The 71,368-nt window shown below is 47.7% G+C and overlaps 2 protein-coding genes and 1 pseudogene across 2 annotated transcripts; all 3 read left to right on the top strand.

The window, feature by feature from the left end:
- The first annotated feature begins 15,497 nt into the window (after positions 1–15,497).
- Positions 15,498–26,518, top strand: LOC136639078 (vomeronasal type-2 receptor 26-like). Its single transcript, XM_066613103.1, has 5 exons — positions 15,498–15,938; positions 18,814–19,185; positions 21,022–21,411; positions 23,601–23,727; positions 25,481–26,518. The coding sequence occupies exons 1-5, from the start codon at positions 15,648–15,650 to the stop codon at positions 26,389–26,391; spliced, it is 2,091 nt and encodes a 696-aa protein (XP_066469200.1). The 5' UTR covers positions 15,498–15,647; the 3' UTR covers positions 26,392–26,518.
- Positions 26,519–45,664: 19,146 nt separating this feature from the next.
- On the top strand, positions 45,665–51,699 carry LOC136639077 (vomeronasal type-2 receptor 26-like; annotated as a pseudogene).
- A 5,965-nt stretch (positions 51,700–57,664) lies between these two features.
- On the top strand, positions 57,665–69,834 carry LOC136639076 (vomeronasal type-2 receptor 26-like). Its single transcript, XM_066613102.1, has 5 exons — positions 57,665–57,946; positions 60,844–61,563; positions 64,362–64,574; positions 66,880–67,006; positions 68,924–69,834. The coding sequence occupies exons 1-5, from the start codon at positions 57,665–57,667 to the stop codon at positions 69,832–69,834; spliced, it is 2,253 nt and encodes a 750-aa protein (XP_066469199.1).
- Positions 69,835–71,368: the final 1,534 nt, after the last annotated feature.

Genomic DNA, 71,368 nt, shown 5'->3' with positions numbered 1-71,368 from the left:
GGAAGCAGGATGAGGAAATGGCTTGGGAAGAGTTTGGCAAACTCCATTGTCTTTTCTTCTTCCATTGTTGAAGTGGGCATCTGCACTGCCTGGCTGGGATCCTCTCCCCCTTTCCCAGACTCTGACATGCACTCCCAGCCTGGCCACATCATACTGCAGTGTAACGAAGGGAGTGTCACCATGTTTTACGTTGCCCTTGGCTACATGAGCTTTCTGGCTGCCGTCTCCTTCACTGTGGCCTTCCTAGCCAGGAAGTTGCCCGGAGCCTTAAATGAAGCCAAGTTGATCACCTTCAGCATGCTGGTCTTCTGCAGTGTCTGGCTGTCCTTTCTGCCCACCTACCTGAGCGCGAAGGGGAAGTATATGGTTGCCGTGCAGGTCTTCTCCATCTTGGCCTCCACTCTGGGGTTACTGGGTTGCATTTTTTTGCCCAAATGCTACATTATGGTACTGAGGCCTGATCTTAATACAAAAGAGCATCTAATAATAAAACCGAGGGATGTCATCTAAGATGACAGCTTTTTTGGAGCCTTCTTTTTAATTTTAGCTTTGCTTTGCTGCTAGTAAATCTAAATACTTGCTCTGTGAGTGAAACCATTCTCAGATACTATACTACTATCTCCTGCTGAAACTCTATGCAAGAATCCAATAAAACTAAATGTATATGTTCACTAGAATGGACTTCTGACATTTTATTATAATAATTTACATACTTTATCTACAGTAGAACCTCCAAAGTTGACCGCCTCTCTATAATGACCACCTCATTAAGTTGACCTAATGTTCACAGTATGGACAGACACTGCATATACACTATGGGAGACCAACCTCTCTATATTGACCACCTCAGTAAGTTGTATCTTGACCATTTCGACCACTGCACAGAGTATCAATTTACCCTCCGTAAGTTGCCCACTTAATGCAATACTGTGGGCCTGTGCTTTGTCTGGTTTGTCCCATCTTGGAAAAGCAAGAAGCCATGCGACAATCCCTCCCCTACGCCTGCTAGCGCATGTGCGAAAGGGTTTTTATAGGTGGGCACACTGCACATAGCCGACAGACCTGCACCGGCTGCAGATTGTACCTGGACATGAACCAAGTTGTGAGGGACATGAGGTTGCTTGTGCATAGTGAAGCCACTGTCCTTTCACTTTGGTTCCCATCAGCAGTGCATTACTTTACACTTATATTGAAACACAACTGCTATTTTGCTGCCTATTCTCCCGGTTTGGAGAGATCCTTCTGGAGCACTTCATAATCCCTTCTGGTCTTCACCACTCAGAAAAGTTTAGTGTCATCCACAAACTTGTCCACCTCCCTGCTTATCCCTGTTTCCAGGTCATTTATGGAGATGTTAAAAAGCACCAGTCCCAGGACAGATCCTTGAGGCACTCCATTTTCCACCTCTCTCCACTTTTTTGTCAATTGCCCACTGACACCCACTCTCTGTTTCCTGGTCCTCAACCAGTTCCCAATCCATGAGAGGACCTGTCCTCTTATTCCCTGACTGTGGAGTTCTCTCAACAGCTTTTAGTGAGGGACTATATCAAACACCTTTTGGTGTTTAGTGAATCCGAGGAGACCCAGTGGAGGCCAGGCAGCCTAAGTAAAAAAGTGTTGTTTTTTTTTAGCTGTTGGGGCTATGTAACATACTACATGCTATGGGCTGCCAAGGGATAGCATTGGTCTGCTTGCTATGAAACCAAATATTTTTTTTAAGTTATAATTTTTTTTAAGCTTATGAATTTTCAGTGGTTTATTAAAACACTGATTATGGTCTCTTGATATAGATATTGATGATATAAATAGTAAGCATCACAAGAGGATCAATTATTGGGGCAAAAAATCAAAACTTTAGATATAGGCTGATGGGTTCTGAGCTGTCTGTGACAGATCAGGAGAGAGATCTTGGGGTGGTGGTGGACAGGTCGATGAAAGTGTCGACCCAATGTGCAGCGGCAGTGAAGAAGGCCAATTCTATGCTTAGGATCATTAGGAAGGATATTGAGAACAAAACGGCTAATATTATAATGCCGTTATACAAATCTATGGTAAGGCCACACCTGGAGTATTGTGTCCAGTTCTGGTCGCCGCATCTCAAAAAAGACATAGTGGAAATGGAAAAGGTGCAAAAGAGAGCGACTAAGATGATTACCGGGCTGGGGCACTTTCCTTATGAGGAAAGACTACGGTGTTTGGGCTTCTTCAGCCTAGAAAAGAGACGCCTGAGGGGGGACATGATTGAGACATACAAAATTATGCAAGAGATGGACAGAGTGGATAGGGAGATGCTCTTTACACTCTCACATAACACCAGAACCAGGGGACATCCACTAAAATTGAGTGTTGGAAGAGTTAGAACAGACAAAAGAAAATATTTCTTTACTCAGCGTGTGATTGGTCTGTGGAACTCCTTGCCACAGGATGTGGTGATGGCGTCTAGCCTGGACGCCTTTAAACGGGGATTGGACACGTTTCTGGAGGAAAAATCCATTACGGGGTACAAGCCATGATGTGTATGCGCAACCTCCTGATTTTAGAAATGGGTTATGTCAGAATGCCAGATGCAAGGGAGGGCACCAGGATGAGGTCTCTTGTTATCTGGTGTGCTCCCTGGGGCATTTGGTGGGCCGCTGTGAGTTACAGGAAGCTGGACTAGATGGGCTTATAGCCTGATCCAGTGGGGTTGTTCTTGTGTTCTTATGTTCTTATTTGCAATAAAACCTTTTAAAAATCCAATCTAAATAATAACTTGGCCTTGCATTTGTTGTTCTGGGAGCTAATCATGATAATATTTAAATGCCTTTTTTCCATATGTTGACCACCTCCCTATGTTGACCAATTTCCTCCAGTCCCTTGGGTGGTCAACTTAAAGAGGTTCTACTGTTACTAAATAAGGGGGAGCCACTCCTGTTCCACCAAGTGAATCTACTCTGAAGTCAGTCCTATTGTGGTCAATGGGGCTTACTCTCAGGAAAGTGGGTAGGATTGCAGCCTCTGAGCTCAAGCCTATACATGTCTACTCAGAAGTAAGTCTCAGAGTGGTCAATGGAGCTTACTCTGTAGTCTGCCTGCAATAACAAGCCCCCAAAAAGAATCAGTGAGATTTCCAGCCCTCCCCAGTGCCCAGTTTAAGTTCTTCTATTTCAAGCATATCAATACAAAGACCCACCTGGCTTTGCAAGTGCAAAATAGAAAACATTCTGCTTACCAGTTCAAGCCTCTTTTTTGTCCTTTTTTTAGTGTGGGGGAGGCTGCCTTCTGGAGCATTTGTTGCACTCCAGCTCAATCCTGGGACCATTCTGGTGTCCTCACATTCCCCTTTGCCTGGCCTGACCACCAGCCAAGGCACAGCTGCCTACTCGTGAATAAATGGAACCCTGAGGCTGCTTAGCTTTCCATAGGGCTCAATAGACTCACAGCTGGGAGGGAGGGACTAAGGCAAATTCGCCTACTCGCAAGTAAATGCAGCCATATGGCCTTGCTTCGGGCTCAGACTTGCAGCTGGGAGGGAGGGAACTTCTCGGCTGTTTTGGGGGCTGCATTCATTGGATCGGAACCATTCAGGTGTCGTTGGATTCCTCTCGGCCTGCCCTTTCCAACGGACTATGGCAAGTATGCCTGCTCACGAGTAAACACATGATACGGCTCAATTTGACTTTCCATAGGGCTCCATGCATTTTTTCTTTCCGGTTTTTTGGCCATAACTTTTGAAGGAAAGCAGCAATTTCACTTGGATTTTTTGCATTGTGTTCCGCTGGACATTCCGCATCCAAGGGTTTATGGCATGATGGGGTAGCTGCTAATGCCACGATTTTAGCACATCACCCCCAGGGCGCGTCACGTGATGCGGCCCGCCCTAGCGACGCCACTGGGTGGTGATTTTACTGAGCACTAACCATGCCCAATGTAATTGCCACAAGTGAGATCACTTAACCCTATACTTAACCCAAGTTAAACTTAAACTAAGTAGGAATATAACCTAAACAGTTCAGTAAATTGGGACAGTATCTAGGTGAGAGCAATAAATAATTAAACAAACACAGAAACTGAAATAAAAACTAGCTTGAGGTTACAAAAAAACAGCCCAGCCTAAGAGAACAGAACCAGGAGGGTAAGAACCTAGGAAGGGCCAGCTCCCAACCACCCAGGCAATCTATCATAGTCCATTTCAGCCATTTTAGCATCACTACCTTTAGGAGGTGATAAGAGCCCCATTGGCCCTCAACTACTGGCACACAGAGCAGGCCATGCGCTGCATGAAACAGCAGCCAGGCAGTGTCATAGCTAGAGGGGGTGCAGAGCACTACGTTTTGCAGGGAGCCTCACTAAGGCATGCAAGCAGCCCCTCCTCTTCCCCTTTGGAGCCATTCTGGGCAGTGGGAGAAAAATGGAGGTGAGTACTTGGCTCCAAGGGGGAGGGGAGACCACTTGCATGCCACGGTGGGGCTCCCTGCAAAACTTAGTGGTCTGCACCCTCTCTAGCTATGTCACTGCAGCCAAGTTTTGCACTCTGGTGAGTCGCCTTTTGAGACAGCCAGAAAGTGCCTTTTGCCATGGAATGCTCATTCCAGAGGCATAGAACACCAATGAGATTGCACCACAGGAGGGGCCCAAGTGCCCAGAAACTGCATTGTCAACCTTCCCCCTGTCAGAGGACAATTCCCAACCAGATAGCTGGTCAATATTGCTTGCTTGCCAACTATACTGCATTGATGCTGGCAGAAAATAATGTATTAAATGGCGTGTATTGATATTTATACCCTGGGGGCTGGGGGCTAAGAATAGGCCCTCAGTTTGGCTGTACTTGTCGTAAGAGGCGACTAAACAGCCACCGGGTAGATGGGACTCGTCAGCCTAGGAAGGCAGCTCATCTAAGAGAAGGAAACTCTGACCTCAAACCTCCACTGCCTTGTGGCTACATCCAGTTCTGGAAAAGGCTTCAGGAGTCAACCTCGAGGCAAAATCAGGAGCCGGAGTCCCTTAGGCAGTTCATGGCTGAACACAGTCACGTTCTGGCAACTCCTGCGACGCCGCTGGAACCAACCGTATTGGCTTCTGCCTTTCCATTGGACCATTCCAGCAACGTGGAGAGGGGGGATTTGCTGCATGGGTAACAGCCTATCCTCCATACCTTCTTTACCCAGGCTTCGCGCACTGGAGAGGACACTCCAACTTCGCCATACGGCGTCGGCACAACACGGGAAGCAGCAGTTTACCGGTTATAAGTCTTTGCTCGATTGGCGTAGAGCATGACGCCAGGGGCTGCTTCCGACGGTGGGAGAGATCATTGCATCTCATTGGGCAGCTACCGCCCGCCTTAAGCTGGGCAGTCCCCAGCCAGTAAGGTGTTGCCTCGCCACGGTCCGTTAACCTCATGGGGTGCGTGGGGTTTAGGGTGAAAACCGACAAGCGGATCGACAACTCTGCACCATGCAACAGAAAACTACTGCCCTAAAGCTGGGCACCTGGAACGTTAGGACAATGACACCTGGCTTCTCTGATGACCTGCAAGAAATAGACGACGCACGCAAAACAGCTGTCATCGACATGGAGCTGAGCAGACTGCAGATGGACATCGTCGCCCTTCAAGAGACTAGGCTGCCAGATTCTGGATCTGTCAAGGAGAGAAATTTCTCATTTTTCTGGCAGGGAAAACCACCAAACGAAACCAGGGAACATGGTGTTGGCTTTGCTGTCAGAAATACCCTGCTGAAATCCATCATCCCACCTACTGTGGGAAGTGAAAGAATTTTGTCCCTGCAGCTCCAGTCATCAGCAGGACCTATCACTCTCATCAGTGCTTATGCACTGACTCTGTCGTCTCCAGCAGAAGCCAAAGACAAATTCTATGATGACCTGGCCACCACTGTCAAGAAAATCCCTGTAAAAGAGCCATTGTTCATCCTCGGCGATTTCAATGCTAGAGTTGGTGCTGATAACAGTTCATGGCCCACTTGCTTAGGTCAGTTTGGCACTGGGAGGATGAACGAAAATGGCCAACGCCTGCTAGAGTTTTGCTGTCATCATGGTCTCTGTGTCAGCAACACGTTCTTCAACACAAAGCCCCAACATAGAGTCTCTTGGAGACATCCAAGATCAAAGCACTGACACCAGCTCGACCTGATCCTCACCAGACGCTCCAGCCTTCCCAGCATCAAGATCACACGCAGTTATCATGGTGATGCCTGCGACACTGACCACTCCCTGGTGTGCAGCAGAGTGAAACTGCAAACAAAGCGACTGTATCACACGAAAAAGGAAGGAAGACCTCGCATTGATATCAGCAAGACCTGGGATCAGAGAAAAGTGGAGGAATTTGCACAAGCGCTTGAGGAATCTCTTCCAGGCCCGGCTGACGCAAACGCATCCAACAGATGGGAACATTTCAAGAATACCGTTTACAACACCGCCTTGTCCATATTCGGCAAGAAGACCAACAAGGCGGCAGACTGGTTTGAAGCCCACTCTGAGGAGATGACACCAGTCATTGAGGAAAAGAGGAGAGCTCAAGCAGCATACAAGGCCTGTCCCAGTGAGCGCAACCTGCAGGTCCTCCGAACTGCTCGCAGCAAAGTCCAACAGACTGCCAGGAGATGTGCTAACGACTACTGGCTCCAGCTCTGTTCCGAGATACAGATAGCAGCTGACACGGGCAACATCAAGGGGATGTATGATGGTATCAAGCAGGCCCTAGGTCCAACACAGAAGAAAATTGCCCCTCTGAAGTCTGCCACAGGCGAGGTCATCCAGGATCGGGCGCAGCAGATGGAACGCTGGGTGCAGCACTACTCTGAGCTATATTCCAGAGAAAATGTAGTTACCGAAGAAGCACTGAACAACATTGAGTGCCTGCCTGTGCTGGAAGAGCTTGACAGTGAACCAACCCTAGAAGAACTTCACGTGGCCCTGGACTCCCTTGCCTTTGGCAAGGCACCTGGAAAAGACAGCATTCCTGCTGAAGTCCTAAAATGCTGCAAAGAGATCATCGTCACTGAGCTGCATGAAATCCTCTGTCTCTGCTGGAGAGAAGGTGGAGTACCTCAAGACATGAGGGATGCAAACATCATCACGCTGTACAAGAACAAAGGTGACAGGGGTGACTGCAATAACTACCGCGGCATCTCTCTCCTTAGCGTTGTAGGAAAGCTGTTTGCCCGAGTTGTACTAAAGAGGCTCCAGGTACTTGCAGAGAGCGTCTATCCAGAATCGCAGTGTGGATTCTGAGCCAACAGGTCCACCACTGATATGGTATTCTCCCTTAGACAACTGCAGGAGAAATGCAGGGAACAACGATAGCCACTCTTTATAGCCTTCATAGATCTCACAAAGGCTTTCGACCTGGTCAGCAGAGACGGCCTCTTCAAGATTCTCCCCAAGATTGGATGTCCACCCAGGCTCCTCAGCATCATCAGATCTTTCCACAAGGACATGAAGGGCACTGTTGTCTTCGATGGCTCCACATCAGACCCTTTTGACATCCGAAGCGGAGTGAAGCAGGGCTGTGTTCTTGCACCAACCTTGTTTGGGATTTTCTTCGCTGTCCTGCTGAAGCAGGCCTTTGGAACTGCAACAGAAGGCATCTATCTCCGGACCAGATCAGACGGAAAGCTGTTCAACCTCTCCAGACTGAGAGCAAAATCCAAAGTCCAGCTGAAATGTCTGCGTGACTTCCTCTTTGCCGACGATGCAGCTGTCACTACCCACTCTGCCAAAGATCTCCAGCAGCTCATGGATCGTTTTAGCAAGGCCTGCCAAGATTTTGGACTGACAATCAGCCTGAAGAAAACACAGGTCATGGTTCAGGATGTGGACTCACCTCCCTGCATTACAATCTCTGAGCATGAACTGGAGGTTGTCCATGACTTTGTGTACCTTGGCGCAACGATCTCCGACACTCATTCTCTCGATACCGAGCTAAACAAGCGCATCGGTAAAGCAGCTACCACGTTTTCCAGACTCACAAAGAGAGTCTGGTCCAACAAGAAGCTGACGGAACATACCAAGATCCAGGTCTACAGAGCTTGCGTCCTGAGTACACTTCTGTACTGCAGCGAGTCATGGACTCTTCGCTCACAACAGGAGAGGAAACTGAGCGCTTTCCACATGCGCTGCCTCCGACGCGTCCTCGGCATCACCTGGCAGGACAAAGTTCCAAACAACACAGTCCTGGAACATGCTGGAATCCCTAGCATGTATTCACTGCTGAAACAGAGACGCCTGCGTTGGCTTGGTCATGTCGTGAGAATGGATGATGGCCGGATCCCAAAGGATCTCCTCTATGGAGAACTCGTGCAAGGAAAGCGCCCTACAGGTAGACCACAGCTGCGATACAAGGACATCTGCAAGAGGGATCTGAAGGCCTTAGGGATGGACCTCAACAAGTGGGAAACCCTGGCCTCTGAGCGGCCCGCTTGGAGGCAGGCTGTGCAGCATGGCCTTTCCCAGTTTGAAGAGACACTTTGCCAACAGTCTGAGGCAAAGAGGCAAAGAAGGAAGGCCCATAGCCAGGGAGACAGACCAGGGACAGACTGCACTTGCTCCCGGTGTGGAAGGGATTGTCACTCCCGGATTGGCCTTTTCAGCCACACTAGACGCTGTGCCAGAACCACCTTTCAGAGCGCGATACCATAGTCTTTCGAGACTGAAGGTTGCCAATACAATAAAGAGCCCCATTAGGCTAATCCAAGCAACCCATTCAGGGGCCTGCAGAGTGGATTAAGCCCATCAGCAGCCTTTTGTCTTCCTGAGCTTTTGTAATCACACCTGGGAAGACCAGCCCCCAAGGAGGGAGGGAGGAGGAGCTAGCTAGGGGCATAAAGCTAGGGCCTGCCACCGCATGCGCCTCTCTGCAGGAGCATGTGGCCTCTGGGACCCCAAGTGCCTCTGGGAGCTAAGTGCCAGGTAAGTTATCGCTAATTTAGCATCTGGGCGAGTTCAGCAGCAGGGCGAGGAAGCCAGGGACCCAGACACTGCCCTTCTCTTCCCTTGAGAAGAGGGCAGCAAACCAGTGTAAGTTTTCTAAATGTACCCCTAAATAAAAACAACAAAAAATCTATGCAGTCAGAGAGCCAGCAGCAGGGCGGGGGGTATCCAGTGCTCTGCATCGAGTGCCACATGTATGACTGTATGCCTCTAGGGCATAAGTCATGGGTGTGTCCTCGGTGCAAGGAACTCCAGGGTCTCAGGGAACACGTCTGCTCCCTTGAAGCCTTGGTGCTGACCTGGAGAAGCAGAGGCAAGCAGAGAAGGACCGTGGGGAGACTTCTGGGGACGATCAGGCTTTGTCCCAACCCCAGGCGTGCAGCCCCTCAGCTGCCCGGGTGGGAAGTTTCAGGGCTGGAGGACGTCATCCTGGAGAGGAGGGAAACAATCCCCTAGGGGGGGACCCCTTCTCCAGGGGACGGGCCCGTATCTGAACACACTCAGGATACTCCTAGGCGGGATGGGGTTCGGGGGCTTCTTGTAGTGGGGGATTCGATTATTAGAAACATAGAGAGGGGGGTTGGCGACGGATGTGAGGACGGCATGGCGATTTGCCTGCCTGGTGCAAAGGTTGCGGACATCACTTCTTGTCTAGACAGGCTGTTAGACAGTGCTGGGGGAGAGGTAGCGGCTGTGGTGCATGTCAGCACCAACGACGTGGGCAAGTGTAGCCGGGAGGTCCTGGAGGCCAAATTTAGGCTTTTAGGCAGGAAGCTGAAAGTCAGGACCTTAAAGGTAGCATTCTCTGAAGTGCTACCTGTTCCACACACAGGGCCAGCTAGGCAGGCGGAGATCAGGGGTCTCAATGCGTGGATGAGACGGCGGTGTAGGGAGGAGGGGTTTAGATTCGTTAGGCACTGGGGAAATTTTTGGGACAAGTGGGGCCTGTACAAGAAGGACGGCCTTCACTTGAACCAGAATGGAAACAGACTGCTGGTGCATAACATTAAAAAGATGGCAGAGCAGCTTTTAAACTGATCCCTGGGGGAAGGCTGACAGGAGCAGAGGGGCATCCGGTTTGGGACTCCTCATCCCTATGGGACGAGGATGGGGAGGTTAGAGAACAACAAGACAAAGGCAGAATAGGAGAAGAAATTGGGAATGGTAGCATGATGGGATGTGATAGATGGCTCGGCACAATGAGAGGATGCGGGGACAATATGGTCTGAAGGGGAAGGGCCCCTTGCGCACTACGGTGAGGCTCCCTGCAAAAGTAGTGCTTTGCTCCCCCTCTAGCTATGCCACTGGATAGATGTAACATGCGCACATGGTGAAACTGACTGTGTGTGCAGGGACTGAGTGCAGAGGTTCATGGCATAACTCAAAGAACTGGCACAGAGTGAGGATGGAGGAAAGATTGAGGGTGTGAAAATATATGGCTTTTATTTTGGGGATAAAAGAACAATAACTGGGAATGGGAATGAAAAAGATCAGGCAACGAAAGGATGCATGCCATCTATTTGACTGCAACGGAGACATAGAAGAATCTGGGGGCCAATGATTGGGGGGGGCGCCAAAGGCCACATTTACCTGTCTATATCTGCTGAGATAAGGCACAGTGATTTCCTGGCTCCAAAGGAAAGAAGAAAAGACAGAAAATGGTTTTATAAGCAAACCCAGGAGGGCCGGGCACTGGGGTAAGTTGGTTTCATGGGGGAAAACAAGGAGAAGGAATCAAGATTGCTTTCCCCGGGAAGGAGCAGCTCAGTGAGTGCTTGAAGTGAGGTTTGCAGTAGAGTTGGAGGAAGAGTGCAGTGAAGGAGGAAAAGAGAGCAGTGTGATCCAGTCTTAGGTGCTGGCTAGCACTGGGAATCTTGGCATAGGTGCTTGATGTAATACCATCAGGTATCCAAGCCATCCCTAAGAGATGGCGGAAGGCATGAACAGGGTCTGGGAGACAGGAGGGGTTTTTGACCCAGGTTTTATAGAGAAAATTCCCATTGGGCTCATCAAGGACCACTCTGGGGTATCTTCATGGTCCTCATTATATCTCTGCTTAGTGAAGGGTACCCGGCGGCATAGCTTATGATCATGTAGTCCAGTGCCAAGCTCAAAATGTTGCCCCGGAAGTGATGTCACAACCAGAAATGACATCACACCCAGGCTTTTTAAAAAGTGAAAATTGGTAGGAACCCACCTCCTCCCCACAGCAGCTCACCATCCACTTACTCTGCTGCCTCCCCCCAATTAGTGGTATAGCTAAGGCATCTATCTACAGCTACCTGTCAAAGAAGGTTTTTTAGCCCCCTCCTGCGTAACAAAATCAAATTTAATTAAGTAAATAAATAAAACGTTATTGGTTCCATCCTGAATCATAACAACATCTCATTGGCACTCAGAACAAACAGTCTCATAGGTCAGTTTGGAGGTAAGCAAATCCACTTTTTGTTCCGCAAGTCAGTTGTGTTTTTTTGAGTTAATTGGCCATAACGTTTGATAGAATACAGATATTCCAGTGCAGTTTGTTTCAGTGCACTCTGCATTAAATTACCTTTCCAATGATATATAACATGATGGTATTATTCATACATACGAAGATTTTTCACAATTTTGGTCACTAGTGTCAAGCTCAGCTTGTTGCCCCCCTAAAGCTTGATGCCCGGTGCAACTGCTACCCCCTTGTATTGGAATTGCGGAAGTTATTACCGAGGAGATAGGGTGTGGTGTCCACAGTGCCCCTTGCTCTGAGTAAATGCAGGATTAAAGCCCAGGTGGTAGCTGGAGGTGTGCTGCACAGCTGCAGCCACTAGAGCATAAGGAGATCCCTCAGGTATATAGGGAGCACCTGAGGCAGAAAGGGGTTGGTGGGTTTTGAAGGAATGCAGGTTGGAGGTAGGAGAGGAGACTTACTGAGTTTATGGAATTGGGAATCAGACTGTGGAATGTGACTGGACTTTGGCTTTGGACTTTGATTTGGATACCCTGATGGATTGGACTGACCTACCTGGAACCTGACTTTGGACTGTAACTTGGCTTATTGGCAACTCTGATTGATTGGACTGGTTTACAAGGCCCAGTGGATTGGGATTTGGCAAAACACCGCTGCACCCCCTTAGCTATGCCACTGGGGGTATCCCTCCATTGTTTTGTAACCTGAGGAGGGTGCAGCAGCTTCTGGAGGCTTGTGGCTTAATTAGCATAGGACTCATGATTGAATGGGCCATGAAGTTGCCTTGGCTTCTTTCACCAAGGTTGAAAGCCCTGTTCCTGGGCAAGAAGCAATGATAGACAGCTCTCTCTTGCGATCATTCCCTGTCATTTGCTTCCCCAGGAACGCTTGTTAGATCAGGTGTGATTCTATAGGCAACTGTACCCTACATAAAGCAGTTGGAATGATTACTTGCCTATTTCATTGCTTTCATTTTCTTTCTTGATTTCCTCTGCCTCTGATCATAAGCTTCTTACCCCTCAGATGCGTGTTTACACCTATACCTGACTCTCATCTTTCACAAATGCCAATCGAGCATCGTGAACCAATGGTTAAAGGTCTCTAGAACAATGGTTCTCAAACTGGTGAGTTGCGACCCACCAGCCCTAGAACCACTGCCGCTTCCCCTTAAGGGCTGGGCAGGTGGGGGGATCATGCCAGTGCTGAGCACTCAGGGGCTTTTTCTTCAACTTACCCCCCTTTGTGCCAGCCTCCTGGGGATTTGGGGAGCCCTGTGGAGTCCTCAGAAGGGCTCCCCACATCTTGGAATGTTCAAAAAATGCAATCGCAACCCATTTCCAGATTGTGATAGTGAAACCGAAAGTGGGTTGCAATAGCATTTTTAGCGTTCTGAGACATGGGGAGCCCTGCAGACTTCCAGGAAGCTGTTGTAAGGGGGGTAAGTTGAAGAAAAAGCCCCTCAGTCCCAGCAGGGGCATGACCCTGAGGATTGTGCTGCTGCCTTCCCCCTGCCCCTGCAAAGACTTACAGCACAATTCTAACTTGCACTGAAACAGGCAGGCCAGTGAGCCTGCACTGTATCCAGTGCAAGTTTGGGGCCAACTGCCAGGTCCTGGCCCCGCCACCTGCTCCCTGCCCACAGGCCCACCTGCCGTCTGCCCTCTCCCGCCCTGAAATGTCTCCTTCCCGTGATTTTGCTCACTACTGGTGTCACCCCCCCAAAAGTGGCACCTGGGGCGAAACACCCCCTCACCCCCGCTGTCTATGCCACTGTTTCAGATAATGCCAGGCAGGTGCCTAGCAGAGTCCAGAGATGCCCCTGGGAATCTTTAGGAGGTCACTACACACACACACACACACACACACACACACACACACACACACACGAAGCCTCTGGTACATGCAGTAAGTGGTGCTTTCACTGAGTGCTGATCATGTCCAATGTAACTGGCACAAGTAAGGTAACCTGTCATGTGGGATTTTCTGGAATGCTCTTGTCCTGCTGATTTGATCTGTTGTTTATTCGTCATGAGAGGTCAGCACTGGGGAGTTCTGCAAACATGATTCTTCCAGCTGTACACCTGTACTTGGAGCCAGAGAGTCCAGGATGATGCAAGAGTGGCTCTGTCACTAGCAATTATCAAGTTCACTGTGCTTTCTTCTTCTCACCAAAACTCAAGGGATTCTCCTTCAGATCACCTTTGAAGCCGATAAGAGACACACCAGAACTGAGAGCAACAGGAGAGGGAACTTCCTGTACTGATCAGAAAAGACAGGTGCAGACAGACCTCCTGTATTGCTGAGAGCCAGAGTCAGATTCAGGGGAGGTGGGATTCTGCCAGTGTGGAGTTCCACATCTTCCGTTTCATATTCACAGTTCTGGCTGGACTCCTGTTACCTTAGGAAAGTGTGAGTGTGGCAGGTGTTCCCAGAATGCTGCTGCTGCTGCTTTTGCTACTTTCTCATACTCCCTGGGGGATGCCAAAGACAAAATGCCCTCTTGGTTGCATACGTGATCGAAAAATGCCATTTAATTATTATAGTCCAGGAGACTACCAGATCAACGGGCTCATATCGACAACAAGTACTGTATTTCAACCATACGTTTTCTTTGCACCTCCTGTGAACGGATTTGCACCGTAAGTAGTCATGTGGTGATGGAGTTACATGTGCTCCCCAAGAATCTGATTCCTACTTCCCAGTTACTCCTATAGATCAGGGACTGTCCTTATTGCCTAGCAGGAGATTCAGAAAGACTTGAGCTGACTTGAGAAAAACATGCATTTTCTGTGACTTGTGAGAACGTGAGCGAGGGGTGTCACTGACTTGGTTGTGACTCGAATTGGGGCAGTGAAAAGAGTCTCTATTTTGTATGTGCCTGTGACTCGGTTTCATGTTTGTGCCTGCTTCCTTTTTCAGCAATTCTGCCTCATGCCAAAGCTCTTGTGGGGTGATGTGGAAGTGGGCACTCAGTTTGATGGCAGCAGCAGATGTGTTGGCAGGAGGGTAGCTTGGTTCAGAGGTGGGAGTGGAGGGGAAGAGAGAGGCTTAAGTGTTTTGTTTTTTTTTTGTTTTTTTGGTGGGGTGGGTGCTGACTGCATGAGGCTGGGAGGAGGAACCAGAAGAAGGCAAGGGCAGCCAGGACACAGGGGAGGGTGCTATTGGCTGTACGAACAGACGATTCAACAAATGATGGATGACCTGACTTTTTTTCTGAATGAGGGAGAGGAGGAGAAACCCAATGGAGGGGGAAGGGGTTCTTACTATAGGAATAAATGGCTGGATAGATACAAAGCACAGGGAGGGATCAAAGGAGGCTGGCAAACCAGGGGGGAGGCATACAAGAGGAGGGAGGAAGCCCCACTGACAGCAGTGGAATTTCTGAGAAGACCTGCAGAGGATTAGGTCCTGAGCCTTCCACCTGCTGTGGGTGACCCACCCTCCCACATGTCACTTCTGTCCCCTCATTCTGTCCATCCCTTCCTGCCTTGCCAAGCTCAACGCCTCCCTGTTGGTCCATGGCGTGCTGGTTGGCGCTCCTTCTGAAGGTAGAATCGTGAATCGTGATGTGAACAGGGGAGGGGGAGTTCATCACTGGGGTTCACACAGAGCCAAGCATTTTTCTTCACTGCTACATTCACTCAAATAGCAGCACAGCTTTGGTTTACATCAATGACATGAAAAAGGTGGTTGAAGTGAAGGACCTTCCCTCATCGCTGGCTGCAGATGGGATGGGAACATCAGGGGAGTGTCAAATGAGAACTGCACTGACTGTTCTGGAATATGAAGCCCAGCACTTCAACTGCCTGACATTTCTTTGTAACTCTGTAAGTTAAAAGGAGGCGCCTGTATTGTTCATGTTCTGGAATGTATGGATTTGTGTTCCAGTTGACAAGCTGGCTGCTTCATTTCAGCTTCCATAATCCCTCCCTTCTCAGTAGCAAGCACCAGGAAAGTACAGCCCTCTCCCAGGGATCTGTTTCCCCCCTCCCCAATTTCCAGGACTTCTCCTATGTTTGGACTGGACCAGTGAGGAAGGTTGTGTTCTTCACCTCACTCTGCACTCAAATGCAGGTCTATTCAATTCAACTTGCAGCCAGATAGATCTTCCCTGCCTACACAATGTTAGCATCAGCTGTAGTGCATCTGACACTGAAGTAGAGTAAAATCCAGACATTTCTGTTACCAATGCACCTTTTTTGTAAAAGAAGCAGGCATTTGGCTTGCGTTCATAGAACAGAAGATCAGAATGTGAGACTATTTTTCTTGCAGCATGGTAGAAATGCATTTCTGGGACCTCCTGCCCTTTTTCTTTGCCATTCATGAGATCAACCAGAATCCCAGGCTCCTGTCCAATGTCTCCCTTGGCTACAATGTCTATGAGAACTATTTCAATGCAAGACTGACTTACGAGGCCATGACAGACCTGCTTTCTACTGGGCAAAAGAGTCTTCCGAATTACACTTGTGGAAGGAGGAATAAGCTGGTGGCAGTCCTGGAAGGGGCTGACTCTGCAACCTCCAGACAGATTTCAAGCATGTTGGGCATCTACAAAATCCCCCAGGTATGAAATACGAGCGGGTGGAGAAGGTGCCTGAGTGGGGACATATCTGAGATATACACAATCATGCAGGGGATGGATAAAGTGGATAGGGGGATGCTCTTTTCCCTCTCACACAACACCAGCACCAGGGGATAGCCACTAAAATTGAGTGCTGGGAGAATTAGACAAGACAAAAGAAAATATTTCTTTACCCAGTGTGCAATCAGTCTGTGGAACTCCTTGCCACGGGATGTGGCAATGGCATCTGACCTGGATTCTTTTAAAAGGGGACTGGACAAATTTTTGGTGGGAAAGTCCATCATGGGTTATGATAGGTATGTAAAAGCTCCAGATTTTAGAAGTAGGGTACTTCAGAGTACCAGATGCAGGGAAGGGCACCAGGACGCTGGTTGTGTCTTGTGTGCTCCCTGAAGCATTTGGTGGGCCACTGAGATACAGGAAGCTGGACTAGACGGGCCTTCGACCTGATCCAGCAGGGCTCTTATGTTGTTATGCTTCAGACTAAATCTAAATGCACTTCATAGGTTCAGCTGAGTGATCGGGAATGAGACACTGCACACCTGAAAAAGAAACTGGAGACAGAGAATAGTTGTTGAGGGAGCCCAAAAAGTTTGAGTGAAGTTGAGAGGATAGTTGATTTTTGTCAATGTATCAGGATTCTACTGTTTGTATTCCTTCCCTGCTTACTCATGCACCAGGTAAACTTTCCCTCCCTCCCAGAGCAAATAAACAAATTGTGACTGCAAACTTCATACTATGCAATGAAGTCCTAAGTTAGCTGGGCTGCTGAGCATCATGGGTGGAGAACTGAAGAACTCCATGGCAACTGTGTCTCCCAGAGAAATGAACTGCAATTGAACACTTCTGTCTGAGAATGTGTTCTGCTGGAATGGGAAAGTAAACTTGTTCCCTGCTCTTGGTAGCCCCTTAATAATCAGGTGCACTCCTATGCTTGGCCGCCCTATTCTTGCTCCCAATAAAGAACACCAGAATGGGGGCCAACTGTGCTGGTGTAAAAGGAAGGGGCCATCGCTCAGTGACGGCACACTTGCTTCCCTTGTAGAAAGTCCCTGGTTCAATTCCTGGCAACACCTGGTACTTCTGAATAAACATCCTCTCTGAAACTCTAGAGAGCTGGTGTCAGTCCTTGTCAGGAATAATGAGCTTGGTGTACCAATGGTTTGATGCACTACAAGGTAGATTTTTGAACAAAGCGTAGAGCTTACCTTCTGGCATATAATGCTAGGATTTTAACAAAAGCCCTTCAATTTATCATATAAAGATAATATTACCAATGAGGTCACACTCTGCAAAGTCTAGCAACAGTATGTCAGGACTTCTTAGAGCCTCATTGGACTTGTAGGGTAACTGCACAAACACAACTTCCTTCCACTAGAGAAAACAAAGTTGTTTAGGCCAACAATGAAACAATCAACTCACACTTCTAGTGTCCTCCACCAAGACTTGTCCGCCACGTTCAGTGTCAAAAGCGATGCAGTGACCAAGTCCCTTTTGAGAGGCTGAAGACCTCAGGCATCCCCTCAATCCATATTTCAGTTATCTTTCTTTGAATGTGAACTGATACAACCATGAGGAATCAGTGATAATCAATCCAACCTTTGGAGTAGGGCCAAGCAGAGCCCTCCTGATGCCTGAGGTGACATGCCAAATATGGACCCCCTTACTTAGTGATCTGACAGCCTCTGCTTCTCTACTCTCCAATGTTCTAGCTCAGCATTCTCCTCCCTTCAACATTTCCTTCTCCTCCGTGTCCCTCTCTTTTCTAGTCTAGGAAGCAGAAAGAGGAGCTTGCTGTAGAGGCAAATAGGCGGTCAGAAATAGGCACCCCTTCCCCAAACTGCTGTTTAAGGCAACTGCCTCACTTGGCCTCATGAATGGGCCAGCCCTCTTTGGGATACAAAAGGCCCCATCCTAACTACCCTCCACCCGAAATTGCAGCAACAGCACCAGAGCATGCACTGCATCCTGTGGAGGGGCAGTCTGGAGGTCTCCTCCTGAGTAAGGGAGCATGGGAAGCCTCCATTGTCCAGCTCTGTCTCTGTGGACCAGGGAAGGAAGATCAAGGCTGGAAGGGGATACCCCTTTTTGTCCCTTTCTGTCCCCCTCATAACTTATGTGTCGTAAGTCACTAGTGAAATGTTTCAGGAACTTCAAGAGGGTCCAGGTTTTACCCTATTGTTATGTAGCACCATCAGTGCATGTGTTACTGTACACAGATCATAAAAGACCTACCCGGAGGAGTTTCCAGTTGTGTCCCTGTAGGAACCCTGTGACTTCTTCACATATAAATCAATGGTTCATTTGCTCCTATAAAGAAAAGATCTGTACTAGGGGTGCGGTTGTGATGAGAGCAACATGTGGGCTACCTTTTTGCACACTCTGCACCAATCAAAACGATGGGCATTTTTGTGATGTACCAATAATATTTTGTTCTACAAAACATATTCCCCCCCCCCTTGCTAGGTTAGTTATGGTTTTGGGAGTCATACTTGAAAAGATAAAACTGCAGTAATCTTAACGATGGGAATATTGTGATATAGGTACCCCTGCCAGTAGGGCAAGACGCACTTTTCCAAGTGGCTTTCCTCTTCTATTTAGCAGGGCGAGAGTAACCATCCCTATTCACCCCAGCGCAGTGATTTTTCTAGTGGCTGTTGCTAGTGGGGGGGGGAGGGGTCTGCATTTTTTTAGATTGTGAGCCCTTTTGGGACAGGAAGCTATTTTAACTGGCCTTTAAACAGCTTTGTGAACTCTTTGTTGAAACGTGGTATACTAATATTAATATTTTGCTCAAAGATATCAATCCTGCCCTGAAAACAAAACAAAACACACAAACTTTTTTTTCCCTTGCTAGGTCAGTTATGGCTTTGGAAGTCATGATTTCCAAGATAAAACTCCGTTTCCTTTTTCCTTCCGGATGGTGCCCAAACAAGTACCCTCTTACTTGGGGATTGCCAAACTACTCTTGCATTTCAAGTGGACGTGGATTGGTCTCCTGGCTCCAAACAATGACCAGGGAGAAAGGTTCATCAGCACCTTCACAGAGGTGATCAGAAAGAAGGGTCTTTGTGTTGCCTTCTCAGAAAGAATCAAAGCAGTGTTTCCGGATACTGTGTTCTTGCACATGAAAGCAATTCTAATGCGGGACCAAGTCAATGTGGTTGTCTATCACGTGGACCCTTGGGCTATGCTCACTCTAGCAATCCTGATTAGGCTGTTTGGAACAGTCAAGCAAACTTTGGGGAAAATTTGGATTGCAGTGTCTTTGCAGGACCTCAGTTTGAGATTATCTTACATAACAGCTGATATGCAACACCTCCATGGTTCTTTGTCTTTCTCAATCCAGGAACGCAGAAGCACACAATACGACAATTTTGAATCACTGTTTTCTGCCATTCGCCTGTTTGGGGGAAAAGCATTTCATTGTTTTGATTCAAGGCCCGTGTTGTCTGTGAAAGGCTACATCAGATGCTCAGAGAAAGAGAGAAGGGAGAGCTTGGCCCAGGATGTGATTGAAAGAGTTCTGTCTCAGGACAGTTACAGCATTTACAACACTATCCAGGCTGTGGCTCAGGCCCTACATGCTGCATTCGCATCCAGGACACAGAATCAGAGAGTGATGCCAGGTGTCAGAAGGTCGGCAAGTGAAATAGCCCAGCCATGGCAGGTATTGCTGTTTGCTCACACATACAGGCGTGCCCTCACAGAGGTGGGCAAATGCAGCGCAGCTTGACTCAAGTCACGACTCTCCGTCCCTTTAACTCAACTCGAAAACGAGTCCTAACGGGCAAACCTTCTGAGTCATCCACTGACACGGGTATCATTTAAGGGGACAGAGCAGGGATGATCGAGTCAGCATGACTTGATTCAAGGGGAGTCACAAGTCTCCACCCCTCTGTGACTTGACTTGAAAACAAGTCCTAGTAGGTGGACTTTTCCAGTTGCCCACAGCTTTTTGGAGACTTGAAAAGACTGGAGTCCTGAGTCCTTTCCATAAAATGTCAGCTGCTGTTCTGCACCGTTGAGCTGCCCCACTGGGTCCAGACTATGGTCAGCGTCCAGTCAGGGGCATTGCCCCCTTAATGTGGCATGCTGCCATCCATGAAGTCCTGGCAGAAAGGGTCTGTAGCAGATGTGACCAGTCACCAAGGCCGGTGTAGGTGGTTGTGGTGGGGCTGACGGCCTGGCCACATCCTCCCTACCCCATTTCACCCACTCTCTGCTTCCCTCCCACCCCCTACGCTGCTGCTAGAGGTCTTCTTTGGTCTGTTGGCGCTTAGACATGGTCGTCGGCCACTTGCTGTGGCATCCAGGCTGTGCTGAATGGCATGTTTTGTGACAGCTGTATGACCTTATGTCACCAGAATGCTTGTTCCGGAGGTATCTGGGCTGAGCAGGATTGGGCCTAAAACCCCTGACTGCTCCCATTTTCTACCAGGCTACATGGGATGATAGACGCATCAGTCTGCTGTACCTTTTCAGTTTATTCTTATGTAGCAGTCTTTCAGGGTGACAATGTGGATGAGGGAGGGACACCCTCACAAAGGGTGTGAGGGTGACATACCACCACAAAGGGAGGAGGTATTTAACCTTTACCTCACTATTGCTGTCCTGTAATAAGTTGCACATTTAGAGTAAATCAGAACTGTAGACCAGTGGTTCTCAAACTTTCTCCCACTGCACCCCACCTTGTCCTCCCACGCTGGGCCTGAGACACGCTCCCTAGGCCTCCATGAGAACCAAGAAGTAAGAGCAAGTCACTTCCTATGGCTTCTGAGAGACTTTCTGAGGCTTTTGGAACCCTACGGAGTGTGTCGCAGGCCCAGCAGAACCTAGGAGCAGTGTCCAATTGAGGCTGGAGGGCACCAATTTGGAACCAACTGGGCACAACCTGGGGGAGCAACCTCGCGACTCACAGTACATTCGCAGTGCAATCCATCCACTACGATCCTCCACTAGACAAAGGCAAAACCTATATGGGAATTCATGTTGGTAAGAGAGCTGTCATTGGCTCTGTATATCTCTACATGTTGCCTGACTGGCTTGCAGCTACTGAGATCAGGTCCCTCTGCTTGTGGCAATGGAGGGTGGTTGTCATCAGGATACACATCACAGCATCACGATGATGTCAAGATCCACTGTCACTTTCTGTCTGCATCATACCTGCGCAAGTATGGCTCTTCCAATGAAATATTTAATGTGCTTCTCTGTTTCCCAAATGGAGCTTCACCCTTTCCTGAGTAACTCCCACTTCTACAATACTTCCATGGATGGAGTTTATCTGGATGAGGACGGGGAGCTGGTGGCCGACTTTGACATTGTTAACTTTGTGGCATTTCCCAATCAGTCCATTGCTAGAGTGAAGGTTGGGAGTCTAGAGAGGAAGAACTTCCAAGAGATCCAGTTCACCATTGACCAGGATGCCATTGTGTGGCCCAAGGCATTTAACCAGGTGGGGAAACCCAAATGATTTCACTTCATCCCCTTCAATGATATGAGCTAAGGTCTAAGGAATTTGAAAATAAGAAGAGCCCTGCTGGATCAGGCCAAAGGCCCATCTTTTCCAGCTTCCTGTATCTCACAGTGGCCCACCAAATGCTTCAGGGAGCACACAAGACAACAGACACAACCTGTATCCCGGTGTCCTCCCCTGCATCTGGCAATAGAGGCAGCCTGCCTCTAAAAACACGAGCTCGCACATACCTATCATGACTTGCAACCGGTGATGAATTTTTCCTCCAGAAATTTGTCCAATCCCCTCTTAAAGGCTTCTAGGTGAGAAGCCATCACTACTTCCTGTTGCAAGGAGTTCCCCAGACTTCCACAAATTAGTCAGCTGAAAGTCTTGATAAGTTATATGGGTTTTAAAAATCAGGAAAAATGAGCACAAGGTGGCAGAGAAACATGGGCAGACCATGCCTGTGAACCAAGTTCATCACGGGCTACAAATCATGGTAGGTATGCGCAAGCTACTTGGGAAAGGAGGGAAGGAGAGATGTTCCAGCACATCACCCTACCTCCTATGGTCAATATCTTCTGTGTGATGCATCCTGGGAGCATTGCAAGGAGGGGGACGGGGGACAAAGTGGGAAGTGGAGTGCGCACACACAGCCACAGACCTCCGCAGCCCGGCACCCGGGGCAGAGCTCTGCGATGGCGCCCCCTGTGGGGAATCGCCACCCCCATGCAGAAATTCCCCCCCCACACACTCACCAGAGGCTCACACAGCCTCGCACGACCTCCTCCCATGCCGGGGAAACCTCTCTGAGGTTCCCCGGCGCTATAAACTGTGCTTCTGGCAAACTGGAAGCACAGTTACCGCCCCCGTCGGGAGCCTCAGAGAAGCTTCCGTGGGGTCCGGCGTCTGGTGCATTTGCCCCAAGGCGGTCTATGGCAGGCACACAATTGCATTTCAAAGGGGTCCAGAAACAGGCCTTGCTGCAGATGCCTGAATGGCAATGCGTTCAGGGGTGAGCAGAACTCTGGCATTTCTCCTGCTTCAGAAACATCAGCAGGAGCAGTGCTGGAAACCTCTTTCCAAAGACCTTGGTGTCAAAGAAACATCAGGCTCAGAAGGCAAAGTGAGAAATTTGCCTAGGGGCTTATATCAGTAGGCCAGTGTCTCTCCTAAGAGCTACCTGAGAGATAATACTTTATCATGCTCATGGTACAATCCTATGCAAATTTATCAGTAGGAAGTAATATGAGGAGCCATTCGTTATATGATTTTCTCTGTAAAGTGCTTTGTGAACTTTTTGTTCAAAAGTGGTATATGAATACTACTACTACTACTACTACTACTACTACTACTAATAATAATAATAATAATACAGGGCCACAGAGTTTATATCAATCAACTGCAAAAAGTAGCGTTACTGGGAACAGCTTACATTTTGTGAAGGTATTTCTAGGATAAAAACCAGGCATCCCAGGTCCTTGGGAAGGACTTCATGTCTGGATCAAACAAACCAGTCAAAATACACGACTGTGTGAAAATCTAATCATAATATAGAAAATAAATGTGTTCATCAAGGTGTTGCTTTTCTCAAGCAGTTGTGCATCAAAATGTCTGCCTTCAAAGAGAGACTTGTACAACCATGCCTCAGATGAAAGCGCCGCTCTGGTTTTTGCTACCTCTGTGGCTCATTTTCCCAGTCTAGGGGTGCCCAAACCCCGGCCCGGGGGCCACTTGTGGCCTTCGGAGGCTCCCAATCAGGCCCTCGGAGAGCCCCCAGTCTCCAATGAGCCTCTGGCCCTCCGGAGACTTGCTGGAGCCCCTGCTGGCCCAACGCAACTGCTCTCAGCATGAGGATGACTGCTCGACCTCTCTGTGAGCTGTGGGATGAGGACTCCCTCCACGACATCCTGTTTCACGTCTGTGATATTGCTGTGGCAGTGAAGGAAAGGCTGGCCTTGCTTTGTGCCAGGCCTTTTATAGGCATTGAGCTATTCTAAGACCTTTATTCATTCATATATGTTACATCTCTAATTTATTCAAATTTTAAATTGTAAATTAATTCTTTTTCGGTTCCTGACATGGTGTCAGAGAGATGATGTGGCCCTCCTGCCAAAATGTCTGGATACCCCTGTCCTAGACCAAACCGATTGACGTATTTGGTTGATGCTCCTTTTCCTGCTTAGAACCTGCCTCGTTCCAGGTGTACAGGAAGCTGTTGGCCTGGATACGCCAAGGTGATGAAAGAAGGAGAGCCTGTTTGCTGCTACAACTGTGCTCCATGCAAGGGGGGAACAGTCGCCACTCAGGAAGGTACGTGACCCAAGAGGAGAGGACTGTCCCTCAGGAAGAGGGAAAAGATCATGTCTCAGAACACGGGTCACTTTGTTTGAGGCCTTGTTGAACTGCCCACCACCTCCATTTCATACAGTGGACAAATCTATATATGACGGTATAAATCACCCTCTTCATGTGCGTCGGACCCTGGCCCATGACTGGAAATGGCTCAGTGTGAACCCACGCTGGGCCAGCGCAGGTCAGAGGCCACCCGGATGCCGCCTGGTGCGCCATGCAAGCACCGGGTGGCAAAATGGCAAGTTGGGGCAGTGAGGGAGGTGTTCCGGGGCAGGGGGAGGGTGGGGGAAGGTTGAGCACTGGGACGGAGCATGGCGGGAAGGGTGCGGGATTGGTGGAGTTCAACTCGGCTGAGTCCAAAACCCCACGTTGGGCCTCCTGGCCTGACATGGGGCTACTTTTGTCGAGTAGCCCCATTGCAGGGCTTCCTTCCTTCCCAGCTGCTCAGTGTCATACAATGCAGCAGCAGCCATTTTGGCATCGCTGCAGCCCGGGGCAGCTCAGGACAGGGCTATCCATCCACTGGCGCATGTTCCTGTCCTTTGTATTTGTCCTTTTTCAAGTCTTGCTAGCAAACCTGTCTGCCTAGGTCAAGAGGTGGGACAGAGTATCCGGGTGGGCTCCTCTCCTCCAGTCAGGTAATGTTGTGACAGTGTCACAACTACATTACTTACGCTCGAGTGTGGGAGTGCTTGTGTGCTTTTCTGCCAGTTTGCCTTGCTGGTTTGCAGAAGGCACACCCCTGTTTTTCCCTGCTATGAATACCCGCATAAGGTGGATACAGTTAGCACATTGCCTAGTTCAATGGGGAAGGGGCAGCATTGCCTTTCCCATCAATCTCTTGGGGGTTGGGTGTCATTCGGATCAAGCCAGTATGGTTGCAATCAGGATGCCAGAAAGCTTAAGATAGAGAGAAAGAGTGCAACCCAGTTGATGCTCCTAGATTTCCCTCCAGTGCGCATGATTCCTGCCTGGACTGTCAGGGTAGAAAGGGATTGAGAGGCACTGTTTTGTGGTAGAAGTGGAAGTTTCTGCATGCAAAGCATATCTTCCACCAGTGAAAGTCCTCCCCCTCCTCGGTCCATTGATGAAAGTGTCAACTCAATGTGCGGCAGCAGTGAAGAAGGACAATTCTACGCTTGGGATCATTAGGTATTGAGAATCAAATGGCTACTATTGTAACGCCATTGTACACATTGATGGAAAGGCTACAGTATTTGGGGCTCTTCAGTCTAGAAAAGAGACACCTGAGGGGGGACATGATTGAGACATACAAAATTATGCAGGGGATGGATAGAGTGAATAGAGAGATGCTCTTTTCCTTCTCACACAACACCAGAACCAGGGGACATCCACTAAAATTGGGAGAGTTAGTACAGACAAAATTTGTCTTTACTCAGCATGTAGTTGAAATGTCAGAATGCCAGATTCAAGGTAGGGCACCAGGTTGCAGGTCTCTTGCTGTCTTCTGTGCTCCCTGGGGCATTTGGTGGGCCGCTGTGAGATACAGGAAGCTGGACTAGATGGGCCTTTGACCTGATCCAGTGGGGCTCTTCTTTTGTTCTTGTGTTTTTCTTATGTTCTTATACTTCCCTATTTTTCTACTCTCATCAACCATTTTTTTTGCCTTATATGGTGCATAGTAGACAACAGGTTGTAGTGGATGTAAGGTAGATTAAAATAACAATGAAGTCAATTGTGTGCTTCTCAGATGCTGACCATTGTGAAAGGTGTTCAGAAGATCAGCAGCCAAACAAGGACCGAGATCAATGTGTTCCCAAAGTTGTAACCTTCCTATCTTATGAAGAGTCTTTGGGGATCATCCTTGTTTTGTTTGTCCTATTCTTCTCCCTAGCCACAATTTTTGTTTTAGGAATCTTCATTAAGTACCGTGAAACTCCTGTGGTCAAAGCCAACAATCGTGACCTCACCTACATGCTCCTGGTTTCCCTCCTGCTTTCCTTCTTGTCCTCCTTTCTGTTCATTGGTCAACCCCAGCAGGTGACCTGCCTTCTCCGACAAACCATCTTCAGTGTCATCTTTTCGGTTGCCGTCTCTTCTGTGTTGGCCAAAACGGTCACTGTGGTGGTGGCATTCATGGCCACAAAACCAGGGAGCAAGTTGAGGAAATGGCTGGGGAAGAGCGTGGCAAACTCCATTGTCTTTTCTTCTTCCATTGTTGAAGTGGGCATCTGCACTGCCTGGCTGGGATCCTCTCCCCCTTTCCCAGACTCTGACATGCACTCCCAGCCTGGCCACATCATACTGCAGTGTAACGAAGGGAGTGTCACCATGTTTTACGTTGCCCTTGGCTACATGGGCTTTCTGGCTGCCGTCTCCTTCACTGTGGCCTTCCTAGCCAGGAAGTTGCCTGGAGCCTTCAATGAAGCCAAGTTGATCACCTTCAGCATGCTGGTCTTCTGCACTGTGTGGGTGTCCTTTGTGCCCACCTACCTGAGCACGAAGGGGAAGTATATGGTTGCCGTGCAGGTCTTCTCCATCTTGGCCTCCACTCTGGGGTTACTGGGTTGCATTTTTTTGCCCAAATGCTACATTATGGTACTGAGGCCTGATCTTAATACAAAAGAGCATCTAATAATAAAACCAAAGGATGTCATCTAAAATGACAGGTTTCTTTGAAGCCTTCTTTTTAATTTTGGCTTTGCTTTGCTGTTAGTAAATCTAAATACTTGCTCTGTGAGTGAAACCATTCTCAGATACTATACTACTATCTCCTGCTGAAACTCTATGCAAGAATCCAATGCAAGTAAATGTATATGTTCACTCGAATGGACTTCTGACATTTTGTTTTAATATGTAATTTACAATACCCCCATACCCGCAAATAAAGAGACCAGACTTCGGCTTGAATGGAAATGGGCCACTTTATTAAGTCTTAACTGCAGCAGGGCAATAACCACAACATTGAGCATGCTGAGCAATATGGGGGACATGGTCCTAGCCGTCTGCCTCCCCCTGTGAACTCATTGGGCGTACTGTGTGGCTCGAGGCTCCAGCTGTCAATAGCCAGCCTAGGCCTTTCAACGCCACCCCTGAAGGGGGCAAGGCAGCTGGATTTCAGACCAGTAGACAGAGCCTCATCGGCCTGACAGTCCAGGCAAGGGGCTTGCCTGCTTGCCTCCTGGAGCCAGTCAGGCATCATGGGAGTGGTTCAGACTCACCCCTCCCCCGGCTGCCTTGGATGGACACCGAACCAGATACCTACCTAACCAGCCCCGCACGTATCCTGCCACAGGGGAGGACAGCCTAGCGCTTGTCTTCCCCGGTCCCCACAAGGATGACTCCTTCAAGCCCTGCGGCAGATGACAGTAACAAGTCATTGCCGACTGGTGACAGATGCACCACATCTCTGAGAAAACAAGGCAGGTTGCCTAAACCCAAGAGCAGGGTGTTGGATTACTGCCCTACCCTGCCCTGCTTAACTACTACCCCCCCAGGTAAGCGTTCACTCTTTTCCTGGTGACGTCTAATCTGCGGAGGCTCCGTGCCCCGCACCAAACATGCCGGGGGAGGAGATTGGACCAAAGGACAGCAATCCCTGGGATCCAACTTCTAAGCAATGAGAACTCCCTGCGGGCCTGGAGCCTCAACGACATCAAAGTCCTCTGGCCCAGGTTGTTCCCCTAAATGTACCACGATTACCTGGGGAGGGGGATGCTGCTCCAAATAATTAAGCAGCAGTGGCAAGATTGCTGGCAAGAAGCAGAGGAAAATTGCCCCTCTGAAGTCTGCCACAGGCGAGGTCATCCAGGATCGGGCACAGCAGATGGAACACTGGGTGCAGCACTACTCTGAGCTATATTCCAGAGAAAATGTAGTTACCGAAGAAGCACTGAACAACATTGAGTGCCTGCCTGTGCTGGAAGAGCTTGACAGTGAACCAACCCTAGAAGAACTTCATGTGGCCCTGGACTCCCTTGCCTTTGGCAAGGCACCTGGAAAAGACAGCATCCCTGCTGAAGTCCTAAAATGCTGCAAAGAGATCATCGTCACTGAGCTGCATGAAATCCTCTGTCTCTGCTGGAGAGAAGGTGGAGTACCTCAAGACATGAGGGATGCAAACATCATCACGCTGTACAAGAACAAAGGTGACAGGGGTGACTGCAACAACTACCGCAGCATCTCTCTCCTTAGCGTTGTAGGAAAGCTGTTTGCCCGAGTTGCACTAAAAAGGCTCCAGGTACTTGCAGAGAGCGTCTATCCAGAATCGCAGTGTGGATTCCGAGCCAACAGGTCCACCACTGAAATGGTATTCTCCCTTAGACAACTGCAGGAGAAATGCAGGGAACAACAACAGCCACTCTTTATAGCCTACATAGATCTCACGAAGGCTTTCGACCTGGTCAGCAGAGACGGCCTCTTCAAGATTGGATGTCCACCCAGGCTCCTCAGCATCATCAGATCTTTCCACAAGGACATGAAGGGCACTGTTTTCTTCGATGGCTCCACATCAGACCCCTTTGACATCCGAAGCGGAGTGAAGCAGGGCTGTGTTCTGGCGCCAACCTTGTTTGGGATTTTCTTCGCTGTCCTGCTGAACCAGGCCTTTGGAACTGCAACAGAAGGCATCTCCGGACCAGATCAGACGGAAAGCTCTTCAACCTCTCCAGACTGAGAGCAAAATCCAAAGTCCAGCTGAAATGTCTGCGTGACTTCCTCTTTGCCGACGATGCAGCTGTCACTACCCACTCTGCCAAAGATCTCCAGCAGCTCATGGATCATTTTAGCAAGGCCTGCTAAGATTTTGGACTGACAATTAGCCTGAAGAAAACACAGGTCATGGTTCAGGTTGTGGACTCACCTCCCAGCATTACAATCTCTGCGCATGAACTGGAGGTTGTCCATGACTTTGTGTACCTTGGCTCAACGATCTCCGACACTCTTTCTCTCGATACCGAGCTAAACAAGCGCATCGGTAAAGCAGCTACCACGTTTTCCAGACTCACAAAGAGAGTCTGGTCCAACAAGAAGCTGACGGAACATACCAAGATCCAGGTCTACAGAGCTTGCGTCCTGAGTACACTTCTGTACTGCAGCGAGTCATGGACTCTTCGCTCACAACAGGAGAGGAAACTGAGCGCTTTCCACATGCGCTGCCTCCGACGCATCCTCGGCATCACCTGGCAGGACAAAGTTCCAAACAACACAGTCCTGGAACGTGCTGGAATCCCTAGCATGTATTCACTGCTGAAACAGAGACGCCTGCATTGGCTCGGTCATGTTGTGAGAATGGATGATGGCCAGATCCCAAAGGATCTCCTCTATGGAGAACTCGTGCAAGGAAAGCGCCCTACAGGTAGACCACAGCTGCGATACAAGGACATCTGCAAGAGGGATCTGAAGGCCTTAGGGATGGACCTCAACAAGTGGGAAACCCAGGCCTCTGAGCGGCCTTCTTGGAGGTAGGCTGTGCAGCATGGCCTTTCCCAGTTTGAAGAGACACTTTGCCAACAGTCTGAGGCTAAGAGACTGCCCACTGAATGCGATACTGTGGGCCTGTGTTTTGTCTGGTTTGTTCCATCTTGGAAAAGCAAGAAGCCACGCGACAATCCCTCCCCTATGCCTGCTAGCACGTGTGTGAAAGGGTTTTTTTAGGTGGGCACACTCCACATAGCCAACAGACCTGCGCCGGCTGCAGATTGTACCTGGACATGTACCAAGTTGTGAGGGACATGAGGTTGCTTGTGCATAGCGAAGCCACTGTTCTTTCACTTTGGTTCCCATCACCAGTGCATTACTTTACACTTATATTGAAACACAACTGCTATTTTGCTGCCTATTCTCCCAGTTTGGAGAGATCCTTCTGGAGCACTTCACAATCCCTTCTGGTCTTCACCACTCAGAAAAGTTTAGTGTCCTCCACAAACACCTCCCTGCTTATCCCTGTTTCCAGGTCATTTATGAAGATGTTGAAAAGCACCAGTCCCAGGACAGATCCTTGAGGCACTCCACTTTCCACCTCTCTCCACTTTTTTGTCAATTGCCCATTGACACCCTCTCTCTGTTTCCTGGTCCACAACCAGTTCCCAATCCATGAGAGGACCTGTCCTCTTATTCCCTGACTGTGGAGTTCTCTCAACAGCTTTTAATGAGGGACCGTATCAAACACCTTGTGGTATTTAGTGAATCTGAGGAGACCCAGTGGAGGCCAGGCAGCCTAAGTAAGAAAGTGTTTTTGTTTTTTTTAGCTGTTGGGGCTATGAAATCAGAAGGGGACCTTGAAATGAGGAAACAGATCAGGGAGATAGAGAGATGCTCTTTACACTCTCACATAACACCAGAACCAGGGGAAATCCACTAAAATTGAGTGTTGGGAGAGTTAGGACCGACAAAAGAAAATATTTCTTTACTCAGCGTGTGGTTGGTCTGTGGAACTCCTTGCCACAGGATTTGGTGATGGCGTCTGGCCTGGACACCTTTTAAAGGGGAATGGACAAGTTTCTGGAGGAATAATCCATTACGGGTTACAAGCCATGTTGTGCATGTGCAACCTCGTGATTTGGTGGGCATTTGGTGGGCCGCTGTGAGATACAGGAAGCTGGACTAGATGGGCCTATGGCCTGATCCAGTGGGGCTGATCTTATATTATGTTCTTATGTAACATGTAACAATGGATAGCATTGGTCTGCCTGTCTGCTATGGAACCAAATATATTTTTTTTAACTTACAAATTTTTTTAAGCTTATGAATTTTCAGGGGTTTTTTAAAACACTGATTGTGGGCTGTTTATTCTCTGTCTCTTGATATAGATATTGATGATATAAATAGCAAGAATCACAAGAGGATCAATTCTAATTGATATTTGCAATAAAACTTTTAAAAAATCCAATCTAAATAATAACTTGGCCTTGCGTTTGTTGTTCTGGGAGCTAAACATGATAATAATTAAATGGCTTTTTCCCCATATGTTGACCACCTCCCTATGTTGACCAATTCCTCCAGTCCCTTGGGTGGTCAACTTAAAGAGGTTCTACTGTAATAAAATGAGGGTGGGCCAGTCCTGTTCCACCAATTGAATCTACTCTGAAGTCAGTCGTATGGTGGTCAATGGGGCTTACTCTCAGGAAAGTGTGGGTAGGATTGCAACCTGTGAGCTCAAGCCTATGCATGTCTACTCAGAAGTAAGTTTCATAGTGGTCAATGGGGCTTACTCTTAGGAAAGTGTGGGTAGAATTGCAGCCTCTGAGCTCAAGCCTATACATGTCTACTCAGAAGTAAGTCTCAGAGTGGTCAATGGAGCTTACTCTGTAGTCTGCCTGCAATAACAAGCCCCCAAAAAGAATCAGTGAGATTTCCAGCCCTCCCCAGTGCCCAGTTTAAGTTCTTCTATTTCAAGCATATCAATACAAAGACCCACCTGGCTTTGCACTACAGCTCCATTGGATTGGGACCATTCTGGTGTCCTCACATTCCCCTTTGTCTGGCCTGACCACCAGCCAAGGCACGCCTGCCTACTCATGAGTAAATGCAACAGTGAGGCTGCTTAGCTATCCATAGGGCTCAATAGATTCACAGCTGGGAGGGAGGGATAAGGCAAGTTTGCCTACTCGCAAGTAAATGCGGCCATGTGGCTTTGTTTCGGGCTCAGATGCGCAGCTGGGAGGGAGGGAACTTCTCGGGTGTTTTTGGGGGGCTGAATTCATTGGATCAGAACCATTCAGGTGTCGTTGAATTCCTCTCAGCCTATGACAAGTATGCCTACTCGCGAGTGAACATGCGATACGGCTCAATTTCACTTTCCATAGGGCTCCATGCATTTTTTCTTTCTGGTTTTTTGGCCATAACTTTTGAAGGAAAGGAGCGATTTCACTCAGGTGTTTTGCATTGTGTTCCGCTGGACATTCCGCATCCAACGGGGTATGGCATGATGGGGTAGCTCCTAATGTCGTAATTTTAGCACGTCACCCCCCAAGGCACGTCACCCCCTGGTGCGTCACCCGGTGAGGCCCACACCCCCCTAGCGACTCCACTGGGTGGTGATTTTACTGAGTACTAACTGTGCCCAATGTAATTGCAGCAAGTGAGATGACCTGTGCAGTGCCTATGGGATTTTCTGGGCTGCTCTAGCTTTGTAGGTCTGATCGTCTGTTTATTCATGGAAGACGAGAGAGGAGCAAAGGGAAGTTTCACAAACTTGTTTTCTCCAGCTGTACACCTGTGCATGGAGCCGCACAGAGAGTTTGGGATGAAGCAAGACTGACTCTGTCCTTAGCAATTATCAACAACTCTGTTTCGTCCTTCTTCTCATCAAAGTTCAAGGGATTCTCCTTCCAAGATCCCCTTGGAAGCCAAGAGGGGAAACATCAGAAGTGAGAGCAACTGGGAAGGGAACTTCTTGTAGTGTGTGTGAAAAGACAGAAGCTTAATTAACTCCTGCACTGCTATGAACCTGAGTGATGTTTAGGGTAATGAGTTCTCTGCCCATGGCAGGTTAAGCTTCTCCCCTTGAAATCATAAGCTGTGACTGGACTCCATTTATGTGAATCAAGGCTCTGTGTGAGAGTGTCACTGTGGCAGGCGCTGCCAGGATGCTGCTGCTGCTATTAGTACTGCTGCTGCCCCATACACCCTGGGGGATGCTGAAGACCAAATGCCCTCTTAGCCAGATAAGGGATGTAAATAGTCTACTGAATTATTACGGTCCTGGAGACGACCAGATTATCCGGTTCATTTTGACAAGTGCTGTGTTTCTACCATATGTTTTTTCCAAGCCTCCCACTCACAGATCTGCAGCCTAAGTAATCATGTGCTGATGGATTTGCAGCTGCTTCGCCTCATTCTGATTCACACTACCCAGTTATTCCTACTGATCAGGGACCGTCCTCCTTGCCTGGTGCTGTTGTCATTCTTTTCTCCTGTTTTGCTTCAAGGGAGGAGTATTATATCTCCACTAAATGCACAGCAAGAGTAATTGTACATACTTCTTTTCAAAACTATTTTGACACCCAAAAGTCCCAACTCTGTGCCTGCCTTTTGCTGGAAATCCTGCCCCTTGGGATTCATGCGACCCCTCAAACAACTCGTCCTGTCATATCTGACCAATTGGAAGTGGTTTCGTGGAGCTGGGCCACTTGGTTTGGGGGTCCAGGGTTTGCCCTTGGAAGTGCTGGAAAGGGGTTCATGTGACCCCTCAAACAACTTCTCCCGTTGTCCCCAATCAATAGGAAGGGGCTTTGTGGATCCTGGACATTTGGTATTGTGGGAAAAGGAGCCCGCCAATGAACGTTTGAAGTGGGGGCTTGGGACCCCCCCAAACAACTCCCCCTGTCACCCCTAATCAATAAGCGACGGTATCATCACCCTCGGACCACCAGACATGGCCAATGGGAACAGGTCTGGGCATGCCCCAGTATTTAAGGGTTCTGTTTGGGGGGGCGCAAATCTGTGCAGACTGCTAATGCCATGGCAACCCCTCTGAAAAGCCGACCTGCCTCACCTTCCGGGATGGAGACTCCCCAGAAAGCCTCCAATTCTGAAAGTCATGCCCAGCAATTGTTCAAGATGAAGAACCCTGTAGACTCCGAAATCCTGCAGCCTTCCAGGATAGAGATGCTCAGAGTATTGTTGGAGAGCCTTCCTCACACTCCTTCACACTCCGAGTGCCTCACACGATCCCCCCAAGGAAGGAAAGCCATTGCTGTGAAATTGATGTGGCTGACAAATTTCCTAGGCCGATACCTATGGAGCTAATTTACAAGCTTGCGTGGGATGAAGAGATGGTGCGTTTTCCCCCAAACAGCTGCGACTGCGATTTTTCGCTTCTGCACACTGTGATGGCCTTTCCGGAGGCTGCAACAATCAAGATTGTGCAGGTTACATTCTTACAGGCATACGTGATACTTAGAAAAGTTGTAATAGTCGGGTTGAAAGTCAGAAATATTTAAAAAATTGGTTATTTTTTAAGGAATCCCCAGTGGAGAAAGAGCGTTCCGGTTCTTCTGTTGCAAGGTTGAAAGGCAACACAAGAATTACTCAGTACTCAGGGATGAAGGTTCACAGCATTTATTTGAATTGTATACAATTGGTCCACAGGACTCATGTCCAAAGCATGGACATCAACCCAATGATGTCCAGAGTTTTTATAAATTTCTCATCTCTTTGTTTGAAAATCTAGATTTCCCATTGGCTAAAATGTGACATCAGAGAAGATATAGATAAGATACCATTTACATAAAGATAGAAAATATTTGGGCAATAAGCTGGCAAAACCATTGATTGCCTCTGATTTACATACAGGTGGGGTTTCACCTTAAAACTTAGCCAAAATTACACAATTCCCAAAAGTTTTCCAAAACCAGCAGGGTATGCTGTAACATCATTTATCCAGTGTTGACCCTTACTCACATCCATCCTTCCAATTAGAAATTAATTGATAGGTCTCCTTGCCTTCCCCATTAAAAGGATGACACAATGTGTTTTGCCTGGTACCATTATCTGCATTTGCATGCCTTTCTCCTGTGTTAATCCAAACCTTGAACACCTGTGAAGCCTCTCTGCAAAACTAAAAGCTTCTTGTCTTTTCTTAATACCTTCCTAAAATCAAGCAACCTTTTGTTTCCTTAAGAACTACTTCTATGGCTAATTCTATATAACTTTTGCGACCCTTTTACCTTGGGTACAGTTTGGCATCAAGGGATCACTTGGTTTCCATATGTATGCTTTTGCTCTTACAGCATGAAAGTATGAAATATAAAGCTACAAGTGAGCACTGGCAGGCAGGCGTAGGGATGTCCTTGGCAAGACGTGTACTTCTGCCAAGATGAAGCCTATCTCTTCGTTGCCTTAGTTGCACTGTCTATAACAGTCTGTCAGTCTATAACGCAGCCTTTGAGGCCCCAAAGTTCCAGCTTCAGTCAGACTTGCAATTTTGCTCTTTAAATGAAGTCCAACAACTTTTACTATTCTCTGTGCTTCAGATTTGCAAAACGATTCTTTTCTAAGCACCAGACAGCTTTTTTCACTATACTTATGTGTTGCTATGCTTATACTGGGCTATCCAGTGACTTTACAGTCTAGGGTCAAAGGTCACCATGCCTCACTTCAAAGACCCAGCAGGCCTGTTGCAAGGTTGAAAGAAAGCAACTCAAAAGACTCCATACTCAGGAGTGAAAGTTTGCAGGCTTTCATTTCATTGCATGCAATGGGCACCCACGGGACTACTGTCCAAAGCATGGGAGCAAATCTCAGTGGTGTCCTGACCAATTTATACAATTTCGGGTACTTCGTCTCAAATCTAGACATCCCATTGGCAGAAATTTTACATCAGAGATGGGGCAAACACCTGACAGGTTACAGATAAGGTACAACTTGCATTACAGGTAGAATCTGGCATTAAGACATATTAAATTACAAAGTTTAATACCATTTATCCAGGGCTGAATAACACTGACATAATTCAAGCCAACTGTTTTGACAAGTTTAAAATAACATCATTAGTACAGGAGACTCAGGCTGTCTCTACCTAACACATCCTGATCTTATCTGCATTCCTTTCCTATGTACTTGTATAAACATCGAGAAACCTTGAGAGGCTCTCTGCAAAGCTAAGTCTTTTGGTCTTTAAGAGTCTTAAAGGTTTTACTAAAACCAAGCAGCCTTTTTAGTCTCCAATGGCCTGCTTCTAAGATTATTCTATGATTATTATGTCCCCTTATATGCAGGTTACAGGTTACTTTGTCTCAATATTGCATATGTGTGCTTTTTGCTCTAAAAGTGTAGAAGCATAAAGGTTACAGAGTTTTCCTGATGGATACAGGTGTGTTTTAACTTTTGCCAAGGCGTGAACGCTTCTCTCCAGCCGTTGCCTGGTACTGTTATCTTTTGGCCTTCCACACCTGTTGCTTTAACATAAACACCGTGGGGCCCAGTTTGCAAAGCCAAGGTTTTCTGTGACACAGCAAAGCAGCTTTTGGTTCCTTTTAGAGCAGCCTATAATTCTTTGCTTTTGTGACCACTGTGGTTCCCATGTCATCTCTGCAGTGGATGCCACTCACATCAGGATCCTCACTCCATCGGAGGCACCTGGCATGTACAGGAATCGCAACCGCCAGCACTCCCTTAACATCCAGGCAAACTGTGACACACAAGGCCTCTTCACCAGCGCGACAGCAATGTACCCAGGCAGTGTCCGTGATGTGCAGGTCTTTGAGGGCTCTTCCATCTGGGCCATTGTGGCCACATGGCCTGATGGGACAGACTGGCTGATAGGTAGGTGGGGATTGAGTGGATGGGGATGGTGAGGGGGGACAGCCATGCTGATGCCCTCCCATTGCCCCCAGGTGACCCTGGCTACACCCTGAGGCCGTATCTCCTCACACCCTATGCAGTGGGCTCTCCTCCGGGCCCACTGGCCAGCACAACGTGGCTCACCGCAAGACCCGCATGGTTGTGGAGTGAGCATTTGGCATGCTGAAGATGCACCTCTCAGGGGGCTGTCTGCTGTGAACCCCTGAACGGGCCTCAAAGACAATCATGGCATGTACAATGCTCCCCAATATGTGCCTGCGGCAAAGGATCCCACTGCTGGGAGACATGGAGGAAGGCCAGGACCCCTTGATGCTTCCACCGGCAGGCAAGGGGCCACGCCAACAGCCAGGGCAGGACCCTTGAGGAGTGGTGATATGGCAGCATGTCATGGCACGGTTCTTCAGCTAAGCCCAGGTGAGGGCATGTGAGGCAGAGGGCCCAAGGGGGGCTGGGGTGTGTGTGCTGCCACCCTAACCCTCCCCTCCAAACCTACAGGACCCGGGGCAGCAGCAGGAGCCCCTGACGTGGCAGGGCCAGGTGACCTGACGTGGATCACCTACTGCCATGGGGACAGCATGCCAAGTAAGAGACAGACATACCCAGGAGGTGGTACAAACGTTAAAACTTTCCTTTCAAATAAATAAGGTTTGGATCAAAACAAACACTGCCAACATGGCATTCATAACTGGGGAAGGGGGGCATGGGAGGGGCACAGAACGATAGGGCCACGTGGAAGCGGCAAGACATGGAAGGGGCCAGGGGCTCAGAGGTCGCAATGCACAGGGCCCCTCCCCTTGCGGTCCAGCAGGGCCAGTATTTCTGCCTCCACAGTGGCAATCTGGCCCTGCAGCACAGCGTGTGCGATCAACACAGCTGCTTCCCTGGCTGATTTGCCGGGCCAGGGCACTTACAGCCAGCCCATACTCCTGGAGTCTCCACAGCATGGTCTGGGTGGTCCCCTTCAAATACAAGAGCCTGTCATGCAGGCCCTGCTGGCGGCCCAGGACGGACTGGAGGTCCCGATGCAGCCCCCAGAAGCTGGCATATAGCCGGACGCCCATGCCAGTACTTGTGGGACAGAGAGGGGACACCAGTCACTCAGAGGTCCTGTCCTTGTGCCTACCTCCACCCACAGGCAGGGTCACTGGATGTCATACCTGCTGCCATCTCACTAACAGTTCACAGTATGACCTTCTTCATGCACTTCTGATGCTGCTGATATATACTGCGTGATAGGGAATGGCAGGTGACTGTGAAGTGAAGGCAGGATCTTATGTCAGGGGAAGGAAAAGAGAGGAAGCACTCAGGCAGTACAGTAGAGCAGTGAAAGGGAGTGAAGAGGCGGCAGGCATGAGGCAAATAGTATTGTCCCCCAAATAGTATTTGGCCTTAAGAAGACTACAGTAGCTGGAATACGAGCAGCTGGCAACCCTGTTCCTAAACAAGTCCTCTACCAAGGGTGGCTGCCTCGCTGTACTTCATTGGTGGGTTGCGCATAGATTCTGAGCAGGGCTAAGATGTCTTTATCAAATACATTTTGTATATTGATTCATATATAGACTAACAGCACAACTTTGACCTAGAGCTGTGGATGAACGTCTGCTCTACAAAATTCAGGCATCTGCCATCTCACAGACATGTTGACAAAGCAGCTGTGCTGAGACTCACAAACATGTTTTTCTTAGCTGTACACCTCCGCACAGAGCCACAGGAAGCTTCAAAAAGTGATTCTGCCCCTTATAATTATCTGGATTGTTGTATTTTCTGCTTCTACTTGCCAAAGCCCATGGGATTCTTCTCAAGATTGCTTTTGAAACTAATACACAAACCTCAGATGCAAAAGCACCATGTAGTAACTTTTTGAGCTAAGCTGAAAAGGTTGATAGAGGGGCTACCAGCATCTACACTGATCTAGGGCAGTAGTGACTAGTGATTAGCGCTCACCCCGTTCCTCTCTCTTCCTGTTGTTTTGACACACAGCTTATCTGGTAAACACTGTGGTACAAACTACCAAGCCCAGTGCAATCACTAAACACTACTGCCTTGGATTCGTGCTGTCGCTGGAGGAAGCGACGGCACTGATGGCAGTGAATTCAGCCACCTGCTCAGGAGATTAGGCTATCCAGGGGGTTTCCTGGACAGAACCCCCTCCCAGAACAATACTGCACTGAGGGTTATCTATCAAAATCGCTCTCACAATAGTGCCTGCAGGGCAAAGTAACGTGACAATCCTACCCATGTTTCCCAAACAAGGCAGACTCAGAATACTATGCAAAGAAATTTATTGAAATGCTTGTGATGAAAAAGGGAATTACAGAATCAAATGAGCAAGTGGAAAAATTATCAGGAATGGAGTTAGTAAAAAAGTTACAGAATGATTCAACTTGCAATAATCAATATTGCCAGCAGATGGTGCTGCAGAACCTCACACAGGTGCTGTAACTCAGCATGGATGTAAAGTGGATTAAAAAGTAAGTTCAGAGAATTAATAACAATAGTAGCTATTTCCACTACTATTATTAATGAGTGGTGCTGCTGTTATTAACTGTTATTATTAATTAGTAGTGCAACGGAATCCTGTAGTCAACATCACAATCCTTGTGCAGAGTAAAAAATAAATTCCCTCCTCACCTCACCTGACTCTGTATCAGTGGTGTAGCCAGAGGGGGTGCAAAGCACTAAGGGAGCCTCACCGTGCCCTCTCCCCTTCGGAGCCATTCCGGGCCGCTAGAGCAAAATGGAGGTGTACACAAAATGGAGAGGAGGGGAAGGGGCTGCTTGCACAGTGTGGCAAGGCTTCCTGCCAAACGTAGTGCTTTGCACCCCTCTGGCTGCCCTACTGCGCTGTATAATCTTCTACGCATCTAATTCACCATCCCACAACAAATCTGAACCAAATTTATTGGTATTCGGTTGTTTGTTTTTTAAGATGTATCCACAACTATCTTCTTTGGCACTTTCAAAGTGTCTGTGGTGTCCACGATATCCAGAGACCAACATCAAATTGAATGCAGGATACAACCCAATCCTATGGTTTCCCCCACGCAACGGGTTTTGCTTCATGCTGCGGTGGGGGAGGGCAAATTGGCAGACTTGGGAGGGGGAAGAGAAATTATTTTTCCTTATCCCTTCATAAGCCCTGTGACTGCCAATAGGTGTCCTCACACCTGCGCCAACACTTTAGCTAGTGCAAGTCTGAGGAGACAAAGGAGGGCCTGGCGGTCCATTTCAGAGGGATAGCATCCAGCACAGTTCACCCGTACCAGGTGCCACTCCTCCCACCTCTGACATGCCTCCCACCCTCCCTCCATTCTGCCTCAGTTTCCTTCCCTGCCAACTCACAATCACTGGCAGGCATTCTTCTTCCCACCATCATGCACTGGGCCTCCTCAACCTTTCAGGCTGCAGTCTGGAAGCATGTGGCTCCACACACTTCTACAGCAACTTTCACAACAGCTGGAAAGTGAGTTCTGCTGCCGGAAAGCTAGTTTCAATCCCCTAAGCAGAGTTTCTCAAAGTGTGGGTCAGGACCCACTAGGTATGTCACAAGCCAAATTTAGATGCGTCTTGTAGCACCTTACATGGCCCCACCCCCTGTAGTCCTTGCTGTAGCATTTCAGGTGCCCGCATGGCTATCTCGGGGCAGGGGCAGGCGGGTGGTGGGCTTCCCAGGTGGGAAGCGGGAGGCGGGGCCAGGATCTGGCACATGCTGGATCCAAGCCCCATTCCAGGGTGGTCTTGGGCAGTCCCGATGTTGGTGGTGCAGATCTAAGTAGCCTCACTGGGGCTGCGGTGGCTCTTCCCGGGGATGTGGTGACAGCATCTGATGACATCTGACCTGGATGCCTTTAGAAGGGGATTGGACAAGTTTCTGGAGGAAAAGTCCCTCGCAGGTTACAAGCGATGATGGGTATGTGCAACCTCTTGATTTTAGAAGTAGGCTGCCCCAGAATGCCAGATGCATGGAGGGCACCAGGATGCAGGTCTCTTGTTGTCCTGTGTCCTCCCTGAGGCATTTGGTGGGCCACTGTGAGATCCAGGAAGCCGAACTAGTTGGGCCTTTGGCTTGATCCAGTGGGGCTCTTCTTATGTTCTTATGCCTCTTTGCTGGCCCATGTTAGAGGACAGAGTAGCACAGGGAAGTCTCCAAAACATGTTTTCTCCAGATGTGCACCTGTACATGGAGCCACACAGAGAGCCAAGGATGTGGCATGAATGATTCTGCCCCTGATAATTATCAAAATCACTCTGATGTATTCTTCTCACCAAAGCTCAATGGAGTCTTTCAAAGATCACCTTTGGTGTTGGCCCTAGAATCACCAGAATCAAGACCAACTTTAGATGTAATCTCCCGCTGAGCACCTGAACTGAAATTTAGGGAAGGTTGGAACTATGTCAGCATGAAGTTTAATGCTGGCCCCTTCATACCTGATTCTCTGGGTCAGGGGTCTCTAAACCCCGGCCTGGGGTCAGGCTCTTGTCCCCTGAAAGCCTCTGGCCCACTCAACTGAACACGACCAGAGCTGTGCTGTGGTTGTGTCTGGAGGGTGTTCTGAGGGCCGGAGAGGTTGAATGAATGAGCCCATTCATTCATTTATTCACTCATCTAAGTTCCATCTCTAATTTATTTATTTAAATTTTATATTGAAATGTTTTTTCCGGTCCTCAACACCATGCCAGATATTTGATGCGGCCCTCTGGCCAAAAGGTTTGGAGACCCCTGCTCTAGGTGGACAGACGCTCTTTGTATTAGGAAAATCATTGCTGTTCTGAAATTGATTTCAAAAGAGCTACATCAGTAGCTGAGAGAAATCTGGGCATGTGATCGTGTTATGATATCTGCCCCAGGCCTATAGTGAATTTACAGGCTGGATAGGGCAAGGCTGGGCCCTGATGTCTTGGCCAGCATACATGCAGTGTAGCCCAGGTGCATCATGGGATTGGCTGATGCAACAGGGCACAGCAGGGATGATGCAATACCCTGCTATACCATGTCACCAGACAATGAGTCATGCAGTCACCAGATCGTAGCCCGCCTCTCATTGGCCAGTGCCAATATATATTGCAGCGTGTGCAAGCTGCTGTGTGGGAGATGTTATGTGGAGTGTCTGCGGGAAGCTACGTCGGTGCAGTTGGTGATCGGAGAATTGAGAAAAGTGCTGTCTTTGCTGACTGCTTGCTGAGCTGCCTTTGCACTATAAATAGTGTACATTCTTCAAGTAAAGGACATCTGGTGGTGGAGCACTGCCATGTGCCTCGTTATGTACCAGGAGTATCTGCCTGACCTTGAGTCTCTGGAGCTGCGGTGTCGGCTGTGCACTGCAACAGATCGTCACTATCAAAGCCATTCCAATAATGAAACTGCTGCTGCTGCTTTTGCTGCTCCCCCACAGTACCTGTGAGATGCTGAAGAAGACAAGATGCCCCCTGAGCCTGCTAAGTGATAGGAAAGACCCATTCAATTATTTCAGACCTGGTGACTACCTGATGGGTGGAATCACATCCACAACAAACACTATACTTCAACCTCACCGTTTCTTGAAGCCTCCCACTATCCAGTTTAAATTGTAAGTAATGATGAAGTGATGGAATTATTGCTACACTGAATCTTGATCTGCATACTCTCCCATTGCCCCGGGGATCAGGGACCACCTTTATTTTGTAGTTCTTGAGTATGATAAATTATGACCCCCTTCTCTCCTCTTTTGTTTAATGTAGCCATTTTCAACCACTGTGCCATGGCACACTGGTGTGCCATGAGTGGTCCACAGGTGTGCCACTGGAATTTGGGGAAAGGTCATTTATTAATAGGGCCAGTGGGAGATGTGGGCCCCCCACTGGCAGCATGGTGTGCCTTGTCAATTGTCAAAAACCTGGTGGTGTGCCTTGATCATTTTAGTGCCTTATCAGTGTGACGTGAGATGGAAAAGGCTGAAAATCACTGACTTAATGGGAACACTTTTCAGGAGGATGCAGGAGCACCAAGTTCCCATCTAGAGCAGCCTTTCTCAATGGGAGCCATACGGCCCTCTGGGGAGCCTTGGCGTATTTGAAGGGGGCCACAGACTTAAACTGTGAAAAAGGGATTTTATGTTTATCTGTTTGTGGCATATTCTTGTTAAGACTGGGAAGCCCTGGAACTGGAGAAAGGCTCCTAAGCTGTCCTCCCCCAAAAAAGTTGAGAATGGCTGGTCTAGAGCACAGCCTATCTATTCACATACTGTGGCTTGCGAGGTTAACATAAGAACATAAGAACAGCCCCACTGGATCAGGCAATAGGCCCTTCTAGTCCAGCTTCCTGTATCTCACAGCGACCCACCAAATGCCCCAGGAAGCACACAGGATAACAAGAGACCTCATCCTGGTGCCCTCCCTTGCATCTGGCATTCTGACATAGCCCATTTCTAAAATCAAGAGTTTGCACATGCACATCATGGCTTGTAACCCCATAATGGATTTTTCCTCCAGAAACTTGTCCAATCCCCTTTTAAAGGCATCCAGGCCAGACACCATCACCACATCCTGTGGCAAGGAGTTCCACAGACCAACCACATGCTGTGTAAAGAAATATTTTCTTTTGTCTGTTCTAACTCTCCCAACACTCAATTTGAGTGGATGTCCCCTGGTTCTGGTGTTATGTGAGAGTGTAAAGAGCATCTGTCTATCCACTTTATCCTTCTCCTGCATAATTTTGTATGTCTCCATCATGTCCCCCCTCAGGCGCCTCTTTTCTAGGCTGAAGAGGCCCAAACGCCGTAGCCTTTCCTCATAAAGAAGGTGTCCCAGCCCAGTAATCATCTTAGTCGCTCTCTTTTGCACCTTTTTAATTTCCACTATGTCTTTTTTGAGATGCAGCGACATCTCAAAACCTTTTTTGAGGTTCATGTTAGGTTTCTATGTATAACAATTTCTTGTAGGACAATGAGGTTTGTCTAGGACAGGGGTCGGCAACCTTAAACACTCAAAGAGCCATTTAGACCCATTTTCCAGAGGAAAAAAAACTTCGGGGGCACAAAACCCTTTTGACACCTAAAATGAAGATAACACTGCATATATAGTTTTTTTTTTTTACCTTTACACTCTTACAGGTCCCATTTTTTTTTATAAAGTAGCCCCCTCTTGTAGCTTTTAGTTAGTTTTATCATACATTCTTGTCCTGTGTTTTCAGGCACCTGGTCCTCCATGGTGTTTTGCCTGATTCCAAGGCCATTCTCTGCCTGGAGAATTATGTCCATTTTAAGCAAATTAGCTCCCCTTTCCCCCAACAAATGACCCTGGTTCTGCCCTGCAGTCCTGCTGGACCCCACCTCCAGGGTAGCTCCCCTGTTCAACCTGCAGAGGTCCTCTCTCCTGCCAGCAGCCTCCCACCACTACAGCAGACCCTGGATCGTCAGCAGGTCTTGGGCACAGCAGCCGCACTTCAAACTCCAGTGTCTCTAGCAGTCCCTTAGTCACAAAGTCAGTCAGAGTATCCAGGGCAGAGTCCAAAGTCAATAAGCCAAGTCACAGTCCAAGGTCAGATTCCAAAGTCAGTCAAATCAGTCAGAGTATCCAAGTCAAAGTACAAAGTCAATAAGCCAGGTCAGATTCCAAAGTCAACCTGCACTCCTTCTACAACCCATAAACCCTTTCTGCCTCAGGTGCTCTTATATCCCTGAGGGCCCTATTGCCTTCAAGTGGCTGCAGCTGTGCAGCACACTCCCTGGAAGCCCAGGCCTTACCCTTAAAGGGGCCACTGCTGACACCACATCTACCTCCTCACCAGATCTTCCTCGATTCCAATACAAGTGTGGGGGGGGGGGAGCAGATCTCTATACAGACAAGTGCAAAAACAGGGAGAAGGTGCGGGGGAGGGAAGATCTCTATATAGATATCACAGCAAGACCATTGCAAAACCCCTTGCACACAGAACCAACACATGGAAGTTGGGGGGGGGGGAAGATCTCCATACATACCAGTGCAAAAACAGGGGGAAAGGTAAGTCAGACCCAGTAGAGTCAACGGGGCTTCATCTCAGGGATGCATGGACAGGAGAGCAGCCTGCGAGTGGCTCCTCTCCCTGTCTACTTAGAAGTCAGCCCCAGTAGAGTCAATGGGACTCACTCCCAGGGGAGTATATATACACTGCATATATAGTTTGCGCTCCCCTCTTATAGGTCACAGTTATATAATACACTTCCCTCTTCTAAAATCAGGTCCAGACCCACAGCTGGAGAACAACTGTTTTAGATTGTGCACAGGTGAACGGCTTGTGAAGGATACTGTCATTCTTTACTGTCATTTACTTCTGTACTTCTGTAAATGCCTTTCCACACAATACTACCACTGAACAAGACCACTTAGTACTACTTAACACTGTTCACAAAGGTGCTCCTGAACAAACAAGCTAAGAGTTCAAAACTGCATAAAATAAAAGGCATACTAACAGTGTTTACTTCCCAACAATGAAATATGCTTTGATGCTACATATACAGTATGTTACACATACAGTATACAAACATATACAGAATACCATCTGGTGCAGGGGTCTCCAAAACCCTTTCAAGTTTCCAAGTGAAGGAAATGGAGCAGTGAGTGAGTGACGGGGGAATGCTGACTGGGGAGCTTGAAGGCTGTAATCCTGGGCACACGTTCCTGGGAGCAAGCACAATGGGACTTACTTTTGAGGAGACACGCACAGGAGGACTGAGCAGCTGCACTCAATTGCTTGCTTTTGCGCTGTGGCTCGGGCAGGAGGGAACGGGCGGTGCGGGCTCTTTGGGCAGGAGCTGCTCCGCCAGCCTGTTCGCGCCTTCTCCTATGGGGCGCAGCCGCAGGATGCGTGGGAGCTGCGCTAGTGCGCTCAGGCTGGTGAGGGGCAGGTGCGTTGCGGGAGGGGTGAGCCCCTCCCTCCCACAGGTTGGCCCCGCACAGAGCCACAGCAGAAGGCTGAAAGAGCCGCTTGCGGCTCCAGAATGGCAGGTTGCCGACCCCAGGCCTAGGAGAACTTTTTTCACTAAACACTTCGCTTTTAAATCATGTGACTGGATACAGGTTTCTTGGAAAACAACTGTGTGTCCCCACATTCCCAGGGCAGCAAATCTGGATAGAAAGTACAGTATCCTCTTTGGACACTGGTCAAGGACACTCGTTCTGTAGCAGTTGAGTATATGAAGGAGCGGAACGATCTAGCATTTTACATCTGCCTGGGGTCTTGCAAGCAAGAGAATGTGGTCATGATTGATAATATAACTAGGCATGGCCTTTTCTTATTTGCTTGTGCTACCAGATGTGCTCCAGGACACATGTAATACTAACATGCAGACAGAGGGAACCCAACACATGTGTACACATATGCATTCATGTTTATTTTGAATTGGATTTTGGTCTTTGAATGTCATGCACATTACCAACTCTTCACTGGAATGAACGTGTGCCCTTGGTTTTGTCTTGAAGAAGCAATTGGCTACTCCCCTTGCTGCTATGAAACTCTCCCCAAGCTTCACGTAATGTGTACAATGTCGGGTCACCTCCTGCACATCAGGCTCTGAATCTGAACTAACATGAGTTCAGATCTAAAGGGTAAAATTTAGAGATTTATGTTGCCTACAGTGGCTCTTATATCAAAATGACGTGTTTTCATTGAATGGAAAGTTCAATATGTCACACTTTTTTGTTGCAGTATAGGAGGCATGAATTTCTGGTATTTGCTTCCCTTCTTATTTTCCATTCATGAGATCAACCAGAACCCCAGGCTCTTGCCCAATATCACTCTTGGCTACAACGTCTATGAGAACTATTTCAGTCCAAGACTGACTTATGATGCCGTGGTAGACATACTATCTACTGGTCAGCAGAATATTCCGAACTACCACTGTGGAAGACAGAATAAGCTGCTGGCTGTTCTGGAAGGTGCTGACTCTGGAATCGCCACCCAGATTTCTGCCATGTTGGGCACCTACAAAATCCCACAGGTATGAATATGAGATGGTGCTGGTTTGGTTGAATGTAACTGCCAGTAGATGAATCTGAATCTTCCCTTCAGCATAGATGTTGGTGTCACCAGAAGGAGGGATCAGGAGAGATCAGGGTCCTAACCAATGAAGTCTCTGATAATACTCCTGAACTGTCTTCCATATAAATGAATGGTTGTACTTCTCCTCGGAGGAAAAGGAGCCATAGTTGTGATGCTGTTGAAGTGAGGTCAACATATAGATCCTTCCTCCACATAGATTTCACCCACTGTAATCAACATTCTACAGAACCACCATCTTTTCCTTTCATTAATAAGTGACTTATAGTTTTGAGAGTCATACTAAGTTTTGTATATTTTGGACAGAACCATCTATCTTTTTCCTTCCATAGGTCAGTTATGGTTTTGTGAGTCATACTGTAAAGGATAAAACCGAGTTTCCATTTTTGTACCGCATGGTCCCCAAACTAGAACCCCATTACCTGGGGATTGTCAAGTTACTCCTGCATTTCAAATGGACATGGATTGGGCTTCTGGCTCTAGACAATGACCATGGAGAAAAATTCATCAGCACCTTCACGGATGTGATCATCAGAAACGGTCTTTGTGTTGCCTTCTCTAAACGCCTTCCAGTGCTGACGGGGACCAAAAAGCAGGCTGGCCTGATTTCAGAGCTCAGGCAAAGACAAACAAATGTATTTGTCTACCATGTGGACTCTTATGCAATGCTGATTCTAGCAATACTAGTGAAAAATGCTGAAAAGGTTAACAAACCACTTGCAGGGAAACTTTGGATCGCAACTGTTTTGCAGGACCTCAGCTTGAGGTTCCTTTACAAAACGGTGGATATCCAGCACATCCATGGGTCCTTGTCGTTCTTAATCCAAACACACCAAAGGACAAAATATGATAATTTTGACCCACTTTTCAATGTCATCAAGAAGTTTGGGGAGAAAGCATTTTGTTGTTCCCATTCAAAACCTGTGTCATCTGTGAAAAGCTGGACAAGGTGTACAGAGGAAGAGGAGACCTTGTCCCAGGATGTGATTGAAATAATTCTGTCTCAAGATAGTTACAGTCTTTACAAGACGGTGCAGGCTGTGGCACATGCCCTACATGCTGCATTTGCAGCCAGAGCACTGAATCGGAGAGTGATGGCTGACGCAGGCAGGTTGGAGCATCAAATGGTACACGCATGGCAGGTATTTCTGTTCCCTCAGCGATGCCGGCACTTAAAATTTCCATCAGTTGTTCACCTCTGTAGCAAAACTCTAAGAAGTATTCAGATGTTGTGATGAAGTGAAATTGAAACAGGTGTCAGGGAAATCGAGTTTGTGAGGTTCCCAGCAAATGTTCCCTCTTCTCCACTTCATGCTTTAGTGCTTTCTATTCTCTTTAGTTGAGGGGGGATCTTCTCATCATAGGCTGAGCCCAAGACAAACTGAGACCAAAAAGGGTACCTAAATCCAACCTCTTTTTGTTTTGTTTTGTCACGTGCCCCTGCAGTGCCTTGTCCTCTCCTGCTTCTCAGTCCCCACCTGTTTGTTGCCCTCCACATCTCTAAAACTGATCAGGGGGAAGAATTCTGTGATTGAAAGTTCAGAGGAGGAGGACAGAAGGTGGAAGGAAGCAGGGAGCCTCTTCCCAATTGCTGGAGATTGATTGCAATTAGGATTGTAGTGGTCCCTTCCTCTAGGTCCAAAACAGGCCTAGGAAAGAGGGTTGATTAGACCCTCTGACTTAAGGGGAGAAAGGAAAGGGAAACCTTATCCACTACGTGGGAAAGAGCCACCTCCAAACAGTGATATACGTTTAAATTACCATTATTGATTAGTGGGGATGCCCTTGATCAGCCTCAGGCCTTCATCAGAGATTCTCTTGACCAATACCACAGGTCCAGGCTGCTAGTGTGAGCCCCTTTGAGCAGCTGTGGCGCTGGGTAGGAGTATGTATCCAGTGGGAAAGACTAGTGTCCCCACACCATGAGTGGGTGAAATGACTTCACAGCTAACCTCCTTCCTTGTCTGAAACTCTTGGTTCAGGCTACAGAGAACTGCTATTTAGCCACATCCTTCTGTCACAGTCCAAACCCTTCTCCTTTCTTTTTTTCACTCTCCAAGTTTTCCAATTTTTTACATGCTGGTTTTTTAAAAAAAAATGTCTCTCTAGCTCCACCCTTTTCTGAGGAACTCCCAATACTATAATACTTCCACGGAAGGAGTTTCTTGATGAGAAAGGGGACTTGGCAGCCAACTTTGCTATTGTGAACTTTGTGGCATTTCCCAATCAGTCCATTGCTAGAGTGAAAGTTGGGAGTCTAGAGAGGCAGAGCTCAGCAGAGATCAAGTTCACCATTGACCAGGATGCCATTGTGTGGCCCAAGGGATTTAACCAGGTGAGGAAACCTGTGGGAGAAACCACAGAGGACCTCCTGGATGCGGCCAGAGGTTGTGTCCGGGATGCCTTCTGAGTCATGGGAAGGCTGTGCGCGATATCCCTGTGCCTCAGACAAGATGTTGGACTGCGGATTTCATTATCCACAGTTTACGGCATCCGCAGGGGCCCCCCCTGGATGCTGAGGACTGACCTGTAGATTAAACAACTAAACTCCTGATTAATTGACTAGAATTTCATTCATTGGGTGCCACTTGAAGTTAATGGTTTATTAGAAGAGCTCAAATCAAATAATGACATGCAATTAAATTAATCTATAGCTTCCTAAACAAGAACACACCATCTACATTCCTCCATGGTTATTACTTGTGTGATACCTGAACATGAGAGGAAACTGAGCGCTTTCCACATGCGCTGCCTCCGACGCATCCTCGACATCACCTGGCAGGACAAAATTCCAAACAACACAGTCCTGGAGCGTGCTGGAATCCCTAGCATGTATTCACTGCTGAAACAGAGACGCCTGCGTTGGCTTGGTCATGTCGTGAGAATGGATGATGGCCGGATCCCAAAGGATCTCCTCTATGGAGAACTCGTGCAAGGAAAGCGCCCTACAGGTAGACCACAGCTGCGATACAAGGACATCTGCAAGAGGGATCTGAAGGCCTTAGGGATGGACCTCAACAAGTGGGAAACCCTGGCCTCTGAGCGGCCCGCTTGGAGGCAGGCTGTGCAGCATGGCCTTTCCCAGTTTGAAGAGACACTTTGCCAACAGTCTGAGGCTAAGAGGCAAAGAAGGAAGGCCCATAGCCAGGGAGACAGACCAGGGACAGACTGCACTTGCTCCCGGTGTGGAAGGAATTGTCACTCCCAGATTGGCCTTTTCAGCCACACTAGACACTGTGCCAGAACCACCTTTCAGAGCGCGATACCATAGTCTTTCGAGACTGAAGGTTGCCAATACAATACCTGAACATGACTTGGATATTGGTGCAGATTTTTAAAAATGCATCCCAAACATGAATGAGAGGGAACACTGCCCCTAAAATTGTGCTTGTTGCTTCTCTGTCTTTCTGCTTAGACCCTTCCTTGTTCTAGATGTACTGAAAGTTGTCATCCTGGATATGCCAAAGTTATTATAGAAGGAAAACCCGTTTGCTGCTACAGTTGTGCTCCATGTAAGGGAGGGACAATCTCCACTAAGGAAGGTGCGTAACTCACGAGGAAAGGGCAGCCCATACGGAACAGGGCAAATATGACTCACTAGAACATCTGTGAGTTTAGGTCAGGCACTTCTGAACTTGGGCCTTTTTGTGATCTGTAGACTATTATTAACCAAATGATGCTCAGCTATGTAGTTCAGTGCCTGATTGATCTTGGGTCACCTCATTCTTGGTTATCTCACAAGGTAGTTGTGTGGACAAAATGACACTCTTTTTGGATGGCGATAAAAGGCCTGAATAAGTCAGATTTTCTGCATGCAAAACGTCATCTGCTAGCCAGTGGCATCACTAGGGTATGTGTCACCTGATGCGGGAGACCAGCGCATCACCCCCGTGACAGACCTCCTCCCATCTAATGGGCAGGGCAACACCTCCACCTTGCTGGGTTGTGGCTATAACATTTGATAGAGTAGAGATATTTCAACACGGTTTGTTTCATTGCATTCTGCGTGAAATCACACATCGAATGACATATAATGTGATGTTATTCAAAAATACCAAGATTTAAAAATTTTTGGCAGGTGGTGTTGTCACCCATCCCCCCCCGTGCACTTTACCCAGTGCAGCCCCCCTAACGGTACCACTGCTGCTAGTGAAATCTGGCTACTCCCCACCCCTGATGCTATCACCAGGGTCATTTTGTAGCATCTTTGGACTATGAAAGCATATTGGCCTTGGACAGGGCGAATTGGGACTAATGCCTGCAGTGTCATTGTGCTCTTTGCATTGCTGCCTTCTCTAAGTGCTGGCATGACTGAAATTGCCCTTTTAATGTCCCCAGGAATCACCAACGTAGCATATGTCTGGAACAATACTATGCCAGAGCCTTCTTTATATTCCTATGTTAACCTATTTGTGAACATTTTTGTTAATAAACATTCTTGATAATAATAATGATGGGGGAATTGACGTGGTTGCTTCACCAACCATGCGCTAGAATCGTTCTCCACTCCTTACCCATGAATCCCAGCAGGGCCGAGCCAGGAAACTGAGATGGGCACTGCCGATGCTGCCTGCCCCTAGTCCCTCTATCCTAACTGCTTGTAAGCTCCTGCTGCTTCTTGCGGTGGGTAAATTGTCTCAACCACATGTATTTTTATATGGGATGTAGTGGACAACAGATTTCTTGTGGTGGATGTAAGGTAGATCTCAGTCATCCCGAAATCGCTCTTGTGCTTTTCAGATGCAGACCATTGCACCAGCTGTCCAGAAGACCAGCATCCAAACAAGGACCGAGATCAATGTGTCCCCAAAGTTATATCTTTCCTATCCTACAAAGATCCTTTGGGGACCATCCTTGTTTCCTTTGCTTTATTCTTATCCCTAATCACAACTTTTGTGCTCAGAATCTTCATTAAGTTCTGTGAAACCCCACTAGTCAAAGTCAACAACCGTGACCTCACCTACATGCTCCTGGTCTCCCTCCTGCTTTCCTTCTTGTCCTCCTTTCTGTTCATTGGTCAACCCTGGAAGGTGTCCTGCCTTCTCCGACAAACTATCTTCAGTGTCATCTTTTCAGTTGCGGTCTCTTCTGTGCTGGCCAAAACGGTCACTGTGGTGGTGGCATTCATGGCCACCAAGCCAGGGAGCAGGATGAGGAAATGGCTGGGGAAAAGTGTTGCACACTCCATGGTTTTTTCCTGTTCCATTGTTCAGGTGGGCATTTGCACTGTCTGGCTGGGAATCTCTCCCCCATTCCCAGATTCTGACATTCACTCCCAGCCTGGTCACATCGTACTGCAGTGTAACGAAGGGAGCGTCATCATGTTTTACGTTGCCCTTGGCTACATGGGCTTTCTGGCTGCCATCTCCTTCACTGTGGCCTTCCTAGCCAGGAGGCTGCCTGGAGCCTTCAATGAAGCCAAGCTGATCACCTTCAGCATGCTGATCTTCTGCAGTGTCTGGGTGTCCTTTGTGCCCACCTACCTGAGCACAAAGGGGAAGTACATGGTTGCCGTGCAGGTTTTCTCCATCTTGGCCTCCACTCTGGGTTTGCTGGGTTGCATCTTCATGCCCAAATGCTACATCATTATATTGAGGCCTAATCTGAATACAAAGGAACTTCTAATGATGAAAACTAAAGATGTCACCTGACACTTTATAAATTACACAGGTTCGTCCTGCATAGCTGTTTCTAAACCACAGTACTTGCCTTGTGAGCAAATCTCCTTGATTGTATTCTGACTGCTCATTCTTCCTTTTGTGTACATTATGAAGGAATCTTGTCAAGCATAATAAAAGTGAATACAAAATGATATTGCAGTGGCCACAGGACATTTCATTTTAACTACTTATGTTGATCATAACCTAATCCATAACAGATTTTTATGCTTAATTAAAATTGTTGGTCTTCATGGAATTAATGCATGAGAATCTACTGGATCCAGAAACCCATTCATCTTGTCAAGCAGCATGTTTCCCAAAGTGACCAGCCAGATGATCCTAAGAAGCCCACAAGCCAGTTAACAGGCATGCTCTAAGCGAGGTGCAGTGGTGTAACTAGAGGGGGTGCAAAGCACTGAGTTTGCAGGGAGCTTCACCGCAGCCTGAGAGAGGCCCCTTCCAAGCCATTCTGGGTGCTAGAAGCAAATCAGAGGTGTATGGTCTGACGGGGAGGGGCCCCTTGTGCACTACGGTGAGGCTCCCTGCAAAAAGTAGTGCTTTGCACCCCCTCTAGCTATGCCACTGGATAGATGTAACATGCGCACATGGTGAAATTGACTATGTTGAGACATCGGGTGAATGCTGAGCTCCACTCCCACTGCCCAAGATCGGTCAGCCTGGAACAGTTCCCGGGGAGTGTGTGTGTGTAGCTGATGCAGCTGCAAAGCTTGTGGCAGCAAGGAGGAACACACAGCAGACAGCAGCGTCCTTTTAAACTTATATGTACAGGTACATAGCATTCAAAAGAAAAAGCAACAAGCGTGGATTCCAACGCAGGGAACCAAAGCTACCGACTCTCACAAAGTGTGGAGCATTCCGACAGAGTGTTCCGCCTGCAGCCATCCAACGACCCCCCTTTTGACCAGTGGTGGCTGCTTGTTTTTATTCCACTGCTGGCCAATGGGTGCCTGTGTGAGAGTAGGCTTGGACTAATCAGCCCCACCCAATTCCAGCTGCACCTGCAGTCACTCAGCAGGCAAATGCTCTGCGCCTGCTGAGTGACTCAGCACAGGCTTCAGCTGCCTCTGCTTGGGCCTGCCTTTGATAGGCCTTCTGGGCAAAAACAAAGCGGGGTTCTCCTCCGGGAACTCCCCTCAAGGAGATAGGGCACATTCCTTGACAGTGCGCAGGGACTGAGTGCAGAGGTTCATGGCATAACTCAAAGAACTGGCACAGAGTGAGGATGGAGGAAAGATTGAAGGTGTGACAATATATGGCTCTTATTTTGGGGATAAAAGAACAATAACTGGGAATGGGAATGAAAAAGATAAGGCAACGAAAGGATGCATGCCATCTATTTGACTGCAACGGAGACATAGAAGAATCTGGGGGCCAATGATTGGGGGGGGTGCCAAAGGCCAGATTAACCTGTCTTTATCTGCTGAGATAAGGCACAGTGATTTCCTGGCTCCAAAGGAAAGATGGAAAGACAGAAAATGGTTTTAAAAGCAAACCCAGGAGGGCCGGGCACTGGGGTAAGTTGGTTTCATAGGGGAAAACAAGGAGAAGGAATCAAGATTGCTTTCCCCGGGAAGGAGCATCTCAGTGAGTGCTTGAAGTGAGGTTTGCAGTAGAGTTGGAGGAAGAGTGCAGTGAAGGAGGAAAAGAGAGCAGTGTGATCCAGTCTTAGGTGCTGGCTAGCACTGGGAATCTTGGCATAGGTGCTTGATGTAATACCATCAGGTATCCAAGCCATCCCTAAGTGATGGCAGAAGGCATGAACAGGGTCTGGGAGACAGGAGGGGTTTTTGACCCAGGTTTTATAGAGAAAATTCCCATTGGGCTCATCAAGGACCACTCTGGGGTATCTTCATGGTCCTCATTATATCTCTGCTTAGTGAAGGGTACCCGGCGGCATAGCTTATGATCATGTAGTCCAGTGCCAAGCTCAAAATTTTGCCCCGGAAGTGATGTCACAACTGGAAATGACATCACACCCAGGCTTTTTAAAAAGTGAAAATTGGTAGGAACCCACCTCCTCCCCACAGCAGCTCACCACCCACTTACTAAGAACAGCCCCACTGGATCAGGCCATAGGCCCATCTAGTCCAGCTTCCTGTATCTCACAGCGGCCCACCAAATGCCCCAGGGAGCACACCAGATAACAAGAGACCTCCCCTGGTGCCCTCCCCTAACTAAGCAGCATCCCTACTCTGCTGCTTCCCCCCAATTAGTGGTATAGCTAAGGCATCTATCTACAACTACCTGTCAAAGAAGGTTCTGTAGCCCCCTCCTGCGTGACAAAATCAGATTTAATTAAGTAAATAAATAAAACGTTATTGGTTCCATGCTAAATCATAACAACATCTCATTGGCACTCAGAACAGTCTCATAGGTCAGTTTGGAGGTAAGCAAATCCACTTTTTGTTCCGCAAGTCAGTTGTGTTTCTTTGAGTTAATTGGCCATAACTTTTGCGATCCACCAGCCCTAGAACCACTGCCCCTTGCCCTTAAGGGCTGGGCGGGTGGGGGGAAGGCAGAGGATCATGCCAGTGCTGGGTACTGAGGGGCTTTTTCTTCAACTTACCCCCCTTTGTGCCAGCCTGCTGGGGATTTGGGGAGCCCCGTGAAGTCCTCAGAAGGGCTCCCCACATCTTGGAATGTTCAAAAAATGCAATCGCAACCCATTTCCAGATTGTGATAGTGAAACCGAAAGTGGGTTGCAATAGCATTTTTAACGTTCTGAGACATGGGGAGCCCTGCAGACTTCCAGGAAGATGTCGTAAGGGAGTAAGTTGAAGAAAAAGCCCCTCAGTCCCAGCAGGGGCATGACCCTGAGGATTGTGCTGCTGCCTTCCCCCTGCCCCTGCAAAGACTTACAGCACAATTCTAACTTGCGCTGAAACAGGCAGGCCAGTGAGCCTGCACTGTATCCAGTGCACTGTATCCAGTGCAAGTTTGGGGCCAACTGTGGCTCAGTCAGGGGCAAGGGGAAACTTCTCCCCTTACCGTGGGGAGAGCTGCAGTGGCCCTAATGGGTCTACTCAGATGTGCACCACCTGATGAGGTGGCGCAGATCTGAGCAGAACGGAGCAGCCAGGAGGTGCTCTGCGCTGCCCGGGAATGGGGGCTAGGAGCTGGCATTACTGCCAGGTCCTGGCCCCGCCACCTGCTCCCTGCCCACAGGCCCACCTGCCGTCTGCCCTCTCCCGCCCTGAAATGTCTCCTCCCCGTGATTTTGCTCACTACTGGTGTCACCCCCCCAAGAGTGGCACCTGGGGCGAAACACCCCCTCACCCCCGCTATCTATGCCACTGTTTCAGATAATGCCAGGCAGGTGCCTAGCAGCGTCCAGAGATGCCCCTGGGAATCTTTAGGAGGTCACTACACACACATGAAGCCTCTGGTATGTAGTATTTACATACACAGGCACTAAGATGTCTTAGCATATTTGGCATCAAGGACAGTCAGGCACGCCTGCGCAGTTGAGCACACTCAACCAACCTTGGAAATATGTTGGGTCATTGAACTCTGTGCCTGTGAGCAGCAGAATGCTAGGAAGAAGAATCTTATCTAGGAATGTGTTTGCGGTGAAGCTAGAACTAGCTAGTAAACAGCCGGTATGAAAGATAGCATCCTTGTGGAAATTTCCCAACTACGTAATCTTATATCATGTATTTTGAGACTTAATAAAAGGCTGGGTCAGGAGCTGGGAGGGAGCACTTCACTTCTCCCTTGATTTCATTCTTGCTCCTGCTTCCAGCACTTTCAACCTCTCTGAAACCTGTATCTGTTGTCTAATTCTTGCCATGGCTTTTCTGCCACACCAACGCAGCATCTCAGGCTGCTCCTCAAGTAGCACCAAAATGCTACACTGGTACATCCAGTAAGTGGTGCTTTCACTGAGTGCTGATCATGTCCAATGTAACTGGCACAAGTAAGTTAACCTGTCGTGTGGGATTTCCTGGAATGCTCTTGTCCTGCTGATCTGATCTGTTGTTTATCTGTCATGAGAGGTCAGCACTGGGGAGTTCTGCAAACATGATTCTTCCAGCTGTACACCTGTACTTGGAGCCAGAGACTCCAGGATGATGCAAGAGTGACTCTGTCCCTAGCAATTATCAAGATCACTGTACTTTCTTCTTCTTCTTCTCACCAAAACTTGAGGGGTTCTCCTTCAGATCACCTTTGAAGCTGATAAGAGACACACCAGAACTGAGAGCAACAGGAGAGGGAACTTCCTGTACTGATCAGAAAAGACAGGTGCAGACAGACCTCCTGTATTGCTGAGAGCCAGAGTCAGATTCAGGGGAGGTGGGATTCTGCCAGTGTGGAGTTCAACATCTTCCCTTTCATATCCACAGCTCAGGCTGGACTCCTGTTACCTTAGGAAAGTGTGAGTGTGGCAGGCGTTCCCAGAATGATGCTGCTGCAGCTTTTGCTTTTGCTACTTTCTCATACTCCCTGGGGGATGCCAAAGACAAAATGCCCTCTTGGTTGCATACGTGATCTACACACCCCATTTAATTATTACAGTCCAGGAGACTACCAGATCAACAGGCTCATATCGACAACAAGTCCCATATTTGGACCATTATATTTCTTTGCACCTCCTGTGAACGGATTTGCACCGTAAGTAGTCATGTGGTGATGGAGTTACATGTGCTCCCCAAGAATCTGATTCCTACTTCCCAGTTACTCCTATAGATCAGGGACTGTCCTTATTGCCTAGCAGGAGATTCAGAAAGACTTGAGCTGACTTGAGAAAAACATGCATTTTCTGTGACTTGTGAGAACGTGAGCGAGGGGTGTCACTGACTTGGTTGTGACTCGAATTGGGGCAGTGAAAAGAGTCTCTATTTTGTATGTGACTCGGTTTCATGTTTGTGCCTGCTTCCTTTTACAGCAATTCTGCATCATGCCAAAGCTCTTGTGGGGCGATGCGGAAGCGGGCACTCAGTTTGATGGCAGCAGCAGATGTGTTGGCAGGAGGGTAGCTTGGTTCGGAGGTGGGAGTGGAGGGGAAGAGAGAGGCTTACATGTTTGTTTGTTTTTTTTGTGGGGTAGGTGCTGACTGCATGAGACTGGGAGGAGGAACCAGAAGAAGGCAAGGGCAGCCAGGACACATGGGAGGGGGCTATTGGCTGTACGAACAGACGATTCAACAAATGATGGATGACCTGACTTTTTTTCTCAATGAGGGAGAGGAGAAGGAGAAACCCAATGGAGGGGGAAGGGGTTCTTACTGTAGGAATAAATGACTGGATAGATACAAAGCAAAGGGAGGGATCAAAGGAGGCTGGCAAACCAGGGGGGAGGCATACAAGAGGAGGAAGGAAGCCCCACTGACAGCAGTGGAACTTCTGAGAAGGACCCTCCCCCATCGCTGGCTGCAGATGGGATGGGAACATCAGGGGAGTGTCAAATGAGAACTGCACTGACTGTTCTGGAATTTGAAGCCCAGCACTTCAACTGCCTGAAGTTTCTGTGTAACTCTGCAAGTTAAAAGGAGGCACCTGTATTGTTCATGTTCTGGAATGTATGGATTTGTGTTCCAGTTGACAAGCTGGCTGCTTCATTTCAGCTTCCATAATCCCTCCCTTCTCAGTAGCAAGCACCAGGAAAGTACAGCCCTCTCCCAGGGATCTGTTTCCCCCCTCCCCAATTTCCTGGACTTCTATGTTTGGACTGGACCAATGAGGCAGGTTGTGTTCTTCACTTCACTCTGCACTCGAATGCAGGTCTATTCAATTCAACTTGCAGCCAGATAGATCTTCCCTGCCTACACAAGTGCCCACCACAATGTTAGCATCAGCTGTAGTGCATCAGACACTGAAGTAGAGTAAAATCCAGACATTTCTGTTACCAATGCACCTTTTTTGTAAAAGAAGCAGGCATTTGCTGTGCTTCTGGAAGATCAGAATGTGAGAACTATTTTCCTTGCAGCTTAGGAGAAATGCATTTCTGGGACCTCCTGCCCTTTTTCTTTGCCATTCATGAGATCAACCAGAATCCCAGGCTCCTGTCCAATGTCTCCCTTGGCTACAATGTCTATGAGAACTATTTCAATGCAAGACTGACCTACGAGGCCATGACAGACCTGCTGCCTACTGGGCAAAAGAGTCTTCCGAATTACACTTGTGGAAGGAGGAATAAGCTGGTGGCAGTCCTGGAAGGGGCTGACTCTGCAACCTCCAGACAGATTTCAAGTATGTTGGGCATCTACAAAATCCCCCAGGTATGAAATACGAGCAGGTGGAGAAGGTGCCTGAGTGGGGACATATCTGAGATATACACAATCATGCAGGGGATGGATAAAGTGAATAGGGGGATGCTCTTTTCCCTCTCACACAACACCAGCACCAGGGGATAGCCACTAAAATTGAGTGCTGGGAGAATTAGACAAGACAAAAGAAAATATTTCTTTACCCAGTGTGTAATCAGTCTGTGGAACTCCTTGCCACGGGATGTGGCAATGGCATCTGACCTGGATTCTTTTAAAAGGGGACTGGACAAATTTCTGGAGGGAAAGTCCATCATGGGTTATGATAGGTATGTAAAAGCTCCAGATTTTAGAAGTAGGGTACTTCAGAGTACCAGATGCAGGGAAGGGCACCAGGATGCAGGTTGTGTCTTCTGTGCTCCCTGAAGCATTTGGTGGGCCACTGAGATACAGGAAGCTGGACTAGACGGGCCTTCGGCCTGATCCAGCAGGGCTCTTCTTATGTTGTTATGCTTCAGACTAAATCTAAATGCACTTCATAGGTTCAGCTGAGTGATCAGGAATGGTGCACTGCACACCTGAAAAAAAACTGGAGACAGAGAATAGTTGTTGAGGGAGCCCAAAAAGTTTAAGTGAAGTTGAGAGGATAGTTGATTTTTGTCAATGTATCAGGATTCTACTGTTTTTATTCTTTCCCAGCTTACTCATGCACCATGTAAGCTTTCCCTCCCTCCCACAGCAAATAAGCAGTTGTGACTGCAAACTTCAAACTATGCAATGAAGTCCTAAATTAGCTGGGCTGTTGAGCATCATGGGTGGAGAACAGAAGAACTCCATGGCAACTGTGTCTCCCAGAGAAATGAACTGCAATTGAACACTTCTGTCTGAAAATGGGAAAGTAAACTTGTTCCCTGCTCTTGGTAGCCCCTTAATAATCAGGTGCACTCCTATGCTTGGCTGCCCTATTCTTGCTCCCAATAAAGAACACCAGAATGGGGGCCAACTGTGCTGGTGTAAAAGGAAGGGGCCATCGCTCAGTGACGGCACACTTGCTTCCCTTGTAGAAAGTCCCTGGTTCAATTCCTGGCATCACCTGGTATTTCTGAGAAAATATCCTCTCTGAAACTCTAGAGAGCTGGTGTCAGTCCTTGTCAGGAATACTGAGCTTGGTGTACCAATGGTTTGATGCACTACAAGGTAGATTTTTGAACAAAGCATAGAACTTACCTTCTGGCATATAATGCTAGGATTTTAACAAAAGCCATTTAGTTAATATCAAGATAATATTACCAATGAGGTCACACTCTGCAAAGACTAGAAACAGTATGGCAGGACGTCTTAGAGTCTCATTGGACTTGTAGGGTAACTGCACAAACACAACTTCCTTCCACTAGAGAAAACAAAATTGTTTAGGCCAAAAATGAAACAATCAACACACGCTTCTAGGGTCCTCCACCAAGACTTGTCCGCCACCTTCAGTATCAAAAGCGCTGCAGTGACCAAGTCCCTTTTGAGAGGCTGAAGACCTCAGGCATCCCCTCAATCCATATTTCAGTTATCTTTCTTTGAATGTGAACTGATACAACCATGAGGAATCAGTGATAATCAGTCCAACCTTTGGAGTAGGACCAAGCAGAGCCCTCCTGATGCCTGAGGTGACATGCCAAATATCGACCTCCTGATGAGCTGACATGCCAAATATGGACCCCCTTACTTAGTGATCTGACAGCCTCTGCTTCTCTACTCTCCAATGTTCTAGCTCAGCATTCTCCTGCCTTCAACATTTCCTTCTCCTCCGTGTCCCTCTCTTTCTTTTCTAGTCTACGGAGTGGAAGCAGAAAGAGGAGCTTGCTGTAGAGGCAAATAGGCGGTCAGAAATAGGCACCCCCTCCCCAAATTGCTGTTTAAGGCAACTGCCTCACTTGGCCTCATGAATGGGCCAGCCCTCTTTGGGATACAAAAGGCCCCATCCTAACTACCTTCCACCCGAAATTGCAGCAACAGCACCAGAGCATGCACTGCATCCTGTGGAGGGGCAGTCTGGAGGTCTCCTCCTGAGTAAGGGAGCATGGGTAAGCCTCCATTGTCCAGCTCTGTCTCCATGGTCCAGGGAAGGAAGATCAAGGTGGGGAGGGGATACCCCTTTTTGTCCCTTTCTGTCCCCCTATAACTTATGTGTTGTAAGTCACTAGTGAAATGTTTCAGGAACTTCAAGGGGGTCCAAGTTTTACCCTATTGTTATGTAGCACCATCAGTGCATGTGTTACTGTACACAGATCATAAAAGACCTACCCGGAGGAGTTTCCAGTTGTGTCCCTGTAGGAACCCTGTGACTTCTTCACATATAAATCAATGGTTCATTTGCTCCTATAAAGAAAAGATCTGTACTGGGGGTGCGGTTGTGATGAGAGCAACATACAGGCTGCCTTTTTGCACACTCTGCACCAATCAAAACGATGGGCATTTTTGTGATGTACCAATAATATTTTGTTCTACAAAACATATCCCCCCCCTTGCTAGGTTAGTTATAGTTTTGGGAGTCATACTTGAAAAGATAAAACTCTGCACTAACCTTAATGATGGGAATATTGTGATATAGGTACCCCTGCCAGTAGGGCAATACACACTTTTCCAAGTGGCTTTCCTCTTCTATTTAGCAGGGAGAGAGTAACCATCCCTATTCACCCCAGCGCAGTGATTTTTCTAGTGGCTGTTGCTAGTGGGGGGGGGGGGGGTCTGCATTTTTTTAGATTGGGATTCCTTTTGGGACAGGAAGCTATTTTAACTGGCCTATAAACAGCTTTGTGAACACTTTGTTGAAACATGGTATACTAATACTAATATTTTGCTCAAAAATATCAGTCCTGCCCTGAAAACAAAACAAAACACACAAACTTTTTTTTCCTTGCTAGGTCAGTTATGGCTTTGGAAGTCATGATTTCCAAGATAAAACTCCATTTCCTTTTTCCTTCCAGATGGTGCCCAAACAAGTACCCTCTTACTTGGGGATTGCCAAACTACTCCTGCATTTCAAGTGGACGTGGATTGGTCTCCTGGCTCCAAACAATGACCAGGGAGAAAGGTTCATCAGCACCTTCACAGAGGTGATCAGAAAGAAGGGTCTTTGTGTTGCCTTCTCAGAAAGAATCAAAGCTGTGTTTCCGCCTACTGCACACATCCGCATGAGAGCATTTCTGATGCGGGACCAAGTCAATGTGGTTGTCTATCATGTGGACCCTCTGGCTATGCTCACTCTAACAATGCTGATTAGCATATTTGGAACAGCCAAGCAAACTTCAGGGAAAATTTGGATTGCAGTGTCTTTGCAGGACATCAGTTTGAGATTATCTTACGTAGTAGCTGATATCCAACACCTCCACGGTTCTTTGTCTTTCTCAATCCAGGAACGCAGAAGCACAGAATACGACAATTTTGAATCACTGTTTTCTACCATTCGCCTGTTTGGGGAAAAAGCATTTCATTGTTTTGATTCAAGGCCCGTGTTGTCTGTGAAAGGCTACATCAGATGCACAGAGAAAGAGAGAAGGGAGAGCTTGGCCCAGGATGTGATTGAAAGAGTTCTGTCTCAGGACAGTTACAGCATTTACAACACTATCCAGGCTGTGGCTCAGGCCCTACATGCTGCATTCACATCCAGGACACAGAATCAGAGAGTGATGCCAGGTGTCAGAAGGTCGGCAAGTGAAATAGCCCAGCCATGGCAGGCATCGCTGTTTGCTCACACATACAGGTGTGCCCTCACAGAGGAGGGCAAATGCAGTGCAGCTTGACTCAAGTCATGACTCTCCGTCCCATTAACTCAACTTGAAAACAAGTCCTAATGGGCAAACCTTCCGAGTCACCCACTGACACGGATATCATTTAAGGGGATAAAGCAGGGATGTTCAAGCCAGCACAACTTGATTCAAGTGGAGTCACAAGTCTCCACCCCTCTGTGACTTGACTTGAAAACAAGTCCTAGTAGGCGGAATTTCCGAGTTGCCCACAGCGTTTTGGAGACTTGAAAAGACTGGAGTCCTGAGTCCATTCCATAAAATGTCAGCTGCAGCTCCGCAGAATAATCAGGTATTCCCCACCGCTGAGCTGCCCCATTGGGTCCAGACTATGGTCAGCGTCCAGCCAGGGGCGTTGCCCCCTTAATGTGGCATGTTACCATCTGTGAAGTCCTGGCAGAAAGGGTCTGTAGCAGATGTGACCAGTCACCAAGGCTGGTGTAGGTGGTTGCGGTGGGGCTGACGGCCTGGTCACATCCTCCCTACCCCATTCCACCCCCTCTCTGCTTCTCTCCCACCCCCTATGCTGATTTGCTGCTGCTAGAGGTCTTCCTTGGTCTGTTGGCGCTTGGACATGGTTGTAGGTTACTTGCAGTGGCATCCAGGCTGTGCTGAATGGCATGTTTTGTGACAGCTGTAAGGCCTTATGTCACCAGAACGCTTGTTCCGGAGGTATCTTGCCTGAGTAGGATTGGGCCTAAAACCCCTGACTGCTCCCATTTACTGCCAGGCTACATGGGATGATAAACGCATCAGTGTGCTGCACGTGTTTATTCTTATGTAGCAGTCATTCAGGGTGACAATGTGGATGAGGACTGCACCACAAAGGGAGGAGGTATTTAACCTTTACCTCACTATTGCTGTCCTGTAACAAATTGCACATTTTGAGTTAAATCAGAGCTGTAGACCAGTGGTTCCCAAACTTTCTCCCACTGCAGCCCACCTTGTCCTCCCACGCTGGGCCTGAGACACACTCCCTAGGCCTCCATGAGAACCTAGAAGTAACAGCAAATCACTTCCTATGGCTTCTGAGAGACTTTCTGAGGCTTTTGGAACCCTACCGAGTATGTCGCAGGCGCAGAGGAACCTAGGAGCAGTGTCCAATTGAGCCTGGAAGGCACCGATTTGGAACCAACCGGGCACAGGGGTGGGGGAGCAACCTCGCGACCCACAGCACATTGGCTCGTGATCCACCAAGTGGGTTGTGACCCACAGTGTGGAAAATGCTGCTGTAGACAGTATGTTAATGGGCTTTGTGCTGGAAAACAGCCCATTGGTAGAGGCCCCCTACCTCCATGCTACACAACTCTTAAGAGACATCCTTGTGAAGCTTATCAGGAAAAAAAGATGGAAAAGAGAGAAAGAAAAAAGTTTAGAGATGATATGCAAGATTGGAATTGCTATTCAAGATAATGACACGATTTGGTAGTGGCGTAATATTTGATTTGAGAGAAGAATACATATATCTAGGTATTTTATAGTTAATTTTGATGAATTAGGTTTAAATTTGTTTGATATTGTTTTGGAATCTAAAGATGGGGAAATGATATGAAGGTAGAAACTTAAGTTTAGAAAGTAATGGATATGTAGTATATGAGTGGTTTGGTAGATTTGTTTATAATTAGATTTATGATAAGTAATGATAAGTAGTAATTTTTTATTAGAATAAGTTGTATTAATAAAAGAGTTTAAGATTTTGTATTTTATAAGTTAATTTTGATGAATTAAGGTTAAGATGAATTTTGATGAATTAATTTTGATGAATTTGATTTAAATTTGTTTGATATTGTTTTGGAATTTATAGATGGAGAAATGGTATGAAGGTAGAAAGTAAAGTTTAGAAAGCAATGGATATTCAATATATGAGTGGTTTGGTAGATTTGTTTATAATTAGATTTAAGTTAAGTATTTAGTAGTAAATCTGTATTAGAATAAGCTGTAAAGAGTTTAAGAGTTTATTGAAAGAAGGAACATAAGGAATGATGGGGAAAGAAGGGAAGAGATTATTATGATGATGAAATGGTGAAGTATATAGAATATGAAATAGAGTTTTTAGAAATGGATATGTATTTTTTGTATATCCTTTTTTCTTCTTTTTATAATTGTTTTCTTTCTTTCCTTTTTTTCTCTTTTTTGATTCTATTAAGAGATATAAGAAATTATTGGTAGGATGAATTATTAATTAATTGGTATATGGTATCCCGCAAGCTCAATGTTTGTATGTATGTGTTTTGTATGTGTATTTGTTTATGGAAAAATAAAAAAAAACAATTAAAAAAAAAGATGAGGAGGGACTCTCTACATCAGTGGAGGATTCCTCTCTGGCTTCCTTGTAACTTGCACTGCAATCCATCCACTACGATCCTCCACTAGACAAAGACAAAACCTATATGGGAATTCATGTTGGTAAGAGAGCTGTCATTGGCTCTGCATATCTCTACATGTTGCCTGACTGGCTTGCAGCTACTGAGATCAGGTCCCTCTGCTTGTGGCAATGGAGGGTGGTTGTCAGCAGGATACACATCACAGCGTCACGATGATGTCAAGATCCACTGTCACTCTGTCTGCATCATACCTGCGCAAGTATGGCTGTTCCAATGAAATATTTAATGTGCTTTTCTGTTTCCCAAATGGAGCTTCACCCTTTCCTGAGTAACTCCCACTTCTACAATACTTCCATGGATGGAGTTTATCTGGATGAGGATAACTTTGACATTGTTAACTTTGTGGCATTTCCCAATCAGTCCATTGCTAGAGTGAAGGTTGGGAGTCTAGAGAGGAAGAACTTCCAAGAGATCCAGTTCACCATTGACCAGGATGCCATTGTGTGGCCCAAGGCATTTAACCAGGTGGGGAAACCCAAATGATTTCACTTCATCCCCTTCAATGATATTAGCTAGGGTCTAAGGAATTAGATCATAAGAAGAGCCCTGCTGGATCAGGCCAAAGGCCCATCTTTTCCAGCTTCCTGTATCTCACAGTGGCCCACCAAATGCTTCAGGGAGCATGCAAGACAACAGCCACAACCTGTATCCCAGTGTCCTCCCCTGCATCTGGCAATCAGAGGCAGCCTGCCTCGAGAAACACGAGCTCGCACATACCTATCATGACTTGTAACCCGTGATGAATTTTTCCTCCAGAAATTTGTCCAATCCCCTCTTAAAGACATCTAGACAAGAAGCCATCACTACTTCCTGTTGCAAGGAGTTCCCTAGACTTCCACAAATTAGTTAGCTGAAAGTCTTGATAAGTTATATGGGTTTTAAAAATCAGGGAAAATGAGCACAAGGTGGCAGAGAAACATGGGCAAACCATGCCTGTGGACGAACTTCATCACGGGCTACAAATCATGGTAGGTACACACAAGCTACTTGGGATAGGAGGGAAGGAGAGATGTTCCAGCACATCACCCTACCTCGTGTGGTCAATATCTTCTGTGTGATGCATCCTGGGAGCACTGCAAGGAGGGGGACGGGGGACAAAGTGGGAAGTAGAGTGTGCACACAGCCACAGACCTCCGCAGCCCCGCGCCCGGGACAGAGCTCTGTGATGGCGCCCCCCTGTGGGGTATCGCCACCCCCCATGCAGAAATTCCCCCCACACACACACTAACCAGAGGCTCACGCAGCCTTGCACGACCTCCTCCCATGTCGGGGAAACCTCTCTGAGGTTCCCCTGCGCTATAAACTGTGCTTCTGGCAAATCAGAAGCACAGTTTCCGCCCCCGTCGGGAGCCTCAGAGAAACTTCTGCAGGGTTCCAGTGTCCGGCGTCTGGGGCATTTGCCCCAAGGCGGTCTATGGCAGGCACACAATTGCATTTCAAAGGGGGTCCAGAAACAGGCCTTGCTGCAGATGCCTGAATGGCAATGTGTTCAAGGGTGAGCAGAGCTCTGGCATTTCTCCTGCTTCAGAAACATCAGCAGGAGCAGTGCTGGAAACATCTTTCCAAAGACCTTGGTGTCAAAGAAACATCAGGCTCAGAAGGCAAAGTGAGAAATTTGCCTAGGGGCTTATATCAGTAGGCCAGTGTCTCTCCTAAGAGCTACCTGAGAGATAATACGTTATGCTCATGTTACAATCCTATGCAAATTTATCAGTAGGAAGTAATATGAGGAGCAATTCGTTATTTGATTTTCTCTGTAAAGTGCTTTAATAATAATAATAATAATAAAACTTTATTTTTATCCCGCCCTTCTCCCAAAAAGGGACCCAGGGCGGCTTTTGTGAACTTTTTGTTCAAAAGCGGTATATGAATACTACTACTACTACTACTACTACTACTACTACTACTACTACTACTAATAATAATAATAATAATAATAATATAGGGCCACAGAGTTTATATCAATCAACTGCAAAAAGTAGGTTACTGGGAACAGCTTACATTTTGTGAAGGTATTTCTAGGATAAACACCAGGCATCCCAGGTCCTTGGGAAGGACTTGATGTCTGGATCAAACAAACCAGTCAAAATACATGACTGTGTGAAAATCTAATCATAATATAGAAAATAAATGTGTCCATCAAGGTGTTGCTTTTCTCAAGCAGTTGTGCATCAAAATGTCTGCCTTCAAAGAGAGACTTGTACAACCATGCCTCAGATGAAAGCGCCACCCTGGTTTTTGCTACCTCTGTGGCTCATTTTCCCAGTCTAGGAGTGCCCAAACCCCGGCCCGGGGGCCACTTGTGGCCTTTGGAGGCTCCCAATCAGGCCCTCGGAGAGCCCCCAGTCTCCAATGAGCCTCTGGCCCTCCGGAGACTTGCTGGAGCCCGTGCTGGCCCAACGCAACTGCTCTCAGCATGAGGATGACTGTTCGACCTATCCGTGAGCTGTGGGATGAGGACTCCCTCCACGACATCCTGTTTCACGTCTGTGATATTGCTGTGGCAGTGAAGGAAAGGCTGGCCTTGCTTTGTGCCAGGCCTTTTATAGGCATTGAGCTATTCTAAGACCTTCATTCATTCATATATGTTACATCTCTAATATATTCATTTAAGTAAATTTATTCAAATTTTAAATTGTAAATTAATTCTTTTTCGGTCCCTGACACGGTGTCAGAGAGATGATGTGGCCCTCCTGCCTAAATGTTTGGACACCCCCGTCCTAGACCAAACCGATTGACGTATTTGGTTGATGCTCCTTTTCCTGCTTAGAACCTGCCTCGTTCCAGGTGTACAGAAAGCTGTTGGCCTGGATACGCCAAGGTGATGAAAGAAGGAGAGCCTGTTTGCTGCTACAACTGTGCTCCATGCAAGGGGGGAACAGTCGCTGCTCAGGAAGGTACGTGACCCAAGAGGAGAGGACTGTCCCTCAGGAAGAGGGAAAAGATCATGTCTCAGAACACAGGTCACTTTGTTTGAGGCCTTGTTGAACTGCCCACCACCTCCATTCCATTCAGTGGACAAATCTATATATGACGGTATAAATCACCCTCTTCATGTGCGTCGGACCCTGGCCCATGACTGGAAATGGCTCAGCGTGAACCCACGCTGGGCCAGCGCAGGTCAGAGGCCACCCGGATGCCTCCTGGTGCCCCGTGCAAGCACTGGGTGGCAAAATGGCAAGTTGGGGCAATGAGGGAGGTGTTCCGGGGCAGGGGGAGGGTGGGGGAAAGTTGAGCAGTGGGAGGGAGCATGGCGGGAGGGGTGCGGGATTGGTGGAGTTCAACTCGGCTGGGTCCAAAACCCCACCTTGGGCCTCCTGGCCTGACACGGGGCTACTTTAGTCGAGTAGCCCCACTGCAGGGCTTCCTTCCTTCCCAAGGAGACAACAAGAGCCCCTGCCAGCTGCCCAGTGTCATACAATGCAGCAGCAGCCATTTTGGCGTTGCTGCAGCCCTGGGCAGCTCAGGATTGGGCTATCCATCCACTGGCGCATGTTCCTGTCCTTTGTATTTGTCCTTTTTCAAGTCTTGCTAGCAAACCTGTCTGCCTAGGTCAAGAGGTGGGACAAAGTATCCAGGTGGGCTCCTCTCCTCCAGGCAGGTAATGTTGTGACAGTGTCACAACTACATTACTTATGCTGTGGGAGTGTGGGAGTGCTTGTGTGCTTTTCTGCAAGTTTGCCTTGCCATGGAATGCTAGTTTGCAGAATGCACACCCCTGTTTTTCCCTGCTATTAATACCCGCATAAGGTGGATACAGTTAGCACATTGCCTAGTTCAATGGGGAAGGGGCAGCATTGCCTTTCCCATCAATCTCTTGGGGGTTGGGTGTCATTCGGATCAAGCCAGTATGGTTGCAATCAGGATGCCAGACAGCTTAAGATAGAGAGGAAGAGTGCAACCCAGTTGATGCTCCTAGATTTCCCTCCAGTGCGCATGATTCCTGCCTGGACTGTCAGGGTAGAAAGGGATTGAGAGGCACTGTTTTGTGGTAGAAGTGGAAGTTTCTGCATGCAAAGCATATCTTCCACCAGTGAAAGTCCTCCCCCTCCTCGGTCCATTGATGAAAGTGTCAACTCAATGTGCGGCAGCAGTGAAGAAGGACAATTCTACGCTTGGGATCATTAGGTCTTGAGAATCAAATGGCTACTATTGTAATGCCATTGTACATATTGATGGTAAGGCCACACTGGAGTATTGCGTCCAGTTCTGGTCACCACATCTCCAAAATGATATCATGGAAATGGAAAAGGTGCAGAAGAGAGAGACCAAAATGATGACTAGGCTGGGGCACCTTCCTTATGAGGAAAGGCTACAGTGTTTGGGGCTCTTCAGTCTAGAAAAGAGGTGCCTGAGGGGGGACATGATTGAGACATACAAAATTATGCAGGAGATGGATAGAGTGAATAGAGAGATGCTCTTTTCCCACTCACACAACACAAGAACCAGGGGACATCCACTAAAATTGGGAGAGTTAGTACAGACAAAATTTGTCTTTACTCAGCATGTAGTTGAAATGTCAGAATGCCAGATTCAATGTAGGGCACCAGGTTGCAGGTCTCTTGTTGTCTTCTGTGCTCCCTGGGGCATTTGGTAGGCCACTGTGAGATACAGGAAGCTGGACTAGATGGGCCTTTGACCTGATCCAGTGGGGCTCTTCTTTTGTTCTTATGTTTTTCTGATGTTCTTATACTTCCCTATTTTTCTACTCTCATCAACCATTTTTTTGCCTTATATGGTGCATAGTAGACAACAGGTTGTAGTGGATGTAAGGTAGATTAAAATAACAATGAAGTCAATTGTGTGCTTCTCAGATGCTGACCATTGTGAAAGGTGTTCAGAAGATCAGCAGCCAAACAAGGACCGAGATCAATGTGTTCCCAAAGTTGTAACCTTCCCATCTTATGAAGAGTCTTTGGGGATCATCCTTGTTTTGTTTGTCCTATTCTTCTCCCTAGCCACAATTTTTGTTTTAGGAATCTTCATTAAGTACCGTGAAACTCCTGTTGTCAAAGCCAACAATCGTGACCTCACCTACATGCTCCTGGTCTCCCTCCTGTTTTCCTTCTTGTCCTCCTTTCTATTCATTGGTCAACCCCAGCAGGTGACCTGCCTTCTCCGACAAACCGTCTTCAGTGTCATCTTTTCAGTTGCCGTCTCTTCTGTGTTGGCCAAAACGGTCACTGTGGTGGTGGCATTCATGGCCACAAAACCAGGGAGCAAGTTGAGGAAATGGCTGGGGAAGAGCGTGGCAAACTCCATTGTCTTTTCTTCTTCCATTGTTGAAGTGGGCATCTGCACTGCCTGGCTGGGATCCTCTCCCCCTTTCCCAGACTCTGACATGCACTCCCAGCCTGGCCACATCATACTGCAGTGTAACGAAGGGAGTGTCACCATGTTTTACATTGCCCTTGGCTACATGGGCTTTCTGGCTGCCGTCTCCTTCACTGTGGCCTTCCTAGCCAGGAAGTTGCCTGGAGCCTTCAATGAAGCCAAGTTGATCACCTTCAGCATGCTGGTCTTCTGCAGTGTCTGGGTGTCCTTTCTGCCCACCTACCTGAGCTCGAAGGGGAAGTATATGGTTGCCGTGCAGGTCTTCTCCATCTTGGCCTCCACTCTGGGGTTACTGGGTTGCATCTTCATGCCCAAATGCTACATTATGGTACTGAGGCCTGATCTTAATACAAAAGAGCATCTAATAATAAAACCGAGGGATGTCATCTAAGATGACAGCTTTTTTGGAGCCTTCTGTTTAATTTTGGCTTTGTTGTTAGTAAATCTAAATACTTGCTCTGTGAGTGAAACCATTCTCAGATACTATACTACTATCTCCTGCTGAAACTCTATGCAAGAATCCAATACAACTAAATGTATATGTTCACTAGAATGGACTTCTGACATTTTGTTATAATAATTTACATTACTTTATCTACAGTAAAACCTCCAAAGTTGACCACCTCTCTCTAATGACCACCTCCTTAAGTTGACCTAATGTTCACAGTATGGACAGACAATGCCTATACACTATGGGAGACCAACCTCTCTATATTGACCACCTCAGTAAGTTGTATCTTGACCATTTCGACCATTGCACAGAGTATCAATTTACCCTCCATAAGTTGCCCACTGAATGCAATACTGTGGGCCTGTATTGCCCACAGTAATACTGCAATACTGCAATACTGTGGGCCTGTATTGTCTGGTTTGTCCCATCTTGGAAAAGCAAGAAGCCACGTGACAATCCCTCCCCTAAGCCTGCTAGCGCATGTGCGAAAGGGTTTTTATAGGTGGGCACACTGCACATAGCCGACAGACCTGCGCCCGCTGCAGATTGTACCTGGACATGGACCAAGTTATGAGGGGCATGAGGTTGCTTGTGCATAGTGAAGCCACTGTGCTTTCACTTTGGTTCCCATCACCAGTGCATTACTTTACACTTATATTGAAACACAACTGCTATTTTGCTGCCTATTCTCCTGGTTAAGAGAGATCCTTCTGGAGCACTTCACAATCCCTTCTGGTCTTCACCACTCAGAAAAGTTTAGTGTCCTCCACAAACTTGTCCACCTCCCTGCTTATCCCTGTTTCCAGGTCATTTATGGAGATGTTGAAAAGCACCAGTCCCAGGACAGATCCTTGAGGCACTCCATTTTCCACCTCTCTCCACTTTTTTGTCAATTGCCCACTGACACCCACTCTCTGTTTCCTGGTCCTCAACCAGTTCCCAATCCATGAGAGGACCTGTCCTCTTATTCCCTGACTGTGGAGTTCTCTCAACAGCTTTTAGTGAGGGACCGTATCAAACACCTTGTGGTATTTAGTGAATCTGAGGAGACCCAGTGGAGGCCAGGCAGCCTAAGTAAAATGTGTTTTTGGTTTTTTTTAGCTGTTGGGGCTATGTAACATGCTACATGCTATGGGCTGCCAAGGGATAGCATTGGTCTGCTTGCTATGAAACCAAATATTTTTTTAAGTTTAATTTTTTTTAAGCTTATGAATTTTCAGTGGTTTTTTAAAACACTGATTATGGTCTGTTTATTCTCTGTCTCTTGATATAGATATTGATGATATAAATAGTAAGCATCACAAGAGGATCAATTCTCATTGATATTTGATAACCCTAAGGGGCAAGTACATGAGGGGACGTGCAGGAACGGGGGAGGGCCTGCCCATGGGAGGATGGCTATGCCAGGCGGAGGATTACGCCACTGACCTGGTGTGAGATCAGGCGCCTGGACCAGCCAGGCCACGGGACCCCA

This window comes from Tiliqua scincoides, chromosome 2 (assembly GCF_035046505.1).
Source record: "Tiliqua scincoides isolate rTilSci1 chromosome 2, rTilSci1.hap2, whole genome shotgun sequence".
Lineage (NCBI taxonomy): Eukaryota > Metazoa > Chordata > Lepidosauria > Squamata > Scincidae > Tiliqua > Tiliqua scincoides.
Note: the sequence above shows the minus strand (reverse complement) of the source record. Positions and strands in the feature narration are given on the sequence as shown.

Coding starts and splice junctions, on each gene's coding strand:
- LOC136639078 (XM_066613103.1), top strand. CDS start 15,648: ATGGTAGAAATGCATTTCTGGGACCTCCTGCCCTTTTTCTTTGCCATT. Junction 15,939..18,813: donor GCATCTACAAAATCCCCCAG/GTATGAAATACG, acceptor TTCCCTTGCTAG/GTCAGTTATGGCTTTGGAAG. Junction 21,412..23,600: donor GGCCCAAGGCATTTAACCAG/GTGGGGAAACCC, acceptor TTTCCTGCTTAG/AACCTGCCTCGTTCCAGGTG.
- LOC136639076 (XM_066613102.1), top strand. CDS start 57,665: ATGCATTTCTGGGACCTCCTGCCCTTTTTCTTTGCCATTCATGAGATC. Junction 64,575..66,879: donor GGCCCAAGGCATTTAACCAG/GTGGGGAAACCC, acceptor TTTCCTGCTTAG/AACCTGCCTCGTTCCAGGTG. Junction 67,007..68,923: donor AACAGTCGCTGCTCAGGAAG/GTACGTGACCCA, acceptor TGTGCTTCTCAG/ATGCTGACCATTGTGAAAGG.